Here is a 72089-nt window from a genome sequence, read left to right on the forward strand (position 1 = left end):
CTGTGTGTGAGCCTTTTAAAAGGAATGCCTGTGATTACACCCACCCTTTGTCTCACTCAGCCACAACTTGTTTTCTTGACCAGAGATTGTGGGGACTTTTCTTCCCGGCACTGAAAGTTTGGAAGTTTGGTGTGGAGTTGGGACCCCTTGCTCCTCGGGGGGAACTTCTACAGTCAAGAATGTGGGACCAGCCTGTTCTGTGACTCTGTCTCTCCTACCAGTTTTGAGGTGGCCTCTTCTGTATGTTCTTAGTTGTAGGACTTCTGTTTAGCTAGACTTCAGGCAATTTTCAATGATGCTTGTTCTGTAGTTTAGTGTTAATTTTGATGTGGTCATGAGAGGAGGCAAGCACAGTGTTTACCTACTCCACCGTCTTGACCAGTGAGCTGATGTAGAGGTTTTATTTTTTAACTGTAATAGTTTCTCATGTCACTATATATTATTCTATGAGACTACTTTTAAATACTGAATTCCATTATTACATAGATGTAGCATAATTTATTTCATACATCTCTTATTGTTCACATTTTGGTTGTTGATGGATAGGATTTTGAGAGCTGAAAATCCTGAACATGATGAAAAACATTTTCCTCACTTCCAGAATGCCATGAATTTTAAGATCCACCATCAATTTAAGTAGAAGCTTTTTAGAGGAAAAAACTATAAGAAACACTACATCAAGTATTCATTAAGAAGTAATTTAGCATAAATTTATTCCTATAATTTTTAATATAGACTACTTTCCTTTTTAGAATCATGACCAAGTCTTGAATGTATTTTTCATATTCAGAATCTTAAGATTTTTCCGAATTATTTTCTCCTCAAGCATTCCAGGTAACTTGCTGCTTTTCATAATGTTCTCATGATTCTTGGCCTCTTTGGAGCCTTAAATTTCATGACATAGCAAATATAGCAGCGAAGATTTTCAGTATATAATTTCAGATGTATAAGACATATAACTTTACATTATATAACTTAATTTCTTTTTGAGCCTTTCATCCTGGATTGGTGGGAGATATTAACATGGTTCTTTCCTGAGTTCTTCCCTGGAATTTCATTGTGATTCCGGGGAATTTACTCAACATCCAGGGGCTGAATGAGGATGTTTGTTGCCACTGTTCCTCTTCTATGTGCCCATTACATCCAGTTTCAGTTGCTTCTCAATCTCTTATGAGCTCCACTTTGGACACTTGCTTCAGCCTGCAAGGCTGCCTGCCATACCTTTAGGTGTATTTCCTTTCTGGGATTTTTCTGCTTTCTTCCTGTGTTTCCAGTATAGCCAAGAAGTTGGCCCTAGATTCCCCCTCTCTTAGGCCATATCTATTTTCTAACCTGCCATATCTTTCCCCTGAAGAAATGAAAAATGGACCAACTCTCTGCTTGAATTGGTAGGGGAGGAGGGGGAAAGGAAAATACATGGGTAACAAAGCACAAGCTACTGTCTCCAAGTGTGTTTTTCTGCCACACAAAGTATAACAGGTTTTGTCTGTGTGCCCTATTTGGTTTTAAATATCATTTCGTTTTTTCCTCTTAAATTAGTTATTTGTCACTAGAAGTAAAAGGGAATCTCTTAAAAGTTAACCAGACCCTGTGACAGATAGATTTTTCAGAACCTGATAACAATTCTTCATGATTTATACTCCACTGAAGGCAGAGATTTTTATCCATTTCGCTTCAAGCATCCAAAGCAATTTCTGGCATATGCTGCCATATTTTAAGTAAAAATTAGTTAATATACAGCTGCAATGACAATGAGATGAACTGATTCCTTCTTCTCATTGTAAATTCTGTCATAGGTGATGGGGACTTTTTATAACTTCTTTCTCAGTTCTGAGGTTGACAGTTTTCTTCTGACCTTGAATGTAAGGTGCTTCTTAATTTCAGAAACATTGGAAAATTTTAAAAAATGTGTAGCTCAGCATTGAAGAAATCTGTAAGGCATCTGACAGCCAGTAAGAGAACAGTAAGAACAGTACTTTGATTAGTCTGATTCCAGGGGTGGAACACATGGGAAAATAGTGGGAGGAGGTCATAAAGGAATCTTGGCTAGCAGGCCAATGGTTTGGAGAGACAGGAAAGTTCAATGTGGGTGGTGTGTGATGGATTATTGTGGGAAGAATACTTCGCAAGCCACAACATATGTTTGGTTTGAAGAAATGGACCCCAGGCATATGGCAGCAGGAGTGAAAGTGAAGGGATGAATGCAAAACATAATAAGAACCATAGTCTGCCTGACTTGGAAACTGAGTCAATTAAGGGAATAAGGGTTTCCATGGGGAAGCTCTGAGCTTTCAAATCCAGATGTCTAGGAAAATATAGTACATATAGCAATAGTATTGTTAGAAATTGGAAATGAGGAAGAGGAGCTAATTTTAGAGCCTTTGAACTTTAAACATTAGTTGCTAATGTAGGTCATATTAATTGATCTCCATGGATATAATTGCTTAAGAACAACAGAATTTGCTCAACAAAACTATTATCTAGCTCCAATATTTCTGTCTTGATAAGGCTATAAAAATAATTTTGACTAATATCTTATTGAAACCCAGTTATATTATATGATCAGCATTCTCATAGTGTACCAGACTAGTAATGCTGAAAACAGGAAGTGGCACTTCATGGCATTTTCTTGGTGAACCCTTATGGGCCCCTAGTGATCTCCACTGTCTGTTATAAGTGCTCACAAACAGTTTGCTCAATGATTTGGTCTAGACTTTCTAGAGGCCACCTTTAAGAACCCACAGTATGTCTGAACATCTTTAATATCCTGGCCCCTCCCTTATTCAACATTATGGCAATGGTGGAGGTGCATTGCTCCATCTTCTTTAATGACAGAATGTATGGATCAACTATAAGGAGTGCAGTTAGCTGATACCCTCCAACTGTTAGCACTTCAGGAACCACCTCACTTTTTGAGTTGAGGCCATGCTTTCCCTGGGAACCTCCACATCCTGCAATAATTGAGCATAGTGGAAGTAGTAAGGTCTGGCCATCTCTGCTCAGTATGAGATTCCTTTAATGGGGAATCTGCTCCAGAGCTCCCAGTTGCATTGGTTGAGGTTTTGTCAGATCTGCATCATGGTTTAAAACTCTCCCTGCCCCAAACTGTTTCTACCCCCTTATCTTTTACAAGTGTCTCCTACCAATAAACCTCGTGTTTTCCTAACTGCATCTAGGAGATCCAACTGACACAAACATGATTCTTCCATTGCTCTCCTAACATTCGTCCTGGGATCAAATGTCTAAGTTTTTTAGGAGCTTAGAAATAATTTGTTCAGCATGAAGTTCCAAGGAAAAGGTCTTATAATTTTCTTAGATCACTTGGGCTTTTATTCTTTCTCAACAATATTAACCTTACTCTTTAATATTTGAAAATTATTACCCTTAATATAAAAGATAGCAACCCAATAGGCTTTCTCTCTGCCCACGCTATCTGCCCCAAGGAGTAGATCTATTCTTTTGTGGTTTTCCTTTATATGAGCATGGTTTAAAAATTACCCTTAACATATTTACAATTCTTAGTTCCCTACTTTTTATTTTCCTGACCAGGACTTCAAAATCACTAATAATACCCTGCATTGTGGAGACTTCTGTAGTTTTATAAAGCAATTTCACATTTATTATTCCACTAGGTTCTTATAGCAAGCTCGTGAAGTCACCTGCAAATGTAAACAACAACAACAACAACAACAACAACAACAATTTTATATATGAGAAAACTGAGGTTTAGAGATGTTTAATGGGTACCAAAGTCACACAGCTAATATGTGCTAGACCTAAAGCTTGAACTCAGTACTTCTGAAATATAATACAGTGGACTGTCTACTCTACACACTACCTCTCAAGATACGATTTGAGTTTATACTGGTGGTTTCAGCAAGTTTAACTCAAATCCCCAGATGTGCAGAAGTGGCTTTGGGTTCTCAGAAGGTTTTCCACATGTCTTGTAAACATACTCAGGGAAGAAGATGGCATACTTCTAAGTCAGACACTTGGGACTAGCCTATGCTCTCTTTACTATACCCAGTAGGGACTACTGCACAGAGCTCCTTGTACCTGTGAAGACCCAAGTGTTGTCATGAAGTGCCAGCAACTTCAGCTGTACAAGACTTGCCCCAGGAGAGGTTGTCAGCAACTGGGCTTCTTGGTATTATTTCTCTTCCTTCTTAACTCTGTTATTTTTCTTCCAGTCACCATCATCCTCGTGATGTTGGTTTTAATTTCTCTCTGTTTTCTTATTCTGGTTTCTTTTTTAATTTTTTTCTTCCACCATGCAACACTCCCCATCCCACCACTTTCCCTCTAGTAAATTAGCTCATAGAAGATATTCCTCAAACCTTGCCACCTTTTCTGAAACCAGGAGACATGTTTGTACCTACAAAATTACCAATGGTGAGAGGTTTAGGTAGGAAGGCTAACCTAGATATGCCCATCAGGATGCTGGAAGCCTTCTCACATTGCTCATAACTCTTGAGTAGCAAGAGAAATGGTTATCTTTTATGGCTTCCTTGACAACTCTGCCTTGAATAGCTCATAAAGCTGACCATTTGAAACTTAGGTTGCTGAAGAGTCCTAGCTACTTTCTGCCTGTAGGTGTGTACTTTGATGGTGGGCACTTGGTCCTTTCTCTAAGAGAGAAGAAAGAGAATAAACACTTGCAGGAGTTTAGGTTATTTTTTCAAATACCATTAAAAAAAAAAACAAGCATAAAAGCAATGAATCTTCTTAATAGAAAACTTGGAAGATGCAAAAAAAATTAAAGCAAATGTTAACAATTCTGGATAACTTTAATTTTTTTTAGTGCATTTGTACTGTATTTTATTTGTCACTTACAAATACACTGAAAAAATTTTCTGTGTCACTAAACATTTTTCTTAAAGTAAAAATTTTCTATGGATGTATAGTATGTGCCGTAATTTATTGAATCCGTCCTTATTATTAAGACATCTGCTAAAAAATTAAATGTGATTTAATTTCTCAAGTGGCAAGATTTCAAAACAAAACACTGTTTTGGCTCCTGAAAGCTCTGAGCAGACATATCAGATAAAATATCTTTAACTACAAGTAACAGAATATCCCTACTAAAATTGGTCTAAGTATTACAAAATCTATTATCCCATTTAAGAAGTCCAGAGATTCAATGGGTTTCAGCTGCTCAAATACATCATCAAAGAGACAAGATCTTGCCATCTCTCCACTTTGCATATTAAGTGAGTCAGTTTTCCCTCTGAATTGGCTGCCCTGGCATAAGTTGGTAGCTGCAGTTCTGGGCATAACAGTTCTGACACGTCAGCTTCTCATGGGGGATATCTCATTTTTTTGGATCAAAGAACTGTTTTCCAGAATTCTTCCTTCAGGTCTCATTGGCCAGAACTGTATCAAATCCTATACCATCTTTGGGAAGAGGACTGACACTCCTATAGTTGGCTCGGCTCTATCCCTAAAGTTGAGGATAGGAATACATTTTCTTGCAGAGTGGACAGCTAAAGCAAAAAAAAAGTATGATTAAGGAAGAAGAGAGTGGAGGAAATGAATGCTGTCTAGTGTCTTGGTTTGGGTTCCCCAGAAACAAACTCTGAAACAAGTAGATTATTTGGGAGGTGACCCCAAGAAATACTGGTAGGAAACAGGGGAGTGGAGATAGGGAGACAATAAAGAGTGCATTATCAAGCCAGCTACCACTATGGAAAATAGGTTCAAATATGCTGGGGAGTTTTGGGAGACAGTGGAGGGCACAGACATCAGAGTTAATTCTACTGAGGGGCAAGGAGCTGGGGTATTTACAGACCAACTCTTGTTGGTCATTGATTGCAGGCTGCTCTAGGGGATACTGTAGCCCTTCCTTTTCCACAGTTTTGCTTTCTGTTATTTCAATCCAAAAATATTAAATGGAAAATTCCAGAAATAAACAATGTATAAGTTTTAAGTTGCATGCTCTTCTGAGTAGTGTGATGAAATTCTGCACCATCCCACTCCATCCCACCTGAGAATGTGAATCATCCCTTTGCCCAGCATATCCACACTGCATATGCTACTCGCCCATTAGTCACTTAATAACCATCTTGGGTATCAGATTGACTGTTACAGTATCACATAGCTTGTGTTCAAGTAACCCATATTTTACTTAATAATGACCCCAAAGCACAAGGGTAGTGATAATAGCAATTCAGATATGCCAAAGAGAAGCCATAAAGTGCTTCCTTTAAATGAAAAGGTATGTATGTATAAGAAAAAAATCATAGTATATATAAGATTCAGTACTAGTCAGTTTCAGGAATCCTCAAGGAGGCTTGAAAGGTAACCCCCACAGATAAGAGGGGACTACTATATTAGCTCTGTGGTAGTCAGCCTGCCCTATACAGGCTGAGTGAGCTCTGATGGTCAGAGGAAGGCCTCAGGCAAAGCATCACAGTGTTTGAAGTTGAAAGCCATTAATTTGGTGGCAAGTAAGGGAATGAAGGAAGTACCAAGAGCATGTGGGCTGAGCTTCCACAGTGTCCATTAAGGTAAGAAGGCAACAGTATGTACTACAGTAAGCACCTAAGGAATTGCTACAGGAAAGGTTTTCATCCTTCAATGTCAGACTGAAGACCAAACAAGACTAATTAATACAGCAGAAGGAATCACAGAACTATAGAGCTAGACAATCTTTGTAATTATGTAGACTAATTTCATCTTCTATGTCATTTAACTAAGGCCAAAAGAAATGAACTGATGAGCTTGGAATTGATGAATGGCAGATCCTGGGATGAAAATGCTGGCAGGACTAGTAACTTCACACAGACTAAACATGCATTTAGAGCACCAGCAAAACAGGAGTATTGTTTTTGGGGCAAGAATTTGAAATTTCAAGTATTGAAGTTGTCATTATGGAATCATTCAGAATTCTGTAAAGATTCCTTATATTTATTTCATAATTTGAGTTGGGTTTATTTTGAATTATAGTATACATAGGGTGGGGCATATAATGTTTTTAGGGCTTTGGGCTCCTTTCAAAGTTCCTGATCTAGACTTGAATCCAGAGCTCTGGACATAGTCTAGTGAGCTCTGCCTGACACCAGGCTGCTTATCCCAAGAGGAGGACTGTCACAGATTAATGGGCCTTGAGCCACTTTGTTGTTCTGAGGATATTGTCCTCTAGATTGACTCAGCATTGAGAATGGTGCTGATGAGTGCGAAGGTACAAGTGAATGTGTTTCAGTATCTCAAAGTGAGTTTTATGAAAAAACAAATCTGCAAGAATGCTCATAGGTTTGACAAGAATAAAAGCTTCTATGGTTGCATAAGTGTGGTTTTTGTTGCTGATGTGTGTAAAAGCAGGGTGTTTTAGAGCTCTTGAAATGTCAAAATGTTCTATGAAATTCCAAGAGAAGGAAATAGCATGCAGTGTTTCCTAAAAGTTTTTGAGCAAGAAACACTTTCTAGCAGAAACTTTCACAGGCTAGTGTTCCTCACACCTCTCCTTGGAAATGTTAATATGGTCTCTACCTAACTAGTCTTCCTGTGAAGGTTTTCAGTTGCCTGATTCATCTTGTAATAGGAAAAGCTCTGAATTGAGGCCTGGGCTATGTTTCTTTTCTCAGTGGGACATGATATTACTGACGCTGTCATAGAGTATGTTTTTGCTTAGTTTTCCGGGAGTGATTGAGGGTTTGTGTCAATTCAGCTATAGTTGCTTACTCTGTTTGTCTTGTGATCAAAACCAGATGATCTGCATCAGGAGAAATATAAAATCGGTTGAGCCACAGAGGTTATATTCTAACCAGTGAAACAAATGTCAGTGGCTCATGAGAGCCTGAGACTAAGGACAATCCCTCTGCTTTCTTTTTCATTGTATTTCCTAACTGTCTTTCCTTGGAAAGGCTTCTGTGGTCTGCATTAGATCAATCGAATTAGTATCTTCTATTTGCAAGGCACTTTGCTCAGCACAGAAATGAGAGCCAACAAGCAAACTTCCTGCAAAGTTGCCAAGGATGGTTGGAATGTGGTCCTTAGCAGCAGACTGTCAGACTCTGATGGGCCCTCAGTGCTTTTCTTCAGAAATCTCATTTCCAAAACATTTTTAAAACTAGTTTCCTTTTCTTTCTTGTGATACAGGCAAAGAGGCAGATTTTTTTTTTTTTCTGTAGAAGAGCAAAGCTGGGTTCTGTGCCTTGACTCTTTGTTGGAAGAGAAAGGGTTGGAGTGAATTAGGCTGCCTTAATCAGCTCCTCATAGGCCTGAAATATCAAATAGATAATCTATGTTGGGGTCCCTTGGCTAATGGTTATAAGTACATACTCCCAATGTGGCTTATATTCACCTGTAGATTTGTCCAATAGAATAATTGCAAAAATCTTTGCATCCTGTGGCATTTTCATTAGTCATGGGTCATAAACTTGTCAAAAAGCTTCTACAACATGAGAGAAGAGAGGCATGGCATTTCATAAGGCAGCGACTGGTTCCTGATGTAAGCCATCAAATCCCATTGGTAACAAGCCCAAGTACAGACATCCTTAGCTCATTAAATCAGCGGGGGAGAACCAAGTGGTTGTTTGAAAGGATGCTGCTTTCAGAGCCAGGAATGAATAGGCTCTTAAAGTATTTTTCAAAGTAGCTTTGGTTAAAAAGAAGGAAATACATATCTTTCAGAAGAAATGACATGATCTTCACACTTCCCTAAACTCTCAACTGGAATGAAAATGCCAGTAGGTTTAATCAAGGAGTAATGATTTTTCAGAGTTACAATTGTCCAGTGCCTAGCCGACTTGGTTAATGAGGATTTGGTTTGGGAGGATGGCAAGCAGTGATGCCAGTGGTATCTGGAGATGGTCTGTGCTCTCTGTCCCTTTAACTCCTCTAACTGCCTTACAGGTGTTTATGAGACAGGATGAGTCATAGACAACTTCCAATAGTCATTTGAAAATGTGTTTTTTTTCCCTAATAAATGCATTAAATGCAAATGTCCTGTCCTGTGTTAGTGAGATCATAATAAAAAGCAGCAAATGGGAAAAGCAAGTAAAAATCGTTCCTGGCTGACTCCTTACTAAATCATTGGAGCTTTTAACTAAGGTCTTCCAAACGTGGCTGCTGGGTTTTAAAAGCTGACTCCTTCTCTGTGGGAGAGGATTTTCAGAGGCCCCCAATGAAGATATCTTTATTATTTATCTGTCTATTTGTATCTATCTATCTATCTATCTATCTATCTATCTATCTATCTATCTATCTATCTATCATCTATCTATCTATCTATCTATCTATCTATCTATCTATCATCTATCTATCATTTATCTATCATCACCATCATCATCTATTAAAATCTACCTCTGTTATTATATAGAGAAAAAATTGAAAAACAAACTTTTTTTTGACTCCTTTTACCACATCTACCTTTCCCCTTCCCCTTTCCCTCTGGTAACCACTAGTCTATTGTCCATGTCAATGAGTCTCTGTTTGTTTGTCATGTTTATTTGTTGCTTTTAGGTTTATATCCCACATATAAGTGATATTATGTGGTTTTCAACTTTTTCTGTCTGGCTCATTTCGTTTGGCATGATTATCTCAAGATCCATCCATGTTGTCACAAATAACAGTATTTCTTTTCTTCTTACAGCTGAGTAATATTACATTGTATATGTGTACCACAGCTCATTTATCCAATCATCTATCATAGGACATTTCAGTTTCTGCCATGTCCTGGCAACCGTGAATAATGCTGCTATGAAAATCGGTGTGCAAATATCTTTTTGATATGTATTCAAGTCTTTGGGGGTAAATACCCAGTAGAGGCATTGCTGGATCATATGGTAGATCAATTCTTGGTTTTTTGAGGAAGCTCCAAACTGTTTTCCATAGTGGCTGTACCAATTTGCAGTCCCACCAGCAGTGTAGGAGGGTTCCTTTTCTCTGCATCCTCTCCAGCATTTGTTATTACTTGTCCTGTTGATTATAGCTATTCTAACAGGTGTGAAATGGTATCTCATTGTGGTTTTGATTTGCATTTCCTTAATAGCTAGTGATGTTGAGCATCTTTTCAAATATTTGTTGGCCATTTGTATGTCCTTTAGGGAGAAGTGTCTGTTCAGGTCCTCTGCCCATTTTTTGATTGGATCTTTTGTTTTTTTGTTGTTGTTGTTATTGAGTCATATGAGTTCTTTGTATATTTTGGATATTAGGCCCTTGTCAGAGGCATTGCTTGCAAATATATTTTCCCATTCAGATGGTTATCTCTTTGTTTTGTTGATGGTTTCTTTTGTTGTGCAGAAGCTTTTTAATTTGATATAGTCCCATACATTTATTTTTGCTTTAACTTCTCTTGCCTTTGAGGTCAAATTCTTAAAATCCTCTTTAAGTCCAAGGTCCTTCAGTTTAGTTCCTATATTTTCTTCTACGCATTTTATTGTTTCAGGTCTTATATTCAGGTCCTTAATCCATTTTGAGTTAATTTTGGTGTGTGGTGATAGACAACAGTCTAGTTTCATTCTTTTGCAGGTGGCTTTCCAGTTTTCCCGACACCATTTGTTGAAGAGGCTTTTCTTTCTCCACTGTATGTTTTTGGCTCTTTTGTCAAAAATTATTTGCCCATATAAAGATAAGTTTACTTCTGGACTCTCGATTCTGTTCCACTGGTCTGTGGGTCTATTTTTCTGCCAATATCATGCCATTTTGATACTGTTGCTTTGTAGTATAATTTGAAGTCCAGCAGAGTGATGCCTCCAGCCTCTTTCTTTTTTTCAGGATGGCTTTGGCAATTCGGGGTCTTTTGTGCTTCCATACGAATATGATGATTTTTTGTTCTATTTCTTTAAAAAAATGCCAATGGGATTTTGATGGGGATTGCATTAAATCTGTATAATGCTTTAGGTAATATGCTCATTTTAACTATGTTGATTCTTCCAATCCAAGAACATGGAATATCTTTCCATTTCTTTGTATCTACTTTGATTTCTTTTAATAGGGTCTCATAGTTTTCATTATATAGGTCCTTCACACGTTTCGCCAGATTTACACCTAGATATTTTATTCTTTTTGTTGCAATTGCAAAATGAATTATTTTTTTCTACTTCTTTTTCTGATACTTCATTATTAGAGTATAGGAATATTATGGATCTAGAAATTTACTGTATTTACTTATTGTTTCTAGTAGTATTCTTGCGGAAATTTTAGGGTTTTCTATATAGAGAATCATGTCATCTACAAATAATGACAGCTTGACTTCTTCATTTTCTATTTGGATGCTTTTTATATCTTTCTCTTGCTTGATTGTTCTCGCTAGGACATCCAATCTTATATCGAATGACAACAGTGATAGTGGACAGCCTTGTCTTGTTCCTGATCTTAGAGGGAAGGTTTTGAGATTTTCACCATTAAGTATCGCGTTGGCTAAGGGTTTGTCATATATGTGCTTTATTATGTCAAGGTCCTTTTCTTCTATAACAATTTTGTTAAGTGTTTTGATCATAAGTGGATACTGTATGTTGTCAAAGGCTTTTTCTGAATCTATTGATCATATAATTTTTATTTTTTTTAATGTGTTTATGGGGCATATTAAAGTAATCGTTTTGCATATGTTGAACCATCCATGTGCCCCTGGGGTGAAGCCCACTTTATCATGGAGTATAATCTTTTTAATATGTTGTATTCAGTTCGCTAGTGTCTTATTCAGGATTTTTGCATCTATGTTCATGAGAGATATTGGTCAGTAGTTTTGATTTTTTGTATTACCTTTACCAGGTTTTGGTATCAAGGTAATATTGGCCTTATAAAATGAGTGAGGAAATATTGCCTCCTCTTTGATTTCCTGGAAGAGTTTGAGAATAGGTATTAAATGTTCTTTGAATGTTTGGTAGAATTCACTAGTGAAGCCATCTGTTCCTGGATTTTTACTTTTTGGTAGATCTTTGATAATTGTTTCAATTTCCTTACTGCTGATCAGTCTACTTAGATTTTCCAGTTCTTCTTGATTCATTCTGGGAAGGTTGTGTATTTCTAAGAAATTGTCTATTGCTTCTAGGCTATTAAATTTGGTATTATATACTTTTTCATAGTATTCTTGTATGATACTTTTTATTTCTTTGATGTCTTTCTTAACTTATCCTCTTTCATTCCTGATTTTGTTTATTTGTGTCATTTCTCTTATTGTTTATTCAGTCTAGCCAGGGGTTTGTGAATTATTTTAAGCTTCTCAAAGAACCAGCTCTTTGTTGCATTTATTTTTTTATTATTTTTTAAAATTTCAATTTAATTTAATTTTGCTCTAATTTTGATTGTTTCTTTTCTTCTGCTGATTATAGGCTTCATTTGTTCTTTTTTTTCCTAGGATTTTAAGATAAAACATTACATTGTTTATTTGGGCTTGTTCCTGTTTTTTTTTTTTTTTTTTTTTTTTTTGATATAGGCCTGTAATGATATGAACTTTCCTCTTATGACCACTTTTGCCATGTCCCCAAAATTTTGATATATTATACTATCATTGTCATTTGTTTATATGTATCTCTTGATCTCTTTTTATTTCTTGTCTGACCCAGTCATTCTTCAGTAGCATGTTGCTTAATCTCCATATATTTGTGGTTCTTCCTGCTTCTTTTTACAGTTGATCTCCAGCTTCAAAGCATTATGATCAGAGAATATGGTTATTATGATTTCAACCTTCTTATATTTGTTGAGGTTATCTCTGCGTCCCAGTACATGGTCAATCCTCGAATATGTTCCATGTGCACTAGAGAAGAATGTATAAGCAGCTGTTTTGGGATGAAGGCTCTGTAAATGTCAATTACATTCAGTTGGTCTAATGTGTCATTTAAGGGTGTTCTTTCCTTATTGATTTTCTGTTTGGATGATCTGTCTATATCTGACACTGGAGTATTGAGGTTCCCTACTATGACAGTGTTTTGGTCTGTTTCTCTTTTAGTCCTGTTAGTAATTGCCTTAAATATTGCAGGCATCTCATATTGGAAGCATAGATATTAATAAGTGTTATGTCTTCTTGGTGCATGATTTCCTTTATCATTATGAAGTGTCCCTTGGTATTTTTCTTTACCTTTTTTATTTTGAAGTCTATTTCATTCAATATTAGTGCCACTTCAGGCACTTTTCTCTGAATTCCATTTGCTTGAAATATCATTTTCTACCCTTTCACTTTGACTCTATATTTGTTTTTGGAGCCGAGATGTGTTTCCTGGAGGCAGCATATGGTTGAGTTTTCTTTTTGATGCAATCTACCACTCTGTGCCTTTTTTTTGGTGAGCTCAGTCCATTTATACTGAGGGTGATTATTGACAAATGAGATTTTTTTATAGTCATTTTATCTTTTACTCTCTGGCAGCTCAGTGTTTCCATTGCTTCCTTTTCCTTGGGTTTTTGTCTGTTAGTTTAATTTGGCGGGGTTTTGTGGTTTTCCCCCCGGTCCTTCTTTTATGTTATGTACTTCAGTTCTGAATCTTTGGCGTGTGGTTTCCATTACAAATGTGTAAAGGGTAGTTATATATATACAGTCTTCCTTTTTCTTCTGCACGTGCCTTATCTCCATTCCTCTTTGTGAATTTGGATCTTTGAATCCTCCCCTTTTCTGTTACTGTTGTCTCAATTTGTCTGTATGTATGCTGAACCTTCATTATATCTTGCAATAGCAAATCTCTTCTTACAGTTTAAGCTTATAATACCCTGTTCTTAATAATGGTTCCACTACTCTATCTGCCTGCTATTCACCTTACTCATAGTTATGTATTTTATTTTTTATTTTTTGTCATTTTGCTTTAGGTGAGCTGACCCTTTTCAGTATTTCTGGTAAAGCAGGCCTCATAGTGGAGAATTCCCTCTATTTTTTTTTTTTATGTCCAGAAAGGTCTTTATTTCTCCTTCATATCTAAAGGAGAGCTTTGCAGGATACATGATTCTTGGCTGATAATTCCTTTCATTTAATAGTTTGAATATTTTCTTCTACTCCTTTCTGGCTTGTAAGGTTTGTGTTATTAAGTCTGATGATAATTTAATGGGTTTTCCTTTATAGGTTAACATTTTCTTTTCCCTGGCTGCCCTGAAAATTCTTTTTATGTCATTGATTTTTGATAATTTTAATATAATGTACTTCTAGAAGGCCTTTTTGGGTTGAGAGAATTGGATGTTCTGTCAGCCTCTTGGATTCAAAACTGCAGCTAATTAATTGTTTGGGATATTCTCATCAACTACCTGTCTGAATATGCTCTCTGATCCCTTCTCCCTCTCTTCTTCAGGAAGACCCATTATTCTTTTTTTTTCTTTTCTGATGGTATCAGTTGGTTCTTGTATTTCTCTTTCATTCTTTTTCATTCTTCAATTTCTCTCCTTCCTTCTGATTTATTTCTAGATTTCTGTCTTGGATATCACTGATCCTTTCCTCCATTTGGTCAACTCTATTTCTCAAGCTTGCTATTTCATTTTTCAACTCTTGCAGTGTGTTATTTATCTCCAGAAGTTCTATTCAGTTCATTTTGAGGGTTTCAATCTTCTTGCTAAAATACTCATTCTGCTGATCTAGTTTATTTTTCCTTTCTTTTTTGTAATATAATAGACAATTTGTTACTTGTATTTACATTGTACAATTCAATGAGGTTTCGATTATAGTTGGCATACAATAATATACCAGTTTCAGTTGCATAGCATAGTGATCAGAGATCCACAAAGTGATCACCCCACTAAATCTAGTACCCCTCTTCCCCCTTACATGTTTATTACATTATTAACAGTCTCCTTCAGGCTACACTACATTTCCATGTCTCTTCTGCAACTTTCCATTTGTATCTTTTCATCTCTTTGCTTTTTTTTGTCCTTCTAACCTCCCTCCCATCTAGTATCCATCTAAATATTCTCTGTGTCTATGAGTTTATTTCTGCTTTTGTTGTTGTTGATGATTTTGTTATTTAGATTCCACATATACTAGAAATCGTGTGATATTTGTCTTTCACTATCCGACCCATTTCATTCAGCCCAATACTCTCTTGGTCCATTAAAACAATCTCTTTTTCCAGCCCCTTCATTTTAGTCTGTGTGTGTCTTTTAATCTGAAGTGAGTCTCTTGTAGGCAGCATATATAGGGGTCTTGTTTGCTTATCCATTCAGCCAGTCTATCTTTCGGGTGGAGCACTTAATTCTTTTTCATTTGAGGTAGTTGTTGATAGCAATGTAATTATTAAAATTGTTTATTCCTGGTTTTGATACATGTTTTTTTTCTTCTTAAAGAAGTCCCTCAACAATTTACTGTAATATTGACTTGGTGTTGTTAAATTCCTTTAGCTTATTTTCGTCTGGGAAGCTCTTTGTCTGTCCTTCAACTTTACATGATAGCTTTGCTGGATAAAGTAGTCTTGATTGTAGATAATGAGTTTTTATCATGTTGAATATTTTGTGCCATGCCCTTCTGTCCTGCAGAGTTTCTTTTGAGAAATCAGCTGCTAGTCTTATGGGTACTCCCTTGTAGGTAACTAACTGCTTTTCTCTTTCTGCTTTTAAGATTCTCTCTTTGTATTTAATGTTAAGGATTTTAATTACGATGTGTCTTGGTGTGGGCTTCTTTGGGTTCCTGGTTTTTGGGACTGAGCTTCCTGGGGTTGTATGTCTATTTCCTTCATCAGGTTAGGGAAGTTTTCCATTATGATTTCTTCAAATAGCTATTCAAAGTGTCCTGTTTTTTTTTTTTTTTTGGTACCCTTATGGCAATGATCTTTTTACATTTAATAGTGTTCCATAGGTTCCTTAAATTATTATTATAGTCTTGGCTTCTTTTTTTCTTGCCATTCTGATTGGGTGTCCTTGACTTTCCCAACCTCTATATAGGTCATTTGATCCTCTTCTTCATTCACTCTGTTCATTCCAGTTAATATACCTCTTATCTCAGATAATGTGCTCTTTATTTCTGACTGTTTCCCTTTCTATTTTTATGTTTTTTATCTTTTTGTTAAAGTTCTCACTGAGTTCATCTATTCTTCCCCTAAGTTCATTGAGCCTCTTTATAATCAGTGTTTTGAACTCTGCATCTGTTAGATTGCTTGGCTCCATTATTTCTGGATCTCTGTTCTGTTCTCTCATATTGTTTCTGCTTCTTTGTCTTCCCATTTTGGCTTTCTTTCTGTGTCTGTTTCTATGTACTAAGCAAAGCACTTAAATCTCCTGGTCTTATTAGTGCAGCTTTTTGAAGTAGGTGTCCAGTGGCACAGTCCTGAGAGGGATTCAGCAGCAGGCCAAATTTGGCTGTAGCCTGTACCCCTCTGGGATCACCTGTTAAGATTCAGCAAGCAATCCACAGATGCTGTGCTTATAATTGTCTCAAAAGGCTACAGTAGAAAACCGTGGCCTGCTGCAACCAGTGTGAGTCTAGGCACTGCTCAGCAAGGGGAATCTGATTCGCTGAGGACACACCTGCATGTGGCTTGGATGGGGCCTTGAGTTGAGTGAGGTGGAGTTTCAGGTAATCTTCTGGGTGGAGCAACCTCTGTTATCCAGTTTGGTGACGTCTCTGCTTTGGTGGCACTGAGTACACTCACCGGGAATGCAGAGGGCTCAACAGAGGAATAATGGATACGGCCTGCTCTTTTGTACAGAATGAGTGTCCTTTCAGCCCTCACTCTGACAACTCAGTGTCCCACTGTAAGTCCCTGGTACCCCCTGCTCAGCCAAACCAGTGCTGGTGCTCAGCATGAGCAGGTCCATCGCCTCGAATGTCCACTCACATACATGGCCACTTTAAGAAGCATCTGCAGTTGCTGGCTGCTGCTGCTGCTGCTGCTGCTGCTGCTGCTGCTGCTGCTGCTGCTGCTGCTATGGCCTCTGTCCCACTCAGCTGCTTGGGACCCGGCAGCCTCACGTCCTCGCCCTGTTCTACCTTCTGCCATTGCATGGTGATTTCTTAGTTCTCTCCCTAGTTGTATGGTTTGTTCATCTAGACCTTAGGTGATTTTCTTTGCTGTTTGCTCCATGTTTCTGTCAGAACTTTAATTTGGTCTCAAGAGAGATGAATAGAGCCTCTATCGTCTAAGCCATATTTTTTTCTCCCTGATCTGGTTGCTTTTTCAATTCCCAGAATTGTTGATATGAATTATTTCGGATCTCATTGAGTTTTTTTCAGAAGTACCATCCTGAATTCTCTGTCATTTAAGTCGCATATTTCTTTGTCTTTAAGCTTATTTTCTGGAGATTTTTCTCTTTCTGAGTTGCCTTGTCACCTTGGTTGTTCATGGTATTTAATGGACTATTTCTCCACCTGGGCATTAATGGAAGTGTATTCTGCTTTGTTTTTTTTTCCCAACAAGAAGATTTATTATATAAAGGTCTCTCTTTAGCCTGTTGCAAATAAGGCGTTTTTCTTTTGGTTTCCAGTAGGTGGTGTCTAAGCCTCTCAGATCCCTGCTTTATATCAAGCCTTAATAATGCCTTTTTTAAAAAATAGATATTCAATCATGCTTGCTACCCTCAATCTCAATCCCTGTCAGTGTTAGCGACAGTTTCGGTAGCGTTGCTCAGATTCCGCTGGAGCTCCACTGTGTTCAGTCTCTGAGGGTATGGAGTAGTGGCCCTCTGGGTTGGTGGATGGAGGCTGTGGCTCATCCTCGTGTTTTGCACCCGGGCTGGTAATAATGAACTGTTGTTTCTCTGCTGTCCCCGCTTCTCTTCCATCCCCACTTCTCTGCTTTCTGCCCTGATGCCTGGGCACTGCCACTGGCTGCGTGGAGCTTACAGCTCTCTCAGGCAGGATTGTTCAGGGAAACCTGTTGTACCTTCTCCCTGTACCCTCCTCCTATAGGGAGCTCTGGTGGCTGGGAGAGACAGCTTCTTTTTTCTCCCATTCCTAAGGTTCCGACCTGTGGTAGCTCTTATTCACAGATCACTTGCTCAGATATGCTTGTGTACAGTTTGGGTGTTTTTTTTTGTTGAGTTTTTGATGTTCAGCTTATTGTTATTTCAAGGGATGAGATCTGGGGATATCTCTTACTTTGCCATGCTTCTGACGTCACTCCCCCATTATGATATTTAATGGTATTTTCTCCAAGTGAGTAATATATTTTCCTGTCTCTGTTTTCTCCCCCACTCCTTGATTCAATCAATTCAGATTCTCCCTGTGGAGTTTTTATTATTCCTCCAGGGGTGTCCTCTTGGGAAGGATTTAAATGATTCCAGATTAATTGTCTCTCAATTGCCATCCTCTGTCTACACAAATTCTGGAAGCATGGGCTACCTCCAACACAACAAACTCTTTCCAGCTACCAAATCTTTCTCCCCTGAGAGATTGTTGGTATGAAATGAATACCAGGCTATTATTTCACTCTTAAATTCCAGGGAACACATTTCAAACCCTTTAAGTGGTCCTGTTAAAACATTTTCGGGGGGTGTACTAAGAACATATTTATCTCTAGATAAATTCTGTCTAAAATACTTCTCTTAATCTCCAACGATCCAACTCTTTTACTCCCTCAGTGAAGGTGAATCATCAAATTGGTGTTCAGAACCATCTTGAAATCTCACAACTCACTTTGAGTGTGATATCTATTGCCTTATGGTCTTGTATGCAAATTTTATTCAACATCCTGCTTCAGCTGATTACTTTGAATTTGGGGAAATGTTTTCTTCCTTAAAACTGTCACAGTTTACAGTATCTGGGAAGCAGATGTTGAGACAGAGTTAGGAGTACAGAAGTTCTATTGGAGAGTAATACCTGTGCAAGAAAAAGGAGGAAGCAGGGTTGGAAAAGAGGGGCTGTCAGACTGTGATGAGATCTCTCCAAGCCCAGTGGAATCTCCAGGGCAAAGACTGCCAACTCTAGGAGTCTGCATTAGTGAATATGGCTAGGTCCTTTACCACTGCCTTGCTCAGCAAATTGCTGGGGACTGCCCTAAGAAGAATGAGCACTCAGCTACCATCTTCTTACTCAGTTATTGACCACTGACAATGACTGTCATACCCTGAGAAAGGTATGATCCCATCTTGAAAGTCAAAGTAAACCCTGATGAAGCTTACAAGCAGAGCTTTCAGATAACCACACTTTTCCAAACTGGGCAGCAAGTTCTTTTTTGTTTTAGAAAAAAATTATTTATTTATTTTCTTTTTTTTATTAAAAAATATTGGGATGACATTGATTAACAAATCAAATAAGTTGCAAGTGTTTCATTCAACAGTAAGTCATATATATATTGCATTGTGTAAGAGGTAAAAGTGTTCAAATATTTGTTGACGGAAGGAAATCTAACTCTGGAAGGAAATCTAACTTCTGGTAACCACTAATCCACTGTAACTGTCTATGAGTTTCTGTTTGTTTGTCATGTTTGTGTGTTGCTTTCAGATTTATAACCCACATATGAGTGATATCATATGGTTTTCAACTTTTTCTGTCTAGCTTATTTTGCTTAGCGTGATTATCTCAAGATCATCCATGTTATCACAAATGGCAGTATTTCTTTTCTTCTTATAGCTGAGTAATATTCCATTATATATTTGAACAACATCTTCCTTATCCAATCATCTATTATAGGACACTTAGGTTGCTTCTATGTCCTGGCCATTGTGAATAATGCTGCTATGAACATTGGTGTGCATATATCTTTGTGAATAAATGTTCTCAGGTTTTTTTGGGTAAATAGCCAGAAGAGGAATTGCTGAATCATATGGTCATTCAATTCTTGGTTTTTTGAGGACCCCAATACTGTTTCCATAGTGATTGTACCATTTTGCAGTCCTACCAGCAGCATATAAAGGATTTTTCCCCCCACAACTTCTGCAACACTTGTTATTGTTTGTCCTGTTGATGATAGCCATTGTAATAGGTGTGAGATGGTATCTCATTGTGGTTTTGATTTGCGTTTCCCCAATAGATAATGAAGTTCAGCATTTTTTCATAAGTCTGTTGGGCATTTATGTATCTTCTTGGGAGAAGTGTCTGTTCAGGTCCTCTGCCCATTTTTTAATTGGATGGTTACTTCTTGTTCTTGTTGAGTTGTATGAGCTCTTTGTATATTTTGGATATTAAGCTCTTAAAAGAGGCATTGTCTGAAAATATCTTCTATTTGGATAGTTGCCTTTTTGCCTTGTTGATTTTTTTTTTTGCTGTGCAGAAGCTTTTTAGTTTGATATAGTCCCATTCATTTATTTTTGCTTTTACTTCCCTTGCCTTTGAGATCAAATTCATACAATCATTTCTAAGTCCCAGGTACTTGAGTTTAATTCCTATGTTTTCTTCCATGCGATTTATTGTTTCAAGTCTTATATTAGGTCTTGATCCATTTTGAGTTAATTTTGGTGTGTGATGATAGACAACAGTCTAGTTTCATTCTTTTGAAGGTAGTTTTCCAGTTTTTCCAGCACCATTTATTGAAGAGGTTATCCTTTCTGTATTGTATGTTTTTGGCTTCTTTGTTGAAAATTATTTGCCCATGTATACGGCATTTACCTCTTGACTCTTAATTCTGTTTTACTGGTTCCTGTGTCTGTTTTCTGCTAATACCATGCCATTTCGATTGTTGTTGCTTTGTAGTATAATTTGAAATCAGGCAGAGTGATACCTCAGGCCTTGTTCTTTTTTCTCAGGAGTGATTTAGCTATTTGAAGTCTTTTGTATTTCATATCAATTTTTAAATTAAGTTTATTGGGGTAACATTGGTCAATACAGTTATACAATTTTCAGATGTACATTGTAATTTGACATCTGTATATTCTATTGTGTGTTTAGCACCCAAAGTCCAGTTTCCTTCAGCTACCATATATTTGATCCCCTATACCCACTTCACCCTCCTCCTCCACCCCCTACCCTCTGGTAACCTCTAGTCTATAGTCCATGTCTATGAGTCTCTGTTTATCCTGTTCATTTGTTGCTTTTAGGTTTATATTCCACATATAAGTGATGTCATGTGATTTTCAACTTTTTCTGTCTGGCTTATTTCGCTTAGCATGATTATTTCGAGGTCCATCATGTTGTCACAAATAGCAGTACTTCATCTCTTCTTATGGCTGAGTAATATTCCATTGTATATATATATATATATATATATATATATATATATATATATATATATATATATATATATATACCACAGTTTCTTTAGCCAATCATGTATCGTAGGACACTTAGGTTGCTTCCATGTCCTGGCCACTGTGATAATGTTGCTATGAACATCGGTGAGCAAATATCATTTCAGATATGGGTTGTCAAGTCTTAAGGGTAAATATTTAGTTTTTTTGAGGAACCTCCATACTGTTTTCCATAGTGGCTATACCAATTTGCAGTCCCACTAGCAGTGTATGAGGGTTCCTTTTTCTCTGCATCCTCTCCAACATTTGTTATTACTACTTCTGTTGATTATAACTATTCTAACGGGTGTGAGATGGTATCTCATTGTGGTTTCGATTTGCATTTCCCTAATAGCTAGCGATATTGAACATGTTTTCAAATATTTGTTGGCCTTTTGTATGTCTTCTAGGGAAAAGTGTCTGTTCAGGTTCTCTGCTCATTTTTTGATTGGATCTTTTGTTTTTTGTTGTTATTGAGTTGTATGAGTTCTTTGTATATTTTGGAGATTAGGCCCTTACTGAAGGCATTGCTTGCAAATATATTTTCCCATTCTGATGATCGTCTCTTTACCTTGTTGATGATTTCTTTTGCTGAGCAGAAGCTTTTTAGTTTGATGTAGTCCCATACATTTATTTTAGCTTTTACTCCCCTTGCCTTTGAGGTCAAATTTATAAAATCCTCTTTAAGTCCAAGGTTCTTGAGTATAGTTCCTATGTTTTCTTCTATGCATGTTATTGTTTCAGGTCTTATATTCAGGTCCTTACACCATTTTGAGTTAATTTTGGTGTGTGGTGATAGATAAGAGTCTAGTTTCATTTTTTTGCAGGTGGCTTTCCAGTTTTCCCGACACCATTTGTTGAAGAGGCTTTTCTTTCTCCACTGTATGTTTTTGGCTCTTTTGTCAAAAATTATTTGCCCATATAAAGATGAGTTTACTTCTGGACTCTTGATTCTGTTCCACTGGTCTGTGTGTCTGTTTTTCTGCCAATATCATGCCATTTTGATACTGTTGCTTTGTAGTATAATTTGAAGTCCAGCAGAGTGATGCCTCTAGCCTCGTTCTTTTTTTCAGGATGGCTTTGGCAATTCGGAGTCTTTTGTGCTTCCATACGAATATGATGATTTTTTGTTCTATTTCTTTAAAAAAATGCCAATGAGATTTTGATGAGGATTGCATTAAATCTGTATAATGCTTTAGGAAATATGGCCATTTTAGCTATGTTGATTCTTCCAATCCAAGAACATGGAATATCTTTCCATTTCTTTGTATCTACTTTGATTTCTTTTAATAGGGTCTTATAGTTTTCATTATTTAGATCTTTCACACCTTTCTTTATATTTATTCCTAGGTATTTTATTCTTTTTGTTACAATTGCAAGAGGAATTATTTTTTTTCCACTTTTTTCTGATACTTTATTATTAGAATATAGGAACACTATAAATTTTTGAACATTGATTTTCTATCCAGAAACTTTGCCGTATTTACTTATTGTTTTAGTAGTGTTCTTGTGGAATCTTTAGGGTTTTCTACATAGAAAATCATGTCATCTGCAAATAGTGACAGTTTGACTTCTTCATTTCCTATTTGGATGCCTTTTATATCTTTCTCTTGCCTGATTGCACTTTCTAGTACCTAAAATGTTATGTTGAATAACAGTGGTGAAAGTGGGCATCTTTGCCTTGTTCCGATCTTATGGAAAATGCTTTTAGCCTTTACTCATTGAGCATGATGTTAGCTGTAGCTTTGTCACATATAGCCTTTATTATGTCAAGGTATATTCCCTCTCTTCCCACTTTACTGAGAGTTTTTATCATAAATAGATGCTGGATTATATCGAATGCTTTTTCTGCGTCTACTGAACGATCATATGAATTTTATCTTTCGATTTATTTAATGTGGTTTATTACATTAATTGATTTGCAAATATTGTATCAACCTTGGATCCCAGGAATAAATCCAACTTGATCATGAATGTGTGTATGATATTTTTAATGTGTTGCTAAATTTGGTTTGCTAATATTTTTTGAAGATTTTTGCATCGATGTTCATAAGAGATATCAGCCTATAGTTTTCTTTCTTTTTTTTTTTTTTTGTAATGGCTTTGTCTGGTTTTATAACCAAGGTAATGGATGCTCATAACAGGAGTTAAGGAGTCTTCTGTCTTCTTGAAATTTTTGGAATATTTTGAGAAGAATGGGTGATAATTATTCTTTAAATGTTTGGTAAAATTGGACTATGAAGCCATTTGGTCCAGATCATTTGTTTTTTGGGAGGTTTTTGATTACTGATTCAATTTCATTGATGGTAATCAGTCTGTTCAGATTTTCTGTTTCTTCTTGACTCAGTCTTGGGCAATTGTATGTTTCTGGGAATGTATCCATTTCTTCCAGACTGTCCAATTTGTTGGCATATAATTGCTCACAGTATTTTCTTATAATCCATTGTATTTCTGTGGAATCTGTAGTTATTTCTCCTTTTACATTTCTGATTTTATTTTTTTGAGTCCTCTCTCTTTTTTCCTTGATGAGTCTGGGTAAGGGTTTCTGCATTTGTCTGTCCTTTCAAAAAAAACAGCTCATGGTTTCATTAATCTTTTGTATTGTTTTCTAGACTCTATTTCATTTATTTCTGCTCTGATCTTTATTATTTTCTTCCTTCTATTCACTTTAGGCTTTGTTTGCTCTTCTTTTTCCAGTGTTCTTAAGTGTAAGGTTAGATTGTTTATTTCATTGTTTTGTTTGTTTGTTTGTTTCTTGAGGTAGGCCTTCCTCTTCAGGTACTCCCATGATCTGGATATTTCTATGAATTTCCCTCTTAGGACTGTTTTCACTATGTCTCATAGATTTTGAGTCATTGTGTTTTCATTTTCATTTTCTCTAGGTTTTTAAAAAATTTCTTCCTTGATCTCATTAATAACCCATTCATTGTTTAGTAGCATGTTACTTAGCCTCCATGTGTTTGTGTATTTTCAAGTTTTTTCTTATAGTTGATTTCTAGTTTCATATCATTGTGATCATAGAATATGGTTGATATTTCAATCTTCTTAATTATTGAGTGTTGTTTTGTTTACTAACATGTGGTTTATCCTAGAAAATATTCCATGTGCACTTGAGAAGAATGTATATTTTGCTGCTTTGGAGTAAAATGCTCTGAAATATCTGTTAAATCCATCTGGTCTAGTGTGTCTTTTAGGCCCATTGTTTCCTTGTTGATTCTTTTCCTGGAAGACCTGTCCATTGGTGCCAATGAGGTGTTAAAGTCTCCTACTCTGAGTGTATTACTATTGATCTCTCTTTTTATGTCAGTCAATAGTAACTTTATGTATGTAGCTGCTCGTATGTTGGGTGAGTATATGTTTACTATGGTTATGTCCTCTTGATTTATCTATCCCTTTATCATTATATGATGCCTTTTTTTTTTGTCTCTTATTATAGCCTTTGTTTTAAAGTCTATTTTATCTGATATATATAAATATAGTTACCTGGCTTTTTTTTTTTTTCGTTTATGTATGAAATAACTCTTTTTACTTCTCTTTACTTTCAGTCTGTGAGTGTTGTTTGATCTGAACTGTTCTCTTGTAGACAGCATATGCATAGGTCTCTTTTTCTTATGCTTTCGGTTACCCTATGTCTTTTGATTGCAGCATTTAATCCATTTACATTTAAAGTAATTACCGATAGGTACATTGTTACTGCCATTTTATTATTCCTATTCGTTATTTCTATTTTCTTTTTTACCCCTTCTCTTTTTACAGAAGACCCTTTAACATTTCTTGTAATGCTGGCTTGTTGGTGATGAATTCCTCAAGCTTTTTTCTGTCTGGGAAGCTCTTTATCTCGCTTTCCATTTTAATCGAAAGCCTTGTCTGGTAGAGTATCTGTGGTTGTAGATTCATGTTTTTCATAACTTTGAATATTTCTTGCCATTCTCTTCTGGCCTGCAAATTTTTCGTTGACAAGTCAGCAGACATTCTTATGGGGATACCGTTGTAAGTAACTAGCTTCCTTTCTCTTGCTGCTTTTAAGATTTCTCTCTTTGTCTTTGATCTTTGGCATTTTAATTATAGTGTGTCTTGGTGTAGGTCTGTTTGAATTCCTCTTGTTTGGGACTCTTTATGCTTCCTGAACTTGTATGTCTAATTCCTTTGCCAGGTTAGGAAAGTTTTCTGTCATTATTTCTTCAAATAGATTCTTAATCCCTTGCTCTCTCTCTTCTTCTTCAGGTACTCCCATGATCTGGATATTTTTACACTTCATGTTGTCTCAGAGTTCTCTTAAACTATCCTCATTTTTTCAAATTCTTTTTTCTTTTTGTTGTTCTGATTGGATGTATTCTGCTACCTTGTCTTCCAATTCGCTGATTCGATCTTCTGCTTCGTCCAATCTACTATTGAATCCTTTTAGTGTAATCTTCATTTCAGTTATTGTATTCCTCCTTTCTGTCTGGTCCTTTTAATGGTTTCTATGTCCTTTTTTATGCTTACCATCTCTCTGTTGTGGTTCTCATTGTTTTCATCCATTCTCCCCATAAGTTCATTGAGCATCCTTATAACTGTTATTTTGAATTCTGTCGCTGATAGGTTGCTTGCCTCCATTTCATTTATCTTATTTTCTGGATTTTTCTCCTGTTGTTTTTTGTGGGATGTTTCCTTGTTTTCTCATTTTATTAGCCTCTCTGTGTTTGTTTCTATGTGTCAGGAATATTTGTTTCATCTCTCAGCTTTGGCCAGATGGCCTAATGTAGAAGGCGTCCTGTGTGGCCCAGTGGCACACTCTCCCTCATCCCTTATGCCAGGTGCTCTGGACATGATTGTTGTGTGGGTTGTGTGTGATCTTCTGTTGTAACTAAGCCTTTATTGTTAGTACATCAGTAGATGGGATTAATGCTCAGGCTGACTAATTGTGGGAATTGGCTGCACCCACAGGATAAGAGTTGTTGTTTGGGGGCTGACCCCACTGAGTGGGATTTGCCTTAGCAGGCTTGTGTACTTGTAACCACCCTTTGTGTGTATCACTGATGGGACTAGTCAGGAGTTACTCCATTGTGGTCTGGTGCCAGCCTCTGTGTACATTGGTTTTTTTGGCCCCTTGAGAGGGGTTCCCCCAGGTCAAGGTCAGCCACTGCTTTTATTACTCAGGGCTTTCCAGTGAGAACTACAAAGTGATCCGCAGATGGTTGTTGCCTATGCTGGAGCTATAGGTAAGTGGAAGAGACAATGCTGTAGGCAGCCATTGGTTATCTCCCATCCCTGACCTATAGCAGTTTAGCAGAGAGACCAGTTCTCCTCAAGGCCTGTCATTGCCTGTCAGTTGCCTGTAGGTCTCTGAAACTGGATGAGCCTCTGGGTGATATGTGTGTTGAGTGGCACAGGGACCCTGGGAGTCTCCCGGGTCTATTGAGTAAATTTCCCCCTGCCAGAGCACTATCAATTTATGTGCCAACTCTGTCTCTGTGGCTCTCTGTGCAAGTTTCCCCTTGAAGCACTGCTGCCCACCTTAGGCCCGAATGCACTACCACAGGGCAGGGGCAGTGCCTGTCAACGTGCAGTGGGCACTTTGTGTATTGAATGGGGCAGGAGCTTAGGGAAGCTGTCAGGCCAATACAGACCCCTGCATTCCCCTCAAGAGATATTGCAGCTTGTATAGGCAGCAGAGGTCTGCCTGCCTCTGATTTCCATGCAGTGCCAAAGTTTGTTGCCTGTGTAGTTTGGGAGATCAGGGGAGGGAAGGGGCAGGGCTGTGACAGTTCACTGTCAATGGTCTACCTTGGGCAATTTTTGGGTAGGGTGGAGTGGGGCCTCAGGTAGGCAATGGCTATCAGATTGATGCAGCCTCAGTCTTGCTGCAGTTTTGGTAACCATTTGTGCATTCTCGCAGAAGTCCCAGATCACAGCAAGACCAGCTGCTGTCTGGGACTGGCCCACAGGTCCTCAAGATCTGCCCAAGTTCATGTTGGCAGCAGAGATCTGCCTGACCCTATCTTTGGAAATGGGGCTCACAGCGATGGCCACCAACTGGGAAAGAAAATGTAGTTCACAGTGCTGGCCACCGGCTGGGAATGCTTGGCCCTGAATGCAAACAGGGCTTGGCAGCCATCCAGAAACAAATGCCCTGGGCAATCTAGAGGTCGGGTTGGGCGGGCTGTTTCTCTCAGGCCAGAGCTTCCTAATGGCTCTGTGGGAGGGGTCTGCACAGTCAAGCTGGCACAGTCTGTTGATTGCCAGGTAGGGGGCCAGATTAAGGCATAATGGAGGCTGCCCTTCCAGCCTTCGTTCTGGCGCCAGTTAATGCAGACTTTCTCAGAATGAATCCCAAGTGAGCCTCTGGCCCGCTGCCGGTGTCCTGGGTTATTGTCCACAGGTCAGAAATCCTGTGCACGGGTCCTTCAAAGAGGCATCTAGAGTTTCAGTCTCCTTCCACCTCATCTAGACGGCTGGAATCCTCTCTGGTTTTTACAGTCAGAGTTATTGGAATCACCTCTTCTCTGGGCTGAGACTTTGGGCTGGGGAGCCCCAAATTAAGACCAGAACTCCCTCTCCTTCAAGAGAGCTTCTGCAGCCTTGCTCTCCCTCCCAGTGTTCCTCCACCACTCGTGGTTGCAGGTCCAGCCCGATTCACGACTTTGCCCCTCCTACCCTCTTCGATGTGGCTCCTTTATATTATCAGATGTAGGTGTTACCATCAGCTAGACTTCAGTTGATTCTCCATGTTGTTTATTTTATAATTTGGTTGTAATATCAATGCAGACCTGGGAGAGAATGAAACCTGCTTTGACCTAGTCCACCATCTTCCCCAAGAAACTCCTCTGTCTGTTATTTTAATTTTGTGATGTTCTGTGGATTTTCCCTCTGTTCCCTCATGTTTTATGCTATGTGTCTCAGTTCTTGATTTATGGAGTGTGGTTACCATTAAGTTTATGTAAAGGAAAGTTTATATATATATAGTAGTCCATTTGCTTCTGCGTGTACCATATCTCCATTCCCCTTTGTGGATTAGGATCTTTACTCCCTCCCTTTTTCTGTTTTTGTTGTCTCAAATTAGTACTATATATGCTGAACATTCATTTCTAAATTGTAGTAGCTGTTATCTTCTTGTCTTTTTACAGTTTTTTTTAAGCCTTTTATCATTATGTAATATTTCAGCTTATAATACCCTGTTTCTAATTAGGGTTGCATTTTCTTGCATTTATCTTTCTGTTAGTCATCTTACTCATAGTTATGTATTTTTGTCCTTTTGTTTCAAGTAGAATGTCCTCCTTTAGTATTCCCTGTAATGTAGGCCTTGTTTTGGAAAATTTTCTCAGATTTTTATGTCTCCTTCATATCTAAAGGAGAAGTTTGCTGGACATATTATTCTTGGCTGGTAATTTCTCTTTCAGTAGTTTTAATATTTGGTTCCACACCCTCTAGCTTGTAAAGTTTGTGCTGAAAAGTTTGATGATTATCTAATGGGGTTTTCCTTATAAGTTACTGTCTTCTTTTCTCTGCCTGCCTTGTGTATTCCTTTGTCATTAATTTTTGATAATTTTAATATAATATGTCTTGAAGAAGGGCTTTTTTTTTTTGGTTGAGATAATTAGGTGTTATTTTTGCTTCTTGGATTTGAGGATCTAATTTTTTACATAGGTATGGGAAATTCTCATCAATTGTTTGAATATGCTCTCTGTTCTCTTCTCCCTCTATTCTCCTAGAATACCCATTATTTTATTTTGCTTTTTCTGATAGTATCAGATAGTTCTTGTAGTGTTCTTTCATTTTTTTTTACTCTTAAGTCTCTTCTATCTGAATCATATTCAGATTTTTGTCTTTGCTATCACTAATTTTTTTCTCCATCTGGTCACCTCTATTTCCTAAGCTTGTTATTTCATTCTTCATCTATATTAATGTGTTCTTCATCTCTAGAAGTTCTATTTGGTTCTTTTTTAGGGTTCCAGTTTCCTTGCTAAAGTATTCATTAGGCTCTTTCATTTTGTTTCTAATTTCTTGGAATTGTCAGTCAGAATTTTCCTGCATCTCGTTGAGTGTTCTCAGAAGTGCAATCGTGAATTCTCTATCATTTAAGTCACATATTTCTATCTCCTTGACTTTATTTTCTGAAAAATTTTTATTTTCATTTTGAGCTGCCTTGTCATCTTGGTTGTTCATGGTATTTGATGAACTGTTTCTCTGCCTGGGCATTAATGGGACTGTACTCTGCTTTAAAAAAAGAAAGAAAGAAAGAAAATGTATTATATATGATTTCTCTTTAGCATGTTGATAAGAAGGATTTTTTCTTTTGATTTCCAGTAGGTGACATATAAGCCTCTTGGGTCTCTGCTTTGAGGCTAAAATTGCCCTTTATTCTCTAGAGAGGTGTGTGTCTCCTCTGTGACCCACTGTAGCCTCAGTCCCAAGGCTCCATACCTATGTGAGAATGTGAAGGGCCATGGGGGTTGGAGTCTCTGAAAAGGCCCTGAAGTCCCAGTACTGCCCCAACAGTCAGATTCAATGCTCCGTTGCTTCCTTCTGAATCAGCCTGAGTTGGTGTGGAGTGGATTGGGAGAGGCTAGGTGTGGGGCCTGTTTTCCTTCTGAAAATGCTGACCCTCAGGCCTCAACTGCATTGCTTCTATATTTCTGCCTCCATCACTAGGACTGGCTGTAGAGTTTGTTTCAGTTCTGATTGCTCAGATTACCCTGGGGCTCAGTGCTAGCTCTCGGAGTTCATGGGGAGGGAAGACAAGCTCTGGGATGGTGAGGGGAGGCAGCCAGGCTCTGTAACTCAGTTTTCTGCCTGGCAATGGCGTCTGCTAAGACACAGCTATTGCCCCTCTGTGCTTGGTCTCTGCCCTGCTCTCTGCCCTGATCACTGGGCTCCACTGTGTGGAATATGCTGATCATTCAGGCAGGACTGTTGAGGGGCTTCCAAGAATCTAAAAAAATCATGCGATTCTCCCTTCTCTTAATCATGCAGGGAGCTCTGGGCTGTGTTCTGCAGCACTTTTGTTCCTTACCCTTCCACCTCTCTGTCTTGCATGATTGGCCCACCTTTGAATGCTCTGATGCACAGATCTCTCAGATGTGCTTGTGCATAGGTTGGGTGTTATGTGTTGGATTGTAGGTGTTCAGCTTGTTGTAATTTCAAGGGGAGAGATCAGGAGAGATTCCTTATGCCACCATGCTTCTGATGACATCCTCTTCATTTTTTTCTTAGTTCTCACCAGCAGCACCTTTAACATATGAACCTTTGAGAGTCACAGGTAAGACTAGTGGGTTGAATGGTGGCTTCCAAAGATATCAGGTCCAAATCTTCAGAACCTGTAAATGTTACCTTATATGACAGAAACTATGCAGATATGATTAAGTTAAGGATCCCGAGATGGGAAGATTATTCTATATTATCTGGATGGGCCTTAAATTCAATCACATGTATCATTATAAAAGGAAATGAAAGGGAGATTTGACAAGACACACAGAGGAGAACATAATGTGAAGATGAAGCAGAGAGTAATTTGAAGATGAGATTGGAGCTATATGGCCACAAGCCAAAGAATACCAAAGCCACCAGAAACTGGAAGAGGCAAGAAAAGATTCTTCTCTAGGGTCTCCAAGAAGAGCACAGGCCTACCAACACCTTCATTTCAGATCGGTGAAACTAATTTAATACTCGTGACCTTCATAACTGTGAGATTCTATTGTTCTGAGTGTTGCCAAGTTTATGGTAATTTGTTATAGCCTCCACAAGAAACTAATACACATGGCAAGGGTATCTGCTTTTACAAATCTTATTCAACATAAAGCTGGAAATACAAGCCAGCACAGTAAGGCAAGAAAAAGAAATAAATAAAACTCCTTATTTGCAAATGACATAAAAATCTATGTGAAAATAACAAAGAATCTGCAAAAAAATGTCTTAGAACTAATAAGTTAGTTCAACAAGATGACAGATTACAAGATCAACATACAACATTCAATTGCTCAAAAAAATGAACTACTTAGGTATACATCTACATAAACATGTACAGGACTCAGATGTTGAAAATTATAAAATTCTGATTAAAGAAATCAAAGATCTAAATAAATGGAGAGACATACCATGTTTATGAATTGGAAAACTCCACATAGTAAAGATGTCAATTCCCCCCAAATTGGTATGCAGGTTTAAAGCAATTTCTATCAAAATCCTAACACATTTTTTTTTTGTAAATATCGACAAGATATCTAAAACTGGTCTAAAATTTATATGGAAATACAAAGGATCTAGATGAGCTAAAGCAAGTTTGAAAAAGAAGAATAAAATGGGAGGAATCACTCTAGCCAATTACAGACATTACATAGCTACACTAGTCAAGACTGTGTGGTATTGGAAAAGGAATAGACACATAGATCAATGGAAAATAGAGAACCCAGCCACATGTAGGTACAGACAACTGACTTTTCACAAATGTGTAATAGCAAATCAATGGAAGAAAGACAGTCCTTTCACAAATGATGCTGGAACAATTGGACATCCATAGCCAAAAATATTGACCTAACTTCGCACTTTTCACAAAAGTTAACTCACTTAAATGTAAACTTTAAAACTATAAAAGTTTTAGAACATAACATAAGAGACAATCTTTGAGACCTAGGACTTGGTGAAGAGTTGTTAGACATGACATCAAAAGCATAATCCATAAAAGAAAAAAAAATGCACTTCATCAAAATTAAAACTTTTACTCTATGAAAGGCAGAGTTAAGATGAAAAGACTACATACAGACTGGGAGAAAATATTTGCAAACCACATATCTGACAAAGGACTCATATCTAGAATATATAAAGAACTCTCAAAACTTAACAGTTGAAAGAACTTATTTAAAAGAGGAAGAAAACATGAGAAACATTTCATCAAGGAGAATATACAGATGGCAAATAGACACATGAAAAGATGTTCAACATTGCTGGCCATCTGGGAAATGCAAATTAAGACCATAATGAGATATCACTACATACCTACTAGAAGACCTAGAATTAAAAATAGTAAAAATGCCAAATGCTGGTGAGAATATAGAAAAACTGGATTTTTTACACATTGCTGATAGGAATATAAAATGGTATAGCTGCTTTGGAAAACAGTTTGGCAGTTTTTTAAAGTTTTTTTTTTAAGAAGAAAAAATGAAATATGTAATTACTGTATACTCCAGCAATTATACTCCTGGTCATTTATCCCAGAGAAATGGAAATTTATATTCACACAAAAACCTGTGCACAAATGTTTACAGTAGTTTTATTCTTAATAACCCAAAACTGGAAACAACCCAAATATTCTTCACCAGTGATTAATTAAACAAACTGTGGTATATTCATACAATAGAAAACTACTCAGAAATAAAAAGGAAGACATTTTTGATACAGATAACAACTTGGATGGACTCTGAGGCATTATTCTGAGTAAAAAAAAGCCAATCTCAAAAGGTCTCATACTGTATGAAGCTATTTATATAACATTCTCAAAATGACAACATTATGAAGAAACAGATTAGTGGTTGCCAAGGTTTAAGGACAGAGATATAACTGTAACTACAAAAGAGTAGCAGGAGGGAGTTCTGTGGTTATGGAATAGTTCTGTATCTTGGAAACCATCAGCAAAATGAAAAGACAACCTATCGAATAGGAGAAGTTATTTGCCAATGGTACATGTGATAAGGGGTTAATATCCAAAATTTATTAAGAACTCATACAACTCAACACTTAAAACAACAAACAATCCAGTTTTAAAAAAATGGGCAGAACTGAATAGGTATTTTTCCAGAGACTACATTTGGATGGCCAATAGACATATGAAAAGGTCATTAATCATCAGAGAAATGCAAATTAAAACCACAATGAGATATCATCTCACACTTACCAGAAAGGCTATCATCAATAAATCAAAAAACAAGTGTTGACAAGGATGTGGAGAAGAGGGCACCCTTGTGCACTAGTGGTGGGACTGCAAATTGGTGCAGCCAGTATGGAGAACAGCATGAAGTTTCCTCAAAAAATTAAAATTAAAACTACCTTACGACTCAGCAATTCCATGTCTGGGTATTTATCCAAAGAAATACAAAAACACTAATTTGAAAAGATATATGTATTCCTATGCTCACTGCAGTGTTATTTACAATAGCCAAGATATGGAAGCAACCTAAGTACCTATCAATAGATGATTAAATAAAGAAGAGGTGGTACATATATGCAATGGAATATTACTCGGCCATAAAAGTAATGAAATCTTACCATTTGTGACAACATAGATGGACCTAGAGGGTATTATGCTAAGTGAAATAAGTCAGACAGAGAAAGACAAATACCATATGATTCCACTTATATGTGGAATAAAGAACAAAATAAACTAATAAACAAAACAGAAACAGACTCTTAGATGCAGAGAACTTGCTAATGGCTGCTATGAGGGAGAAAGGTTGGGGGGCTGGGTGATAAAGGTGAAGGGGTTAAGAAGCACATGGGAATATAAAGTACAACATAGGGAACATAGCCAATAATATTGTAATATTGTAATAACTATGCATAATGCCATTATATAGGTAGTACTATACTAATGGGATCAATTCATAAATTATAGAAATGTCTAACCACTATGCTGTACACCTGAAACTAATATAAAATAATATTGAATGTCAACTCTAATTGAAAAAAAAGGGAAAAATGAACACTCATCTTTGATTTAAACAAGTGTGCTGCTGCATATTATCATGTGCTAGAGAATACATGGTAGGGCCAGGGGATGAATCCAAAGTCAAGATCAAACCCTTGACAGGGCCTCTAAAGGGTATGGAGATACACACAGTGCAACATTGAAGAAGTTTTTCTTTCAGAAAGATATACCTGAAAACAAGGAAGCACAGCCAGGAATTGGAATATGTCCCTGAGGGTACATGGCCAGGAATATATCCCTGAGGGTATACATCTCTCTGTTTGAAGGGTGTATGAGTTTGCTCAGGCTTCCATAGCAGAACACCACAAACTGGATGGTTTAAACAACAGAAATTTATTTTCTCACAGTTCTGGAAGCTCGAAGTCCAAGATCAAGGTTTCAGCAGGGCTGATCCTTCTGAGGCCTCTCTCATTGACTTATAGATGGCTGCCTTCTCCTTGTGCTGTCACATGGTCACCCATCTGTACCTGTCTGCATCCTAATATCTTTTTATAAGTTCACCAGTCATATTGAATTAGAGCCCACCCTAATGATATTAAACTTTATTTACCTCTTTAAAGGCCTTATCTTTAATTATAATTACATTCTGAGGTACTAGGGTTTAGAACTGATCATATGGATTTAGCGGGAGAACCCAATTCAGCTCATAAGAAAGGATTTAACATATTTTCCTTTGGACCACAGGGACAGAAATCTTCAGTTCTTATTTTTCCTCTTTACCCCTGGGCCTTCAGAAAAATCTGATTAACATTGTTTGCTAGTGCTGAGAAAAGCAAAAGGGAGTGTGATCTTCCCTACATTCACCCTTTTGCTAACATGGAGAAGTGAAGAATGCAGCATATTATAAAAGGGACTATGTCCAGGAACTCCTCATGAGGAACAGTATAGCAGGAGAAGGGGATCTTCTCTTATAAGAGCTTTAAGTCTTGAGTAGGGGTAGGACACCCAGAGCAGCACCACTGTATGAATAACAGCCATGCAGCCCAAGCCCCCGTCCCCACTATGTCAAGGAGATCTTACAAGAAAGGGGTCAAGTAATCCAGATTCATTTATTCTTTAAAAAATATTTATTGAACACCTGTCACGTGCAAGTGCTAAGGAACAAACAGACAAAGTCCCTGCTTCACATTGTGCTGAAAAATATGATGATGAGATAAATCCAATTGTAGGTAGTGAATGAAGAGTGTAGAAAAAGCAAGGCTGAACAAGGGAATAGAGTGAAGAAGGGGTGATATTTAAGACAGAATGATGAGAAGGCACCTCTTTGAAGAGGTGATTTTGAGAAAGATCTGAATGAGTGAGAGAGAGAGAGAGCCACATAGTGGTTATAGGGAAGCATTCTAGCACAGGGGAGAGAGAGACAGAGAAAGATTTCCAAATATTCATATTCATTTTCAGAGTGTGTATACACACACATACATACATACATACATACATATACATATACATATGTGTACATACGGTTTTATGTCAGATATAGAGATGTGCCCCTCAGATCCCCTTCAAAAAAAACTCGTGGAGTGACGTCAGAAGTATGGTGGAGTGAGGGACCTCCCCAGATCTCTCCCCTTGATATAAAACAAGCTGAACATCTGCAACTCAACAAATGACACCCAACCTGCACACAAGTACGTCTGAGAGATCTGCGATTAAGAGCATCAGGAGGTTGGAATCACGAGAATCTTGGAGGTAAATTGAGAGAAACAAAGGAACTGCCATATGCAGCTAAAGCTCCCTGAAGGAGGAGGAGGGGAAATTTCACAGCTGGTTCCCCAAACAGTGCTGCTTGAGTGATCAGCGTGTTCCATACAGCGGAGCCCAGTGATCAAAGCAGAGAGTAAAGCAGAAACTGAGTGTGGAGGAGTGACAGCTGTGTCTTAGCAGCTGCCATTGCAAAGTGGAAGGCTGGGTCATGGAGCTTGGCCATGTCCAACCCCACCACCAACCTGAGCATGCCTTCCCCTCCCTCTCCCTTATCTTCTCAGCATGAACACCTTCAAGCCCCATGGGAATTTGCACAACTGATACTGAAACATACACTACAGCCAGTACCAGAGACAGGTGCAGTAATATTGAGGCAGGACAGCTGAAACATGGGGGATAGCACAATGATAAAGGAAGTAGCCACACACACCCAGGCTTCTCTCAATCAACCCCTCCCCAACCTCGTCAAGCTAAGCCAGAAGGAAGCAGCAGAACATTGCATCTGACTGTTGGGGCAGTATGAAAATTCAGGGCCTTTTCAGAGTCCCAGACCTTTATTGCTCTTTGCACCCTTTCATTGGGGGGAGCCCTGGGACTGAGCTGACCTGATCACAGAGAAAGTATACAGCCTACCAGAGACAGAGAAAGGAACACTTTAGTCTCAAAGCAGAGACCCAAGAGGCTTAGATGCACCTACTGGAAATCAAAAGAAAAAATCCTTCTTATCAACCTGCTAAAGAGAGATCATATATAATACATTTTTTTCTTTTCTTTTCTTTTCTTTTTTAAAGCAGAGTACAGTCCCATTAATGCCTAGGCAGAGAAAAGGTTCATCAAACATCATGACCAGCCAAGGTGACAAGGCAGCTCAGAATGAAAGTGAAAAATCTCCAGAAAATAAGGTCAAGGACATAGAAGCATGTAATTTAAATGACAGAGAATTCACAATTGCACTTCTGAGAACACTCAACGAGATGCAAGAAAATTCTGACTGACAATTTCAAGAAATTAGAAACAAAGTAAACAAACATAAGGAATACTTTAGCAAGGAGATTAGAATCCTAAAAAAGAACCAACTGGAACTTCTGGAGATGAAGAACACATTAATAGAGATGAAGAATGAAATAGCAAGCTTTAGAAATAAAGGCGACCAGATGGAGGAAAGAATTAGTGCTGTCAAAGACAGATATCTGGAAATGATGCAGATCATTTGGACAGATCATCCAAACAGAAAATAAGGAAATATCGACCATAAATGACACATTAGATCAATTGAATAATCGACATTTACAGAGCCTTTCATCCCAAAACATTCTTCTCAAGTGCACATTGACCATTCTCAAGGATAGACCATATGTTGAAACACATAACTAGCTTCAACAAGTTTAAGAAGATTGAAATCATACCAAGCATATTCTTCAATTATAATGCTTTGAAACTGGAAATCAACTCTAAAAAGAAAGAGGGAAGAACCACAAGTATGTGGAGATTAAACAACATGGTACTAAAGAACGACTGGGTCATAGAAGAAATAAAAGGAGAGAGCAAGAGGTACATAGAATCAAATGAGAATGAAAGTACAACATATTAAAAACTTTTAGGACACAATAAAAGTGGTAAAGAGGAAAGTTCATATCATTACAGGCCTTTCTCAAGAAAAAAGAAAGATCCCAAATAAACAACCTAACATTACATCTTTAAAAACTAGAAAAAGAAGAACAAATGAACCCCAAAGTCAGCAGAAAGAAGGAAATAATTAAAATTAGAACAGAATTAAATGAAATTGAGAACAACAACAACAACAACAAAAACCAATAGAAAAAATTAATGCAACAAAGATCTGGTTCTTTGAGAAGATTATTAAAATTGAGAAACCCCTGGCTAGACTCACTAAGGAAAATAGAGAAAGGACGCAAACAAAATTATAAATGAAAGAGAAGTTACAAGAATACTATGATAGATTACTTGCCACCAAATTCAATAACCTAGATGAAATGGACAAGTTCTTAGAAATATACAACCTTCTTAGACTGAATCATGAAGAACTAGAAAATCCAAATAGATGAATCAACAGTATGGAAATTGAAACAAACATCAAAAACTTCTAAAAAAGTAAAAGTTAAGAATTGCATGGCTTCACCGGACGATTTTACCAAACATTCAAAGAAGATTTAATACTTATTTCCTCAAACTCTTCCAAAAAAATCAAAGAGGAGGCAATACTTGAGAATTCATTTGATGAGGCAAACATTACCCTAATACCAAAACCTGGTAAAGATAACACAGAAAGAGAAAACTATAGACCAATATCTCTCATGAATACAGATGCAAAAATCCTAAACAAAATATTAGCAAATCAAGGGGAAAAGGATTCAAGATAGTGTAGAAGGTATAGGCTATACATGCCTCCTATAGCAGCCAAACCAAAATTATAACCAAACTACAGAACAGCCAGCACAAGCAGTTGCCAGGGATCTGGCTGAACAGAAGCCCCACAACTAGATCATGTCAAATAACAGGTCCCCTCAAAATGGTAGGAGGGGTGGATACATGAAATGACCCAGTCTCACAACTGCATATGGCAATGGAATTGAGAGGGCTATCTTGGCTACAGAGACACTCCCCACCTGAGGAGTGAAGGGTCCTGGCTTTACATCAAGCTCCCCAGCCCAGGGTTCCAGTGCCAAGAATAGAAGTCCCCACGACCTCTGGCTGTGAAAACCAGCAAAGGTTGTGGCTGAGTGAGATGGAGGGCTGTGGGAAGCAGAAACCTTTCTCTTAAAGGCCCATGCCTGGCCTTACTCACTGATGGACTCGATTTCTCTGAGCTCTAGCACTGGGGCAGCTGCTTGTGGAGCACTGGGGACATACTGGGAAGGGCTGGAGGGGCAGATGGCTCCCGGACAGAGGCGCAAGCAGAAGCTATTGTTCCTTTGTTGAGCTCTCCCACTTCCCAGTCTGAAGATGTAGGCACCGTCAACCTGGGTAAGACAGGTAACTCTGCCCAGAAGATTCCCTGAGACTCTACCTCTCCCAACTCGTAGGCCCACCTAAGCCGCTTCCAGTGATTTATTCCATACACTGGCTCTCTTGGCTCCTGCTTTGAAATTTCATAAAATCTCTCAAAGGCTCACAAAACCCAAAGAAGCAGCATCTGGCCTCAGCATGAGCAGTCCCAAGTCTTGCACCAATGACACCTGGCTTTGGTTTCTGTCTTGGCCCCTGGAGGCATCTATAAGCCTAGCACGGGTGGCAGCCTTATGTGGATTGCTTGGTCGCTCTTACCAGATGGCCCTGGAGGTGCACAGGTTGCGGCTGAACTTGGCTTCCAGCTGGACCACTTGCAGATCTGTGCCAAGGGGCCCCACACCACATCCACTACATAAAGCCACTCTACTAAGACTGGAGACTTAGGAGGCCTACCTATACATAGAAACAGGCACAGGGAGGCAGATAAAATGGGAAGACAAAGAAGCATGTCCCCCATGAAAGAACAGAACAAAGGTCCAGGAAAAGAACTCACCGAAATGGAGACAAGCAATCTAACAGATGCAGAGTTCAAAACATTGATTATAAGGATGCTCAACGAACTTAGGGGAGAGTAGATGAACTCAGTGAGAACTTTAACGAAGAGATTTAAAAACATAAAAAAGGAGATGGAAAACGTAATAGGGAGCTAGTCAAAAATGAAGAATACAATATTTGAGATGAAGAGTACATTAAAGGGAATCAACAGAGTGGATGAAACAAAGAATTGAATCGGTGACATAAAGGATAGGATAGCAGAGGACACTCAATCAGAACAGCAATAAGAAAAAAGAATCAAACAAAAATAAAGATAGTTTAAGAAGCCTCTGGGACAACATCATGGGTTACAACATTCACATCACAGGGGTACCAGAATGTGAAATGAGAGAGCAGAGATTGAAAACTTATTTGAAGAAATAATGATGGATGAGTGATGTCAGAAACATGGCAGAGTGAGAGATGTCCCCAGATCTCTCCCCTTGAAACAAAAATAAGTGGAACATCTAAAACTCAACAAAAAACACCCAAACTGCACAACAGCATGTCTGAGTGTGGGATCTGCGCATAAGAGCTACCACAGATTAGAACTCTGGGTGTTGGGTGGTGGACTGGGAAAAACAAAGAAGCTGCTTCTCCCAGCCACTGGAGCTACCTGTAGGAGGAGGGAGGAGGGGAAAAGGTGTGGCGAGTTCCTTGAACAGCCCTAACTGGGAAAGCGGTGAGCTCCATGCTGCCAGCGAGAGCATCCAGTCATTAGGGCAGAAAGCAGAGAAGTGGGGACAGCAGAGAAACAACAGATGATTTTTAATGGCCATGGTTGCAAAACGTGAGACTGAGCTGCAGTCCTCATCCAACAATCTCCTCCCTCAATCTCCTCCAAGACCGAACACCATGGAGCTCCAGGGGAATCTGAGCAAACGCTATAGAAACTGTCGCTAATACTGATAGGGACTGAGACTGAGGGTAGTGAGTGTGATTAAATATCTGTAAGAAAAAAAGGCATTATTAAGGCTTTATATGAAGCAGGGATCCAAGAGGCTTTGATGTCACCTAATGGAAACCAAAAGAAAAATGAGTTCTTTACGACAAGCTAAAGAAAGACTTTTAAATCTTATTAAATCTTCTTTCTGGAAAAAAAGCCGAATACACTTCAATCAATGCCCAGGTGGAGAAATAGTCCATTAACCATGAATAACCATGGTGACAAGGTATCTCAGGAAGAAAGAGAAAAATCTCCAGAAAATAAGTTTACAGACATAGTAATATGCGACAAATGACAGAGAATTCAGGATGGTACTTCTGAAAAAACTCACTGAGATCTGAAACGATTCATATCGACAATTTCAGGAATTGAAAAAACAACTAGATGAGCAGAATGAATTCTTTAGCAAGGAGATTGAAACCCTCAAAAGGAACCAAATAGAACTTCTGAAGATGAAGAACACACTGCAAGAGATGAAAAATGAAATAGCAAGCTTGGGAAATAGAGTCAACCAAATGGAAGAAAGGATTAGTCATATCGAAGACAAAAATCTAGAAATAAATCAGAAGGAAGAAGAGAGAAACTGAAGAATAAAAAAGAACGAAAGAGAAATTCAAGAACTAGCTGATACCATCAAGAAAAGAAACATAAGAATAATGGGCATTCTCGAAGAGGAGGAAAAGGAGCAGGGATTACAAAGCATTTTCAGACAAATCATTGATGAGACTTTCCTAAATCTAAGGAATGAGCTGGAACTTGGAATTCAAGAAGTCAACAGAACACCCAATCATCTCAACCCAAAAAGGCCTTCTCCGAGACACATTGTATTAAAATTACCAAAAATCAATGATGAAGAAAGAATTCTCAGGGCAGCCAGGGAAAAGAAGACGGTAACCTATAAAGGAAACCCATTAGATTATCATCGAACTTCTCAGCACAAACCTTATAAGCCAGAAATGAGTGGAATCAAATATTCAAACTATTAAATGAAAGGAACTACAGGCCAAGAATAATGTATCCAGCTAAGCTTTTCTTTAGATATGAAGGAGAGACAAAGACTTTTCCAGACATACAAAAATTGGAATTCTCCACTATGAGGCCTGCAGTACAGGAAATACTAAAAAAAGAGTCAGCTCACCTTAAACAAAATGACACACACACACACAAATACATAAGATGACAAGCAGGCAGATAGAAGCCGAGGAGTGCAACTCTTATTAAACAATAAGAAGAGATTTGCTATAGCAAGGTAGTAATGAATGTGCAGCATACATAGGGACAAAATGAGACAACAATGACTCAAAAGGGGAGGATTCAAAGCTCCAAATTTGCAAAAGGGAATGGAGCTAAGACACACACAGAAAAAAAGGATGACTATATATATAACTATCCTTTTCATATTTGTAATGGTAGCTACACACCAAAGATTCAGAACTGAAGTATATAACATGAAACAAGAAAGACCAGAGGAAAAACCCACAAAAGCCAACCAGAATAAAGAAAACAGAAACACAAGGAGAAGGAAGAAGGGAAACACCAAGCTACAAGAAAGCAAAAGATATAATGGCTATAAGAAGACCTCATATTTCAATAATCACCATAAATGTAAATAGACTGTATCACCAATAAAAAGGCACAGAGTTGCAGATTGGATCATAAAACAAAACTCAACCATATGCTGCCTCCAGAAGACACATCTCAGCGCCAAAGACAAATATAGACTCAAAGTGAAAGGGTGGAAAATGATATTTCAAGCAAATGCCATTCAGAGAAAAGCAGGAGTAGCAGTGCTAATATCAGATGAAATAGACTTCAAAACAAAAAAGGTAAAGAAAAATACTGAGGGATACTTCATAATGATAAAGAGAATCATGCACCAAGAAGACATGGCACTCATTAATATCTATGCTCCAAATTAGGGATCTCCAAAATATGTAAGGCAATTACTTACAGAAATAAAGGGAAAAGCAGACCAAAACACTATCACAGTAGGGGAACCAACCCATTGTCAAATATGGACAGATCATCCAAACAGAAAGTCAAAAGGAAATAACAACCTTAAATGACAAATTAGACAAACTGGACATAATTGACATTTACAAAATCTTTCATCCCCAAACAGCTGCTTATACATTCTTCTGCAGTGCACATGGAACATTCTCAAGATTGACCACATGCTGGGACACAGAGATAGCCTTAACAAATATAAAAGGGTTGAAATTATACCAATCATATTCTCTGATCATAATACTTTGAAGCTGGAGGTCATCTGTAAAAAGAAACTGAGAAGAACCACAAATGGAGATTAAACAACATACTACTGAAGAATGACTGGGTCAGAGAGAAATAAAAAAAGAGATAAAGAGACATATAAATATGAATGATAAAGATAGTACAACATATCAAGACTTTTGGGACATGGAAAAAGCGGTCATTACAGGAAAGTTCATATCATTATAGGCCTATCTCAAAAAACAAGATGAGCCCAAGTAAACAATCTAATGCTTTACCTTCAAAAACTAGAAAAGGAAGAACGAATGAAGCCTAAAGTCAGCAGAAGGAAAGAAATAATCAAAATGAGAGCAGAAATAAATGAAATTAAAAACAAAACAAAACAAAAAAACAAAGGAAAAAGTAAATGAAATGAAGAGCTGGTTCTTTGATAAGGTTAACAAAATTGACAAACTCCTGGCTACACTCACTAAAAATAAAAGAGAAAGAAAACAAATAAACAAAATCAGTGAAGAAAGAAGGGAAATTACGACAGACACCGCAGAAATACAAAGAATCGTACAAGAATACTATGAAAAAGTATATAACACTAAATTTAATAACCTAGAAGAAATGGACAGTATTTAGAAAGATATAACCTTCCTAGTCTTAATCAAGAAGGACTGGAAAATCTAAATAGACTGATCAGCAGTAGGGAAATTGAAAGAATCATAAAAAACTTAACAAAAAGAAAAAATCTAGGACCAGATGGCTTCACCAGTGAATTAGACCAAACATTCCAAGAAGATTTAATACCTATTCTCCTCAAACTCTTCCAAAAAATCGAAGAAGAGACAATACTTCCCAACTGATTTTATGAGGTCAGTATTACCCTGATACCTAAACATGGTAAAGATCTCTCTCTCTCTCTCTCTCTCTCTCTCTCTCTCTCTCTCTCTCTCTCTCTCTCTCTCTCTCACACACACACATGCACACACACAAACTACAGACCAATATCTCTCATGAACACAGATGCAAAAATCCTAAATAAAATACTAGCAAACCGAATAGAGCAACATACTAAAAAGGTTATACACAATGATCAAATGAGCTTCCTCCCAGAGGCAGAGGGATGGTTTAACATGTGAAAATCAATTAATGTGCTACACCACATAAACAAATTAAAAAGTAGAATCATGTAGTCATATCAATAGATGCAGAAAAAGCCTTCGACAAGATACAGCATCCATCTATGATCAAAACACTTAAGAAAATCTTTATAGAAGGAAAGTACCTTAACATAATAAAGGCCATCTAGGAGAAACCCTCAGCCAACATTATACTTAATGGTGAAAAACTAAAAACCTTCCCTCGAAGATCAGAAAAAAGGCCAGGCTGTCCATTATCGCCACTATTATTCAATATAACTTTGGAGGTCCTAGCGAGTGCAATCAGACAAGAGAAAGATATAAAAGGCATCCAAATAGGAAATGAAGAAGTCAAACTGTCACTATTTGCAGATGACATGATTCTCTATATAGAAAACCCTAAAGACTCCACAGAACTCTACTAGAAACAATAAGCAAATACAGTAAAGTTGCTGGATATAAAACCAACATTCAAAAACCCATAGCGTTCCTATACTCTCATAATGAAGTGTCAGAAAAGGAATTGGAAAAAATAATTCCTTTTCAATTGCAACAAAAATAATAAAATACCTGGGAATAAATCTAATGAAACAAGTGAAGGACCTACAGAATGAAAACTACAAGGCCCTATTAAAAGAAATGGAAGAAGATACAAAGAAATGGAAAGATATTCCATGTTCCTGGATTGGAAGAATCAACATCGTTAAAATGATCTTATTACCTAAATCATTATACAGATTTAATGCAATCCGCCATCAAAATCCCATCAGCGTTTTTTAAAGAAATAGAGCAAAAAATCATCAGATTTGCATGGAAGCACAAAAGACCCCGAATTCCCAAAGCCATTCTGAGAAAAAAGGACGAGGCTGGAGACATCACTCTGCCCGACTTCAAATTACACTACAAAGCGACGTAATCAAAACGGATTGTTACTGGCAGCAAAACAAACATGCAGACCAGTGGAACAGAATTGAGAGTCCAGAAGTAAACTCATCTTTATATGAGCAAATAATTTTCAATAAGAAAGCCAAAAACATACAGTGGAGAAGAGAAAGCCTCTTCAATAAATGGTGCTGGGAAAACTGGAAAGCCACCTGCAAAGGAATAAAAGTAGACTGTTGTCTATCACCACACTCAAAAATTTACTCAAAGTGGATTAATGACTCGCATATAAAAGCTGAAACAATAAAATGCATAGAAGAAAACATAGGAAGTAAACTCAAGTTCCTTGGATTTAAAGAGAATTTTATGAATTTGACCTCAAGGGCAAGGGGAGTAAAAGCTAAAATAAATGAATGGGACGACACCAAACTGAAAAGCTTCTGCTCAGCAAAAGAAATTGTCAACAAGGTAAAGAGACAACCATCAGAATGGGAAAATATATTTGTAAGCAATGCCTCCAAAAAGAGCTTTAATATTCAAAATATACAAAGAACTCATACAACTCGCTAACAACAAAAATTAAATGGTCCAATCAAAAAATGGGCAGAGGACCTGAACAGACCTTTCTTCCTAGAGGACATACAAAAGGCCAACAAATATTTGAAAACATGCTCAATGTCTCTAGCTATTGGGGAAATGCAAATCAAAACCACAATGAGATACCATCTCACACCTTTATAGCTATTAAAATAGCTATAATCAACAGAACTAGTAATAACAAATGTTGGAGAGGATGCAGAGAAAAAGGAACCCTCATACACTACTGGTGGGACTGCAAATTGGTACAGCCACTATGGAAAACAGTATGGAGGTTCCTCAAAAAACTAAGAATTGATCCAGCAATCCCTCTACTGGGTATTTACTCCTAAGTCTTGACAACCCATACCTGAAATGACATTTGCTGGCCAATGTTCATAGCAGTTTTTTTTTTTTTTCAGAATGGTCAGGACATGGAAGCAACTGTAGTGTTCTATGATAGATGATTGGCTAAAGAAACTGTGGTACATATATACAATGGAATATTACTCAGCCATAAGAAGAGATGAAATACTGCCATTTGCCATTTGGACCTCGAAATAATCATGCTAAGCGAAATAAGTGAGATGGAAAAAGTAGAAAATTACACAATATCACTTATATGTGGGATATAAACCTAAAATCAACAAATGAACAGGACAAACAAACAGAAACTCATGGACATGGACAGTAGACTAGTGGTTACCAGAGAATAGGGGTAAGGGTGCATGGGGGAGGTAGACGGGGTAAAGGGTTCAAATATGTGGTGATAGAAAGGAATCTAACTATGGGAGGTGAACACAGTGTAAATATATATATTCCTTAGTGTTAAATTGTACAGCTGAAACTTATTGGATTTCGTTAAGGAATGTCACCATAAAAAATAAATAAACAAACAAATTAATTAATTTAAAAGAAGAAGAAACCAACTCTTCTGTCATCTTGATCTCAAACTCTGGCTTCCAGAACTGAAAAAAAAAATTTTTCTGTTGTTTTTGTCAAAAGAAAAACAAAAAGAATAGAAAACTTTCCTATCTTGATAAGTGAAATAGACATACAAGTTCAGGAAGTTCTTATTAGAGTCCTTAACAAGATTGACCCAAAGAGGTCCACACCAAAACACATCATAATTAAAATGCCAAAGGTTAAATACAAAGAGAAAATCTTAAATGCAGCAAGAGAAAAGCAATTAGTTACCCATAAGGGAGCTCCCATATGACTGTCAGTTGATTTTCAACAGTAACTTTATAGGCCAGAAGGACTTGTTACAAAATATTTAAAGTGATGAAAACCCAGGACCTGAAATCAAGATTTCTTTACCCAGAAAAGTTATCATTTAGAATCAAAGGATAAATATTGAGCTTCCCAGATAAGAAAAAGCTAAAAGAGTTTGTCACCACCAAACTGGAAATGTTAGAAGGACTTCATTAGGAAGAAGAAAAAAAATATATCAAAATTCTAAATAAAGAATGGCAATAACTACCAAAAACACTAGCATATCAAATATAACAACACATTAAAAAGATTTTGCACCATGATCAACTAACTGGGCTTCATCCCAGTGGCACAAGGAAGCTTTAACATATGAAATTGATCAATGTGATACACCACATAAACAAAATAAAGAATAAAAATCATATGATCATATCAATAGATGCAGTAAAAGCCTTTGACAAGATACAACATCCATTTATTATTAAAACAATGAATAAAATGGGTATAGAAGGAAAGTTTCTCAACATAGTAAAGGCCATATATGACAATCCCTCAGCTAACACCACACATAATGGTAAAAAACTAAACACGTTCCCCCTAACATCATGAACAAGATAAGGCTGTCAGCTATCACCACTACTATTCAACATAATACTGGACATCCTAGCAGGAGCAATCAGGCAAGAAAAAGAAATAAAAGGCATACAAATAGGGAATGAAGTCAAATTGTCACGATTTGCAGATGACATGATTCTCTATATAGAAAACCCTAAAGACGCCACAAGAACACTACTAGAAACAATAAGCAAATACAGTAAAGTTGCTGGATACAAAATCAACGTTCAAAAATCCATAGGATTCCTATACTCTCATAATGAAGTGTCAGAAAAGGAAGTGGAAAAAACAATTCCTTTTGCACTTGCAACAAAAAGAAAAAAATATCTGGGAATAAAGTTAACAAAACATATGAAGAGCCTATATAATGAAAACTATAAGATCCTATTAAAAGAAATTGAAGAAGATACAAAGAAATAGAAAGATATCTCGTGTTCTTAGATTGGAAGAATCAACATAGCTAAAATAACCCATTCGGATGGTTGTCTCTTTACCTTGTGGACAGTTTCTTTTTCTGTGCAGAAGTTTTTAGTTTGATGTAGTTCCATTCATTTATTTTAGCTTTTACTTCCCTTGCTACTGAGATCAAATTCATAAAATCCTCTTTAAGACCAAAGTCCTTGAGTTTAGTTCCTGTTTTTTTTTTCTATGCATTTTATTGTTTCAGATCTTATGTTCAGGTTCTTAATCAATTTTGAGTAAATTTTGGTGTATGGTGATAGATAACAGTCTAATTTTATTCATTTGTAGGTGGCTTTCCAGTATTACCAGCACCATTTATTGAAGAGGCTTTCCCTTCTCCACTGTATGTTTTGGCTCTTTTGTCAAAAATTATTTGCCCATATAATTATGGGTTTACTTCTGGACTCTCGATTCTGTTCCACTAGTCTGCATGTCTGTTTCTCTGCCAATATCATGCTGTTTTGATTACCGTCACTTTGTAGTATAATTTGAAGTTGGGCAGAGTAATGCCTCCAGCCTTGTTCTTTTTTCTCAGGATGGCTTTGGCAATTCAGGATCTTTTGTACTTCCACACGAATCTGATGATTTTTTGTTCTATTTCTTTAAAAAATGCCAATGAGATTTTGATGAGGATTGCATTAAATCTGTATAATGCTTTAGGTAATAAGATCATTTTAACTATGTTGATTCTTCCAATCCAAGAATACAGAATATCTTTCCATTTCTTTGTATCTTCTTCAATTTCTTTTAACAGGGTCTTATAGTTTTCATTCTATAGGTCCTTCATATGTTTTGTTAAATTTATTCCTATGTAGTTTATTATTTTTGTTGCAATTGCAAAAGGAATTATTTTTTCCACTTCCTTTTCTGACACTGTGTTATTAGAGTAGAGGAACACTATGGATTTTTGAACATTGATTTTGCATCTAGAAACTTTATTGTATTTGCTTATTGTTTCTAGTAGTGTTCTTGTGGAGTCTTTAGGGTTTTCTATATAAGAGAATCATATCATCTGCAAATAGTGACAGTTTGACTTCTTCCTTTCCTATTTGGATGCCTTTTATATCTTTCTGTTGTCTGATTGCACTCGCTCAGACCTCAGTGTTATATTGAATAACTGGCGATAGGGGACAGCCTTGCCTCGTTCCTGATCTGAGAGGGAAAGTTTTTAGTTTTGCACCATTAAGTATAATATTGGCTGAGGGCTTGTCATATATGGCCTTTATTATGTTAAGATACTTTCCTTCTATATTGATTTTATTAAATGTTTTAATCATAGATGAATGCTGTATCTTGTCAAAGGCTTTCTCTGCATCTATTGATATGATCATATGATTCTTATTTTTTAAATTTGTTTATGTGGTGTATCACATTAATTGATTTGCATATGTGAACCATCCTTGTGCCACTGGGATAAAGCGCACTTGTTTGTGGTGTATACCTTTTAAATATGTTGCTGTATTTGGTTCGCTAGTATCTTATTTAGGATTTTTGCATCTGTGTTCATGAGAGACATCGGTCTTTGGTTTTCTTTTTTTGTGTTATCTTTACCAGGTTTTGGTATCGGGGTAATATAGGCCTCTTAAGATGAGTTGGGATGTATTGTTTCCTCTTTGATTTTTTGGAAGAGTTTGAGGAGAATATTAAATCTTCGAATGTTTGGTATAATTCACTGGTGAAGCCATCTGGTCCTGGACTTTTGACTTTTTGGTAGGTTTTTGATGATTGTTTCAACTTCCATACTGCTGATCGGTCTATTTAGATTTTCCAGTTCTTCTTGATTCAGTCTAGGAAGGTTGCATCTTTCTAAGTACTGATCCATTTCTTCTAGGTTATTAAATTTGGTGTTAAATACTTTTTTATAATATTCTTGTATGATCCATTGTATTTCTGTGGTGTTTGTCGTAATTTCCCCTCTTTCATACCTGATTTTATTTATTTGTGTCCTTTCTCTTTTAGTTTTAGTGAGTCTAGCCAGGAATTTGTCAATTTTATGAACTCTCTCAAAGAACCAGCTCTTCGTTTTATTTCTTTTTTCTTTTTTTTTCAATGTCATTTATTTCTGTTCTAATTTTGATTATTTCATTCCTTCTGCTGACCTTAGGCTTCATTTGTTCTTCATCTTCTAGTTTTTTTAAGATGAAGCTTTAGGTTATTATTTAGGCTTGTCTTGATTTTTGCAATAGGCCTGTAATGATATGAACTTTCCTCTAATGACAGCTTTTGCCATGTCCCAAAAGTTGTGATATGTTTTACTATCATTATCATTCATTTCTATGTATCTCTTGATCTCTCTTTTTATTTCTCTTCTGACCCAGCCATTCTTCAGTAGCATGTTTTGTAATTTCCATGTATTTGTGTTTCTCCCCACTCTCTTTTTACAGTTGATCTCCAGCTTCAAAGCATTATGATCAGAGAATATAGTTGGTATGATTTCTACCCTCTTACATTTGTTGAGGCTATCTCTGTGTCCCAGTATGTGGTCAATCCTTGAGAATGTCCCACGTGTACTACAGAAGAATGTATAAGCAGCTGTTTGGGATGAAAGGCTCTGTAAATGTCAACTATGTCCAGTGGGTGTAATGTGTCATTTAAAGATGTTATTTCCCTATTGATTATCTGTTTGGATGATCTGCCCATATCCTACAGTGGGGAATTTAGGTCCCCAAATACGATAGTATTTTGGTCTTTCTTTAGTTGTTAGTAATTGCTTTCTATATTTTGGGGCTCCCTGATTGGAAAATAGATATTAATAAGTGTTATGTTTTCTTGGTGCATGATTCCCTTTATCACTATGAAGTGTCTCTCGGTATCTTTCTTTACCTTTTTTATTTTGAAGTCTATTTCGACTGATATTAGTACTGCTACTCCTGCTTTTCTCTGAATGCATTTTCCACCCTTTCACTTTGAGTCTATATTTGTCTTTGGAGCTGAGATGTGTCTCCTGGAGGCAGCTTATGGTTGGGTTTTGTTTTATGATCCAATCTGCAACTCTGTGCCTTTTTATTGGTGATATAGTCCATTTACATTTATGGTGATTATTGAAATATGAGATCTTCTTATAGCCATTTTGTCCTTTGCTTTCTGGAAGTTTGGTGTTTCCATTGCTTACTTGTCTTTGTGTCTGTTTTTAAAAATTTTTTTTGGTTGGGTTTTGTTGGTATCCTTCTGCTCCTTCTTCTTTTACGTTGCGACATACTTCCAGTTGTTCTGAATTATTAATATGACATTCATTATGTTCGTAATATGCGGACTCAATGGCCAACCAAATACAACATTATTGCAGCGTGGTGCGTAATATATTTACGCATTGTGCATTAATATGAATATGCGTACGTAATGGCGATATTACGTAACAATGCGTAATATTACGCGTATGTGCGTATGATAATACAATACGCATTATAATCACGTACGCGATGGCAATATTTAAATATAACATGCATACGTTAATATGGTAATACATACGTATTGTGGCCATTAATATAATATTGTATGCGTACGCATGACAATATTGATGACACGTATTGTCATCATAGCGTAATGATGATGGCTGATGTTATTATGCGCATGTCTAATGATGCAGTAATGATAGCCGATGCTACGCATGTAATACGCAATGCGTATCAACATTGGCTACGTACGTAATATTAAGTAATAATATATGTTGTGGATATTGTCATACGGCAATACGTATATGATAATATTACGCAGCGTAATGTAATGTCATCATATTGCTCTATGTACATTACCATAGGCTAAACAATATTACAATCATCTAAAAAAAATATATGTATAGAGTACATATATATATACATGCATGTAATAGACAGATATGTATATATAATATATGTGTATGCATATATAATAGTAACATGCTCAATATATATGTATATGTATGGTTATGTATTATATATGCCATATATATGTATGTGTATATAGAGAGATATATATATATATATATATATATATATATGTATATATCTATATTTGGGTCATCCATTTTCTTCTGCACACACCTTATCTCCATTCCCCTTTGCGAATCTGGATCTTTGAGTCCTTCCCTTTTCAGTCATTGTTGTGTCAGTTTGTCCCTATGTATGCTGTACATTCATTGCTATCTTACTATGGCAAATCTCTTCTTATTGTTTAAGTTGATAATGCTCTGTTCTTAGTAAGTGTTGCACTTCTCTGCTTCTGTCTGCATGCTAGTTGCCTTACTCCTAGTTATGTGTTTTTTTTTGTCATTTTGTTCTAGGTGAGCTGACCCCTTTCAGTATTTCCTGTAATGCATGCTTCATAGTGGAGAATTTCTTCAATATTTGTATGACTGGAAAGGTCTTTATTTCTCCATCATATCTAAAAGAGAGCTTTGCTGGATACATTATTCTTGGCTCGTAGTTACTTTTATTTAATAGTTTGAATATTTAATTCCACCCCTTTTTGGCTTGTAAAGTTTGTGCTGAGAAGTCCGAGGATAATCTAATGGGTTTCCTTCATATGTTACCATCTTCTTTTCCCTGGCTGCCCTGAGAATTCTTTCTTTGTCATTGATTTTTGGTAATTTTAATACAATGTGTCTCGGAGAAGGCCTTTTTGGGTTAAGATAATTGGGTGTTTTGTTGACTTCCTGAATTTCAAGCTCCAGCTCATTCCTTAGATTTGGGAAATTTTCGTCAATGATTTGTCTGAAAATGCTTTCTAGTCCCTGCTCCTTTTCTTGTCTTCATGAATGCCCATTATTCTTATGTTTCCTGTCCTGATGGTATCAGCTAGTTCTTAAATTTCTCTTTCATTCTTTTTCATTCTTTGGTTTCTCTTTTCTTCCTTCTGATTTATTTCTAGATTTCTGTCTTCGATATCACTGATCCTTTCCTCCATTTGGTCGACTCTATTTCCCAAGGTTGCTATTTCATTTTTTCAACTCTTGCAGTGTGTTCTTCATCTTCAGAAGTTCTATTTGGTTCCTTTTGAGGGTTTCAGTCTCCTTGCTAAAGAATTCATTCTGCTCATCTAGTTGTTTTTTCAATTCCTGAAATTGTCGATATGAATCATTTCAGGTCTTAGTGAGTTTTTTCAGAAGTACCATACTGAATTCTCTGTCATTTAAGTTGCATATTTCTAAGTCTTTAAGCTTGTTTTCTGGAGATTTTTCTCTTTCTTTCTGAGATGCCTTGTCACCATGGTTGTTCATGATGTTTAATGGACTATTTCTGTGCCCGGACATTAATGGAAGTGTATTCTGCTTTTTTTCCAGAAAGAAGATTTATAATATAAAGGTCTCTCTTTAGCCTGTTGCAAAGAATGAGCTTTTCTTTTGGTTTCCAGCAGGTGGCGTCTAAGCCTCTTGGATCCCTGCTTTATACAAAGCCTTACAAACACCTTTTTATTTTCTGATAGATATTTAATCATGTTCGCTACCCTCAGTTTCAGTCCCTGTCAGTGTTAGCAACAATTTTAGAAGCATTTGCTCAGATTCCCCTTGGTTCTGTGGTGTCTGCTCTCACAGAGGAAGCGGGGAGGGTCCCTCTGGGTTGGGGGATGGAGGTTGTGGCTCAGCTTCGAGTTTTGTAACTGTGGCTAGTAATAATGAAGTGTTGTTTTTCTACTGTCCCCACTTCTCTTCCTTCCCCACTTTTCTGCTCTCTTCCCTGAACCCTGGGCACTGCCACTGGTCTGTGGAGTGCACAGATCTGTTAGGCATGGCTGCTCAGGGAACCCACTGTACCTTCACCCCTCCCCCTCCTCCTGCAGGGAGCTTTGGCTGCAAGAGGCAGCTTCTTTGTTTCTTCTATTCCATCACCTGACACCTGGGGTTCTGACCTGTGGTAGCTGTTATGTGGAGATCCCACACTCAGACATGCTGTTGTGCAGTTTGGGTGTTTTTGTTGTTTTATTGTTGTTTCAAGGGGAGAGGTATGGGGATGTCTTTCACTGTGCCACGTCACTTGTCTTACCATTCTTTGACATGTATTATGATTAACTTTTTCTTTAGCTCAATAAGTCATACACTTCATTTAACCTAACCTCTCTCAACTCACAGTGTTTTCATGGGAAGAAACAAAAAGAAAATATATGGTTTAGAAATCAATAAGTGATAGCAATTACATATATCTTGAGATTAAGTGGACACTGCTATTACTTGATACATGTGCCTTTTGTTATTTTGTTATGAAGAAATTCATCTTCTAGATTTGAAAGGAGATAAAAACTTGAGAGTCTATGTATATTAGTTAACTATTGTTGCATAACAATTTGTTCCAAAACATAATGGCTTAACACACCACTGTTTTAGCTCACAAATCGTTGGGTCAGTAACTTGGGTGGGGTTCAGTTGGGCAGTTCTGTTGGGTTCAGCTGGGCTCACACAGACATCTGCAGTTTGCTCACCATCAGCTAGTGGCTCTGCTTCTTGGAGTTGGATGGCAATGGCTGTGGTGACAGAGTTATTGGGTCATCTGTTTTTCAGGCCCGGGTGTGTTCACATAGAGGCAGGTAGGTTTTCAAGAGAAACAGGAGACTTCTTTATTTTGTAGCTGAAAGTTTGTGTCTGTGAATCCCCTTCACCTATTTACCCATCCACCCTCACCCCTCCCATCTGGCAACCATTGATTTGTTCTCTGTATGAGTCTATTTCTGTTTTGTTTGTTCATTTATTTTATTTTTAAAAATTCCTCATGTAAGTGAAATCGTATAGTATTTGTCTTTCTCTGTTTGATTTATTTCACTTAACATAATACCCTCTAGGTCCATCCATGCTGTTGCAGATGGCAAGATTTCATGTTTTTTATTGTGGAGTAATATTCCATTGTATACATGTACCACATCTTTATCCATTCATCTGTCTATGGACACCTACGTCGTCTCCTAATCTTGGCTATTGTATAAAGCTTCAATGAACATAGATGGTTTAAAGTACAACGTAGGGAATATAGTTAATAGTATGGTAATAATTTTGCACAGTGACAGATTGGTACTAGACTTATTGTGGTGATCACTTCATAGGTATGTAAATGTCAAATCACTGTTTGTATACCTGAAATTAACATAATATAATATTGTATGTCAACTATACTTTAATAAAAAAAGAAAATAAAAAACTGTTTAAGACAAAAAAAAATAGAAGCAGGAGGTAACAAGCTCCAATTCACAAATACTTTTGAAGTCTTGTGTCACATATGCTAATATCCCATTGGCCAAAGCAAATCATGTGACCAACCCCATTCAACAAGTGAAAAAATAAACTTCATCTCTGGATGCAAGGATCTGTAATGCGTCTTTCAGTGGCATGGATGCTGGAGGCAGAAAAATGTGTAGCCCTCTTTCTAATCTATACACTATGCTATTGACTCACTGGAACCCCACTATAGGAAACAGAGAAATCAATAGCTACTGGTATAATCTTTAAATTAAATTTTAATCCATTGTAGGGTTGGGTGTTCATTGATTTTTTTTATGAAAATTGAGTCATTTTAAATAAGTCTCAATCAAATATAAAGAAGAGCAAACAGCTCATTTTTAGGAGGCCTAAGCAGATAGTTTGACGACAACAACAAAATGCATACACACAACCATTGATTTACTTTTCAATATAAGGAAAAACATAAAAATACAAGTTTTGTAGAAAATTGATAGATGAATCAGCAGATCACACTAGAACTCTTTTAACTCTTTCCAACTAGCCAGAACTATTAATAAAGCCTGTTTTTTTTCTTTTAGTTGGCTATTATGCCATATTATGGGTTGTTTTCTTTCCTCACTACTCAGACTTGAAATGTAGAGCAAAAAAGAAGCTTTATTCTTCTTTTCCTTTACAGCTTTAACAGAAGAATTAAAGTTATATGGGATGTGAGCTGTCTTCTGCGTATTTAAGTTTTTAAAGAAGCAGAACTTCCCATCTCTAAAACTGCCCTCAGGGATCTTAATTTGGCCTTGACAACACCCATACAATGGGATTTTAATGCTTTTACTGTCAATGAAGTTTAAAAATATGTCTTCCAATTCTGATAAGACCTCTGATTGCTTTTCCTTCTTCCTATAAATTATGTGGATTCAATAGCATGTGATCTATCTCTTAGAGACATTTAATAGTCAGGCACAGCCTAGGCTTTGACACAGAAGGCCAGAGAGAACACTCTGGGGAGACAGGACCTCTAGCTTCTGCCTCCTCCAAAGCAGAAAGCACCTAAGAAGGTATCTCTTCACCCAAGGCACTGGACAACCAGGCCTGCAGTTTTTGTGGCCAGTAGCTGATGGCTCTGGGGTCCTTCCTAGGAGTTGGTGGCCATGTTGAATTGGAAGTCAGAGGGAGAGCACCACCTCCCAGTACACACACTTCGTGAGGGACTCACAAATGTTTTTACTTCTCTCTTTAGCATGAGCTCTGTGGAAGAAGTTGTTTTAAGTCAGCTTGGCTTGCCATAACAAAATACCACAGACTGAGTGGCTTAAACAACAAATATTTATTTTCTCACAGTTCTGGAGACTGAAAGTCTGAGATTAAGGTGCCAGCATTGTCAGGTTTTGGTGAGGATTCTTCCTATCTTGCAGAGGATAGTTTCTCACTGTGTCCTAACATGGTCTTTCCTTGGTATGTGTGTGTGGAGAAAGCATATTTATGTCCCTTCCTCTTCTTATAAAGGCATTAATTCCATTCATGAGCACTCCACCTCATCACCTCATCTAAACCTAATTACCTCCCAAAGACCTCACCTCCAAATACCGTAACATGAGGGTTAGAGCTTTAACATAGGAATTTGGGGGAAAACAATTCAGTTTGAAATAGAAGTGTTGATCTGGGGATGGGGCAGAGAGGGATCAGAGCTCCTGGGGCTGGGGCTCCTCACTCCATAGAACAACAGTTTGTTTCTGATCCCCACCTCTCAGTCACTGTTCAAGTTCTGAGGACCAGCCTAAGGACCCTCAGGACTTCAGGCTCTTCCTCTTGCCCAGAACTTCTATCCATGTACCTCTTCACAGTATCACAGGACAGCTACCCAGGAGCCTCAGGGATGCTGGTGGCCACATTGAGAATGGAAGGCTCTCAACATTCTTTCTCACTTTCTCTGGAGACACCCTATTATTTGTGTGGCAGACTGTATTTTACAAAGATGGCTGAAACAATATCTTTCACCACATGCACTCTTCTACACCTGTGCCACTCCCCCATTAAGCAGCAGAGTCTCTGCCCCTTCCCCTTGAACCTAGTGGATCTTTTGACTGCTTCAACCAATAGAATGACACTGTGTGACATCTGAGGCATGATTATACAATTGCTCTGCAGTTCCCTTAGTTTCTAGTCATGTTCATTCTTGGAACCACCCATTATGCTCTTAGGAAACTCAAACCAGCCCATGCAAAGAGACCATATGGAGAGGAGTTCTGGAGGACAGCTAGCTGATGTTCTAGCTAATAGCCAATTCTCCTTCGGCCTTTGAGTCTTCCCAGTGGAAGGCCCAGAAATTGGGGAGCAGAAACAAGCTATTTCTGCTGTCCTCTGTCCAAATTCCTGACCCATAGACTCCATGAACAGAATAAAATGTTTGCTGGTTTACATCACCATGTTTGGGAAGATTTGTTATATAAGAATAGTGACTGGATCAGGGATCCTTTCCTGGGGTCCAGAATTTGAATAAAAGGCACAGTCTTCTAGTAGAGAAGCAGCATGATAAGCAGGATGACCAACCATCCTGGTTTCCTGGGATGGAACACTTTTCTGGGATGTGGGACTTTCAGTATGAAATCCCGGAAAGTCTTTGGGCAAACCAGGATGAGTTGGTCATCTTATTCGAGGAATAAGTCCCTCTAAGAAGGAATGATTAGTGTTGGAGATGGGTCTTCCCAGGGACTGGAGAGGTTTTTTTTCCAGCTTTACTGAGATATTTGTGTAAGTTTAATGTGTACAATGTGATGACTTGATACATATGTGTATTGCCAAATGTTTATGCCAAATGTTTACCACAATAAGATTAGTTAACACATCCTTCACCTAACAAAATTACATTTTTTTGTATGTGGTGAGAACATTTAAGATCTACTCTCTTAGCAACTTTCAAATATACAATACAATATTGTTCACTATAGTCACTGTGCTGTACATTAAATCCCTGGAATTTATTCCTCTTATAACTGAAAATTTATACCTTTTGACCAACATCTCATTTCTCCCATCCTGTAGGATTTTAAAATGCACAATAGGGCATTTGGAGCCTTATTTGCTTAATGGAAAACAATTTCTTAAGTCCTAGGGATTAAAATCTGGGTTGGAGAGTGGGAAAGGGGGAGAATTTAAGGGTACATTTGTGTGTGTGTGTGTGATGAGGGCTGTGGTTACCAGAGGACAAGGATCCTTGCATGTGTTCACTTCTTGGAAAGTTGTTACTAACCTGAGCAGGGCTGAGACAAGGGTGAGGCAGGCGAGGTCCTCACCTGGGGTGCAAAATTTAAGGGGGTGCCAAAACACTTAGCAATCAAGATGCATTGTATTTTAATGCAATGTTAAAAAAAATCTGGCAAATTATAGCCCACAAGCCAGGTGCCTGTTATTGTAAATAAAGAACCTGGGCCAGGATGAGGGTGAGGCAAGTGAGAAAGAGTCGGATCTTCTTTTAATGAAAAAATATTGCAATTTTCTTCATCATGGTATTTTTGCACAAATTTTGATATTTTTTTCATTTAAAAATATTAAAAAATTTTAATTGTAGTTGGCATACAGTATTATATTAGTTTCAGGTGTACAACACAGAGATTAGACATTTATATAACTTAGGAAATGATCACCCCAATAAATCTAGTACCCGTCTGACACCATACATAGTTATTACAATATTATTGACTATAGTCTTTATGCTATGCTTTACACCCACATGACTATTTTGTAACTACCAATTTGTACTTCTTAATCCCTTCCCCTTTTTCACTCTCCCAACCCCCTCTTATCTGGCAACCATCAAATTTTTCTCTGTATCTGAGTCTGTTTCTGTTTGGTTTGTTTATTCCGTTCTTTAGATTCCACATGTAAGTGGATGCATTGTGAAATCATGTGGCATTTGTCTTTCTCTGTCTGACTTACCCCATTCAGCAAAATATCCTTTAGGTCCATCCATGTTGTTGCAGATGGCAAGATTTCATTATTTTTTATGGATGAATAATATTGATTGTATATATATATACCACTTCTTTATCCATTCAACCATTGATGGACACCCAGGTAGCCTCCATATTTTGACTATTGTAAATAATGCTGCAATGAACATATGAATACACATATCCCTTTGAAGTAGTGTTTTGGGTTTCTTCAGATAAATATCCAGAAAGGAGATTACTGGATCCTTCTTTGTCTCTTGCTATCACCTTTGGTGTAAAGTCTGTTTTGTCTGGTATAAGTATTGCTACCCCGGATCTTTATTTTTTTTGTTTTCATTTTCATGAAATACCTTTTACATGCCTTAACTTTCAGTCTGTGTGTGTCTTTCAATCAGAAGTGAGTATCTTTAGGTAGCATATGTAAGGGTTTTGTTTTCTTATCCATTCAGCCGCTCTATCTTTTGATTGGAGCACCTAATCCATTTACATTCAAAGGAATTGTTGGTAGATATGTGATTATTGACATTTTACTATTCATATTTTTTACCTTTTTCTTCTTCTTCTTAAAGAAGTCCCTCAAACATTTCCTGTAATATTGGCTTGGTGTTAATGAACTCCTTTAGCTTTTTCTTGTTTGGGAAGCTCTTTATCTGTCTTTTGATTCTAAATGATAGCTTTGCTGGGTAGAGTAGTCTTGGTTGTAGGTCCTTGCATTTTATCAATTTGCATATTTTGTGCCAATCCCTTTTGGCCTGCACAGTTTCTGTTGAGAAGTTAGCTGACAGTCTTATGAGAGCTCCCTTGTAGGTAACTAACTGCTTTGCTCTAGCTGCTTTTAAGATCCTCTATCTTTAACTTTTGGCATTTTCATTATGATGTGTCTTGGAGTGGACTTCTTTGGGTTTATCTTGTTGGGGACTCTCTAAGCTTCCTGGGCTTGTATATCTATTTCCTTTACCAGGTTAAGGAAGTTTTCAGTCATTATTTCTTGAAGTAGGTTTTCAATTCCTTATTCTCTCTTCTCATTCTGGTACCCCTGTGATGTGAATGCTGGCAAGCTTGATGTTGTCCCAGAGAGCCCTTAAACTGTCTTCGTTTTTTTTTTTTTTATTTTTTTTTGTGCTATTCTATTGGGTGTTTTCTGCTACCTTATCCTCTAAATTGCTGATTCGATCTTCTGCTTCATTTATTCAACTTTTAATTCCCTCTAATGTATTCTTCATTTCAGTTATTATGTTCTTCGTTTCAGACTTTTAAAAAATATTTTTTATCTCCATTTTTATGTTTCCTATCTCTTTGTTGAAGTTCTCACTGAGATCATTGAGCATCCTTATAATCTGTGTTTTGAACTCTGCATCTGGTAGATTATTTGTCTCCATTTTGCTTGAGTTCTTTTTCTGGAGCTTTGTTTTGTTCTTTCATTTGAGGTATATTTCTTTTTCTCTCTATTTTGTCTGCCTCCCTTGTGTTTGTTTCTATGTATTAGGTAGGGCTGCTGTGTCTCCTTGTCTTAGTAGAATGGCCTTATGTAGCAGGGTGCCCAGTGGCTCAGTCTTCCTCATCACCTGAACTGGGTACTCCAGGAGTGTCCCTTGTATAGATTGTGTGTGCCCACCTATTGTAGATGAGTCTCGGTTGCTGTTTGCACCCTGGGTTGCTGATTGACCCTGGGCTGATTGGTTGTGAGGAGTGGCTGGTGACTACAGTGAAGGAGCTCTTATGCAGGGGCTGACCCTATGAACAGGATTCACTCTAGCAAGGCTCTGGTGCCTGCTGATCTGCCCTTTGGGTCATCCTTGGAAGTGGCCTTGAGTGGTGCTCCAGCTCAGATCAAAGCCTGCCGCCTGCCATGCAGGCCAGTGCCTCCTAGGAGTGGCCCTGCCATGGGCCAAGTTCAGCTACAGCCTGTACCTTGCTCAGGGCCACCTGGCATGAGCCACCAAGGAATCTGTAGATGGCCGCTACCCACACTGGGCTGGGATGTGCCTCAAGAGTCCATGTCACTAACCAAGCCAGCTTCAGATAGATCCAGGCTTGAGGTTGCTCAGCAAGAAGTACAGGCACGCGAGGCCAGATGCTGCTTGCTTGGGTTTTGTTAACCTTTGAGAGATTTTAGGAAAGTCTGCAAAATGAGCCAAGACAGGCCATTTGTATGGAAAATTCACTGGAGGTGGCTTGGTTGGGCTCAGCAAGTTAGGTAGAATGGGGCTATAGGGGGTTTCTAGGGTAGGGCAACCAGTGTATCCAGGTTGATGGAGACTCAGACTGGCGGCTGCCTGGGGCTGCCTGGTCTGCCTGGGGCTGCCCGGATCTGCCTGGGCAGCGGTAGGGCTCAACAAAAGAACAGTGGCCTCTGCTAGAACTTCTGTCTGGGAGAAAGCTGCCCCTCCAGCCTTTGTCTTGAAGCCAGACAATTCAGTTTCTTTCCATATGTCCCTGGTGCCTTTTGAGCTACTGCCCCAGCGCTGGAGCTCAGAGTAAGTTTGTCAGCAGGTAAATCCATGCACTGGCCCTTTAAGAGGAAAGCTTGGGACTCTCACAGCCCTCTGTCTCACTCAGCCACACTCTCCGCTGATTTTCACATCCAGATTTTGTGAAGCCTTTACTTCCCAGTACTGGAACCCTGGGCTGGTGAGTCTGGTGTGGGTCTAGTATCCTTCACTCCTCCAGGGGAAATCTTTGCAGCTGACATCCCTTCCAATTTTTAACCATTACACATGGTTTGGGTCTGGCCCATTCTGCATCTCTGTCTCTCCTACCAGTCTCGACGTGGCTTCTTCTGTGTGTTCTTAGTTGTAAGACTTCTGTTCAGCTAGACTTCAGGAGATTTTCAATGGTAGTTGTTCTGTAGTTTAGTTGTAATTTTGATGTGTTCATGAGAAGAAACAAGCACCCCATTTACGTGATCCACCATCTTGACCAGAATCCTTTTAATTTTGATTTTTGACATTTTTCCAAAGGAGACATTGAGGCAGCCAACAGGTCATGAAAGGATGTACATTAATTATCAGAGAAATGCAAATCAAAATTACATATCACCTCACACCTGTCAGAATGGGTATTATAAAAAAGACAAGAAATAACAAGTGATGGTGAGGGTGTGGAGAAGAGGGAACCCTCATGCATTTTTGGTGGGAATGTAAATTGGTACAGTCACTATGGAAAACAGTGTGGAAGTTCCTCAAAAAAATTAAAAATAGAACTACCATACAATCTAGCAATTCCACTTCTGGGTAATTATCTGAAGAAAATGAAAACACAAACTGGAAAAGGTATATATGCACCCCTATGTTCATTGCAGCATTATTTACAATAGAAAAGATATGAAAACAACCTAAGTGTCCATTGATGGCTGAATGGATAAAGAGATTGTGGTATATATACACAATGAAGTATTATTCAGCCATAAAAAAGAATGAAATCCTGCCGTTTGTGACAGCATGGATATACCTTGAGGGCATTATGCTACGTGAAATAAGTCAGACAGAGAAAGACAAATACCATATGATCTCTCTTATATGTGGAATCTAAAAGCCACCACAACAAAATCAACCAAATTCTTAGATACAGAGAACAGATTGGTGGTTGCCAGAAGTGGGGGTAGAGGTAGGATAAATGATTGAATTTTTTAAAATTTTAAATAAATGGAATAATTTATAATAATAATTTAACAAGTCAGACTAGTGGTTATCCTTGGGATAGTACAGACTTTTGGGGGAGATTTAGGGGTATAAAATGTATTGCATTAAGATATTATTTATCTTAATTGCTGTGATTTTTGACATTCCCTTAAATTTTGTTCCAAAGGTGTGTCTCACTTGTCTCAACCTAGTCTCCTTCGACACCTCCAACCCCCTGTCATTTTCATGTTGCTTAGCAAGTTTCTTGGTTTTATTTGGAAAATCCCATTTCCTCACTGTCGTGAGATGCTGTTTGTGGCCTTCTTGAAGCTCTCAGACCCTCTTTGCTTGTGTGATGTGCCTCTCTCCCATCTTCTGTGGGCTACACCTGTGACCTTCTGCAGAAGCCTCCCTTTGGGCTACTGGGGCCAGTAGTGCCTGAAGATTTATGTCCCTGGGGTGACCCTTAGCCAACATCTGACAGATGGAGAAGTACAAGAGCCCAGCTAGCTTGCCTCCAGGTCTACCAAATTCTGAAAAGCAGATTTTGCCTCAGAGCACCCTGTGTGATCAGCTGAGGCTGGGGCATCACCTAAACTTGTAGCCTGGCTTGGTTTCTTCCCTGCTCTCTTACTAGTTTTTCCTGGAAGTCCCTTCTACATGAATCACTTCTGCCTGAGTTCTCATCCCAGATATTACTTCTGGAAGAACCCCACCACTCAATAAAACTTAAGAGCCCTGTAGAACTCTTTTTTTTTTTTTTAGGTTCTGCCTATGAAATTATGTTTCCTTAGCAATTGCACTCATCACCATGGCAACTCTGAGTCATGGTTGCCAAGGCAAAGTGGACTTTTTGAAAAGAGAAATCTTCACTAATTGAGTATCATTGTGGCTTATAACCCCTCGCCCCGCCTCATTTCTACTTTTTCTCTCCATGGCAGTCCTGTGTGGGCTATAGGGTTCTTTGTGTCTCTTAAAATGGTTATTTTCAATGAAATTCACACAAAATGGATCAAGCATGTGACCTGAGAGGCCACTACTTGGCCATCTCTTGGGCTGCTCAGGAGGGTGCTCTATGAACCCAGCTAGATGCCAGAGGGCAGACTGCCCACAGATGCAGTTGGACTCTGGAGCGAGTCCAAGATGTAAAACAGTACCCAGAACTGCATAGCCAGTCTGCTCTGCAAGAATCTCCCTTAAAGTCCCCCAGACAGGGGGTGGCAGAGAACGGTGCAATTGTAGTACCTCAATATATGGAACTTTCAAAATGATGTTTCAATGAGAGATGTTGCTTTTTCTCTAAGGCACATACATAATGGTTTTTTTTTTCAGTTGAAAGGACCTATAAAAAGCAGCTAGTTCTTTGCATAAGGTTTTGTTCTTGGTGATAACTGTTTTTGTTTTTCCTCAATGTCTCTCTCTCTTCAGGGCTGACATTGTGTGGTCTCTTGCTAGCTCAGGCCACCTTGGCTGGTGGAGAAGCCTCACAGTGGGCAGGTGCCCTCTCGCCATTTTGTCTTGCTGTCTACTGGCTTCTCCAGAGAGCAGTACAGGGGTCAGGGCTGAGAGAATGTAGGTACCTTGCTGGCTTTATTTTACAAAAAATGACTCACAACACAAAACCCTCTATTATTCTAAAAAGCCCTTATTTTTCCTGTTCTGCTCTCTGTTTCCATGGAAATGTAACTAGTCTCCAGCTCATAAGTCAATGGCTGTAATGGTTGTATGCTGTTCTTTGTTATCTTCTCCAGGGAGGAAAAACACTTTGATTTCTATTTGCTCTCTTTGTCAATGGACAAGGTACTGTCATTGTAAAGCTCCATCAGATACTAAGTCATGATTGGGGCCAAGCAGAGGGAAATGCACTCTCCTCTTTTTCATTGTCACAATGCCCTGGAATAAATGCATCTGGGGAAATGCGTTGGGAGAAATGTTGATTCATTCCCCCTAACCTTCAAGTTTAGCCTAGACACTCGGTAATGGAGATGCTCTCTCCCTGGTTTAATATCAACCCTTAGGTGTTTGGCAGGTCGTTCCCTCAAGGAAGACTTAACTCAAGGCAGGACCATATTGAGGCAAAGTAGATTTGTGTTGGTGAACACTACAGAACACTAAACCCATCCAGACCTCTTCCTTTCATTTAATGAATGCTGCTAATGATTGGCATCTATGACCTTCAGAGGCTTGTTTCTGTGTACAAGAGTCACCTCATTTGTACAGAATTGGTAAATGTTTAGCAACTGGCTTTATGAAAACAAACAATCAAAACCAAAACCAAAGTCCTGGTTTGTAGCATTTACCATTTTCCATGGTATAAATGCTGCCACTATGGCTGATTTCAAGCTACTAACTTGACAGTACTGAATTCCAAATTGGGAATAATTGCCTTTCGGGAGCCAGTACAAACCAGCTCCAGCACACCATTAGTTGGAAGGGCCTGGGATTTCCATTCCTACCTTTGTCCACTGCCAGGCAGCCAATGACAGACTGGTATGGGAAAACAAAATCCAGCTCCCTTGTCTCCAGGCAGAACAAACTCTGAGGTGCAACTGACACTCCAGAATTCTTCTGGGTTCAGCCTGAGTCTGAGACTTCACATGAAAGTATACCTTTGCTTGGTTTCCTCTCCTTTCTCATCCTGGTTCCTCCATTCCCTTACTAGTTTCTTTTGAAAGCAATTTTTAAATGAGTCATTAGCACACAAATTCTTATCTCAGGGTCTGCTTCTAGGAGAACTCACCTAAGATAGCCAATTACATGTTGTCCTGCCAGTGTCATAGAGACACCCTTCTTTTAAAAAAAATTTTAGTTAAAAGGTGGACTGTGACAGAAAGTAATATTATGGTTACTTTTAGGACTTGTATTTATTGAATTTTAGGGTTCTGTGGACTAGGAATTGGAAGGTATAAAGTAAAAAAGAAAATGATTGGAATCTTTTCTTGATATTCTCCGAGTGAATCCTGCCATCTTGAGGAAGTAGAGAATCAAGGAACTGAAGGCTGGTAGGTTAGGGAGTTATATGTAAGAAGAACATTCATCTGAGGGAAAATGGCTTAGTGAGAATGATGAAAGTAACAATAATAATCATTATCATTTACTGAGAATTTACTGTGTGCCAAACACATATTTAGTGCTCTATGGACATTATTCAGTAATGTTTACATAACAAGTCTTTATTGAGCACTTATTATGTACCAGACACTATTGTAATCATTGATAATCACAACAGTAAACAAAACAAAGTCCTTGCTCTCCTGGAGCATACATTATAGTTTGGGGAAGATACACAATAAACAAACATGATTATAATACATTAAAAGACACAAAGAAAAAATAAAGCAGGTAAAGAAATTCAGTGACTGGGATAAGGGTGTATATTAGTTTTCTAGGGCTACAATAATAAGTTACCACAAACTGGGTAGTTTAAAACAACAAGAAGTTATTATTTCACAGTTTCGGAGACCAGAAGTATGAAAGCAAAGTATTGGCAGGGTCATTCTCCCTCTGAAGACACTAGAGGAAAATCCGTTTCAGGCCTTTCTCTTAGCTTCTGGTGTTGTCAGCAATCTTTAGTATTCTTTGGCTTGTAGACACATCCCTCTAATCTCTGCCTCTGTTGTCTTATGGAATTCTCTCTTGTGTGTCTCCATGGCTCTTCTCTTTTTTATAAGAACACCAGCTACATTGGATTAGAGCCCATACTGATGGCATATGACCTCATCTTAAGTTGATCACATCTGCAAGATCCTATATCCTAATAAGGTAATACAGGTCCTGAGAGTTAGGACTTCAATAAATCTTTTGGAAAGACACAATTCAACTTACAACAGGGTGCTATCTTTATACAGGTGGATATCTTTTCTGATAAGGTGACATTCGATCAGAGACTGGATAGAGTGAAAAAGCGAGCCAGAGTGAGCCATGTAGATATCAAGAGGAATAGTAAGTGCAAAGGCCCTGAGATAGGAGCATGCTTGGTAGAGTCAGGAGAATTAAGGAGGCTGGTATTTATATAGTAGAGTGAGCAAGGGGAGGGGAGGTTGTAGAAGACAAGGTCAGAAAGGTAGTAGAGGGCTAGATTGTATAGACCCTGATACAGACTTTGGCTTTGACTCTGAGCAAGATGGGAGCTATTGTAGGGTTCTGAGCAGAGGATGGTTGTGATCTAATTTCCCCTTTTAAAAGATCCCTCTGGCTGATGTGTGGGGAATAGACTGAGGGAAGGGATGGGGAAATCACAGAGGTCAGTGAGGAGGCTGTGGCAAAAACCTAGGTGAGAGCTGATACTGGTTTGTATCAGAGTGATTGCTGGGAAAGTGGTGACAAGTAGCTGAATTTTGGTCAAATTTGGAAGGTAAAGCCCAGCACAACATCTGCTCATTTAATCTTCTCAGCAACATTATAAGGATCTACTTATTATCCTCATTTTATAAACAAGTAAACCAAAACTCAGAGAGGTTAATAAGATTGCCCAGAGTCACTCAGCTTCTAGTAGGAGATAGAGTGAGGCCTGGGTCCTAGTATGTTCAACATTGGCACCAGTGATCTTAACAACCATGTGAAAGGTTTAACATCCCTATTGACTTAACCCTACCTGGACATGGGTTGGCAATGTGGCCTATCAATGGAAAAAGTCTCCCAAAAGGCATGTTCACATTCTCACCCTCTGAATCTGTGTTTTGATCTTTTTTGGAAAAAAGGTCTTTGCAGACATAATTAAGTTAAAGATCTTAAGATCGGGAGATTTTCCTGGATTCTACAGGTGAGTCTTAAATCCAATGGCAAGTGTCCTTATAAGAGACAGAAGAGGAAAAGATGAAGACACAAAGGGGAAGAGAAAGAAACATAAAAATAGAGGCAGAGATTGTAATACTGCATCTATAAGTAAAGGAATACTTGCAGCCAACAGATATTGAAAAAGACAAGGAAGGATTTCCCCAGAGTCTCCAGAGGGAGCATGGCCCTGGTAATACCTTCATTTCAGGCTTCTGGCCTTCAGAACTGTGAGACAATACCTTTTTGTTGGTTTAAGTCACTGAGTTTGTGGTTATTCATTATGTCAGCCCCAGGAAACTACTACAGAGTCAGAGAGAAGTGAATTCCTCTTCAGCTCAATTCTTCTTAGGTTAAGCAAATTAGTGCACATTTGCATGGCAAACAAGAAAAAAGAGTTTTCTCTACAGACATTTGAGCATCAGTAGTGTGTGCCTTGCGTTGCTGTGATATGAGGTGAGGAGGAGTGTATGAGCCACCTTGTGCTATGCTGAACAGTAAAATCTTAAAAAGTGCTGACATCTTGCTTCTTAAAAGCTTTCTGTAGACTGCTGGACATTTGTTTAACTGAATGGTCACAGGGAGAGTAGGTTGTCAGCCAAGATGCTGTCAGGAGTCAAATGATTTGGTTGGCCTACTGCTACCTATCAGGGAGTGAGGTCTCCATGAGACTAGGCAAGGGGATAAGGTGGTAGTTTGCAAACATGTCCACAAATTCATTAACCTGCCTCCTAAAGAGGTTGAGTCTAACTGCCTTCTCCTTGAATATAGACTGGCTTTAGTGGCTTGCTTCTGAAAAACAGAATGCAATGTTCCTTCCCAGTCTAAATCATAAAATTTGATACAGCTTCTGTGTGGCCCTCTCTCTCTGAAGACACAAACCTTTGGATCTCTGAGTTGTCTGTAAGAAACCTGACTACTTTTAAGACACCATGCTGGAGAGATCACGTGGAGATAGAGATGTTTGAGGAGCCCCAGCTATTCCAAGCCCCAGCTGTTTAAGTCTTTGCAGCCCAAATGCAGACCTGTGAATGAAGAAGCCTTTGAGGTGCCCTCATCTCCAAGCACCACCTGGCTGTGACTACATGAGAGATCCTGAATAAGAAACCACCAAACTAAGTTCAGTCAACCCGCAGATTGGAGGAGAGAGAAACAAATGATTGCTGCTGCTGTTCTACACTACTATGTTTGTGGTAGTTTGTTATGCAGCAATAGATAACTGGAACAGAAGAGTGTATTTAGATGATTACTTGGGAGAGCGGCAAAAAAGGAAGGAAAATGAATGGACTATAGGGGTAGTGGGGTTTGGTGGGATATAGTGGTGGGGGATACTGCAGCTGGAGAGCTCTGGTTGGACAGTGAAATTAACCATATTTGTCCTTCCTTCCTTTCCTTCCTCTCCTTCCTTCCTTCCTTCCTTCCTTCCTTCCTTCCTTCCTTCCTTTCCTTCCTTCCTTCCTTCCTTCCTTCCTTCTTTCTTTTATCATTATTGAGGCCTTACTTGTTATAGAGAGAAACAATTTAGCAAGGCAAATTAGAGTAACAAACACAATAATCCAAGATGTACATGATGTAGAAGTAGCATAGGAAGTGAATAATCATTTTTATCTGGAAGGAGGAAAGGGATGTCAGGGAGTCAGGGAAGCCTTCTTTGAAGGTCAGAGTTTTGAAGGATGAAAGGAAGTAAAGGTAGATTTACTATGAAGCTAATGAATCTTAAGCAATAAGGATCCTCATGTGCATGGACACTTTCCAAGGCCCTAGGATGGGACTTAGTAATATACTCATATGGTAACATATTCTTGTAAAATTTGAAAGTGTAAGATATTTTGACTATAATTGGTTAAAACCTTATATGAGTCAAGGTTCTCCAGAAAAACAGATTATCTATCTATCTATCTATCTATCTATCTATCTATCTATCTATCTATCTATCTATCATCTATCTATCTATTTACTATAAGGGATTGGCTTATGTGATTATGGAGGCTGAGCAGTCCCAAGACCTGCAGTTGGCAGATAGAGACCCAAGAGAGATGGTGATGTAGTTCCAGTCAGAGTTCAAAAGCCTTAGATCCAGGAGAACCGATGGTATAATTCCACTCCAAGGGCAGGAGAAGGCTGATGTCCCAGCTCAGACAGGCAAATTTCCCTCTTACTCAGCCTTTTGTTCTATTCAGGACTTCAGTGGATTAGATGTTGCCCATCTACATTAAGGAGGGCAATCAGCTTTATTCAGTCTATGGGTTTTAAATGCTAATCTTATTCAGAAACATTCTCACAGATACACCCAGAATAATGTTTGACCAAATGTTTGGGCACCTCGTGGCCCAGTCAAGTTGACACAGATCTCTGTCTCATTTCTTTCTGATTTTTACTCCGTGACATTTCCCCTCATGTTAAGTGGTGTTAGGTAGTGTTGGAATTCTAGAATCCAACTAAGAGGAAGCTGAGTTGGGGTTACATTTAGTTTGGTTTTAGTGGGATAAAAAATGATGAGCTGTATAAAGTCACTTCATGTAGAGTTAAGTTATTGCTAGACTTCCTGGCATAGGAATGGCTTCAAGGAAGATCTGTACCATTCACTGTATAGACTCCCTTGGCATTGTGATGTGGAAGTCCAGGTACTGAGGTTGTATCATGATATGAATATATTCTGTATCTGGCATCAGAATCATGTAATGAAACATTTGTGCTTTAATAGATAACTATGTATTATCTAGGTGACACCACTTTTGATGATCAATTTCTGATTCTATGGGATAAATTGTAGATAGCCTACAGCAATGCAAAATAATTCTTGCCTAATGATATGCAAATTCTCTCCTGTCTGGTGGAGGTTCAACTGACTTTCCTAACCCCTGTAGAAAAACTGGATTATAAAGTCTTTTACATTAAAGAACCTCTGTTCTGATTGGTTATAAAGATAAATAAGCACTTACATAAATTAAGTATTCCTTGAGTTATAGGGAATAAGGAAAATTAACTTCTAACACCTTAAATGTGCTAGAATAAAAAAAATTCTTGTAGGAACTAACTCAAGAATCTAATTTCTTAATTTATGTAAATCTTTGGTAAATAAGATTAGTTTACTATCTTTGGTTCAGTAAAAACAGCTGCATCTTTTGGTTTTTCAGTGTTAAGTATAATATAAGCAGACACTTTATTCTACTTAGTATGTTCTTCCAGATTTATAGAGATTTGCTGACCAAATAAAGTAGCATTCCTTCTATTTGATGTTTAAGGTTATGAAAAGTGTAAATTTGTGTTTAACCAAATTGAATTATTATTCTGACAAATTTTATTTCAACAAAAATTATGCTTTTTTGTATGTCTATTTGAAGATAATTTCCAAGACTTTTAAGATACTCAAAAATTGGGTTGATATTAAATTGAGATAATTAATAGATATTTATTGGATGCTTAGATCATTTCTCAATAAGTTAAAAGACTGAAACACTATTATTAAGCAGAACTTTAAGTTTTTATGCTTTAGCTTTTTATTTTTATTTGCTTTAAATAGGCTATATCTTTGAGTCTGTTAAGGAATATGTTCATTTTTTTTTGCCACACTGAGAGTTTGTATAAAGAATGTGTGTGGCTATAGAAAGTTGTATTACATTTTTATGAGCTCTACAAATCCACTAAAATCCTGGTGTGACAGATAGCTCCCAATTATCCACTCCCTTCCCAGTTTTCCTTGAGAAATAGAATACTTTGGTTCATAGCTATGAAGGGGAGGAAAAACTTTTCCTTTACATTCTCACATTCTGTGAGTGAGACCTGCAAATTAAATTGAAAAAAGACAGATTAACAAGAAAAATCAGAGTTTATTTGTTCATGCAACATACGTGCACGTGGGAGAACTCAGTGATGACTACCTCAAAAAGGTGGTTAGAATTTGGGGCTCATATACCATCTTATTAGGTGAGGGGGAGGAAATGAAAGACACTTATGATAAAACAAATAATTTTTTGAAAGATAAATGGGTTTTCAGGAGAACAAGGAGAAGATAAGAAAGTTTGTGATGTTTGTCTATATAGGTATGAGTGCTCCTTCATGGGCCATAAAACTTGCCTAGAGGAGTTAGGGTAGCTTTCATTGGCATTATCCTTTCCAGGAGTACATCCAACATGAAGAGGAATTTATGGCAGCCTTATTTCTCAGAAGTTCCTACTTTTAGTCAGATAAAGGAAGCTCTGTGAGGGTTTTATTTTTTCTTCTGCATCTGTTAAATCATAAATGTCTTCAGCTTAAAATAAACCACCTCTGGGTTTCTGAGTGAATCCCCATAGTTATAATGAATATAAGTGATTGAAACTATACTTAGTAGTAATTTCAGAGAAATACACTTATGGACATGCTTTTGTATTTCAAGGAAAATAATTTGGTCTTAAAAGCAGCAGTTCTCAGAGTTTTGGGGTTTTTGAGAGGGGAATCTCTAAAACTCTTTTTCACTCTTCAAACTTATTGAAGACCTCAAAGAAGTTGTTTGTCGTTGCTGTTTGTCTGGGTTGTAGCTAATGATATTTACTGTATTGGAAATTGAAAGTGAAACATTGTTTAAATGTGTAAATACTTACTAATTTATTTAAAGACAGCAATAGTGAACACATTGCATATTAATGGCATCTTAGTATTGCTACTAAATTAGTTATAACCTATAGACCCTCTGGGATCTGCCCTAAGGAGTCAGTCTATTCAAGAATATGAACAAGCTTAACATAGGACAAAACTTGGTTAAGTGAATTGTGTTTGCCTTGGTTTATAATACTTGAGTCTAAAAAACTATGAAATGTGTTAAAATCTGAGCAAAGTTTTCTCAGTTTTGGTGGGCTAGTTTCTTTGGTTCACTTTTTACCTTCACCTATAGCATGAATGGTTACTTTTTTCTCTGTACTCTGCATAGGTGACAATTATCTATGCTGTATGTTGACATTAATATGCTTTTTGTCATTTAGAAAAATGAACAAAAGTTCCTGACTTATTAAAGAACTAAAATCCATAATAGTTATGTTAAAATCTATATATTTAAAAAATATATGTTTCTTGTCACTTTGATTAAACAGGTAACTGAATATGGTTTCTTAGCCACCCATGATCCCATCTTAATCAAATGTTTTAATCTCCTCTGATAATTTTTGGGATTTTTGCCTTCTCTAAACCAAATATTAAATAAAAAATAAAACTCTCAGCATATTTTTTTATACTTAAAACTATCTGCCAGATTTTTCCAAGGGACCCTGAAAAATTACAAAGAAGTAATTAAGTTTATTTGATATGTTATGATTGATGAGTTGCATGGAAGAGTTGTCAAATTAAAAGAGATGCTCAATTTTCTCTAGGTTGAATTTGCATAGGTAAATTTTTTAGTAAAAATATTTTAGAATTTGGACATTGTTTGGGAAGTTCCTAGAGATTTGTCGATGCCCTTGGTCTCTAGAACATGATTCTGTTTACTGGTGCCCTGAGGTTGCTTTGATTGATGATATTAGGCAATAGCAATATAATATCACCTGCCATAATTTTAGGTATTATTTAAAATGTGTACAGTTCTTATTTTTGCATTTGAATCTAGTCCAGTGCTTTTCAACTGGGAATGCCCA

The sequence above is a fragment of the Pteropus medius genome, unplaced genomic scaffold, assembly GCF_902729225.1.
Source record: "Pteropus medius unplaced genomic scaffold, Ma_sr-lr_union100, whole genome shotgun sequence".
NCBI lineage: Eukaryota > Metazoa > Chordata > Mammalia > Chiroptera > Pteropodidae > Pteropus > Pteropus medius.